Raw genomic sequence first — 72,089 nt, forward strand, 5'->3', positions numbered from 1 at the left:
AAAGGTTGTGTCTGTACTAAACATAGAGATTTTTTTTCCTTGCCATTATTCTCTAAACAATACAATGTAACAACTATTTACATAGGATTTACATTTAAAGCAACCTTGTCCAACCTGTGGCCTACCCTCCAACACAAATTTGTAAACTTTCTTAAAACATTATGAGATTTTTTTTTGGCGATTTTTTAAAGCTCATCAGCTATCGTTAGTATTAGTGTATTTTACATGTGGCCCAAGACAATTCTTCTTCCAATGTGGCCCAGGAAAACCAAAAGATTGGACACCCCTGATTTAAAGCATATGGAGGATGTTTGTAGGTTATATGCAAATGCTACACATTCATATGTAATGGACTTGAGCATCCGGTAATTTTGGTGTCCAAATCACCAAAACCCTTCCAGAGGAGGAGTTTTGGGACCAATCCCTTTGAAGATACCAAAGGATAATTGTATTTCTCTGATCACTGGCCACTAAAATGCATAGAGATTTCTCCACACCAGCCACTCGTTCAGCAGATAACAGCTGGGTGTCTCCTAATTCAATTCAATTCTGAAACTCTCTACCTGGACAGTGTCAGACCTCACAGGTTAAGGGCTCAGTCCCACCAGACTACCCCGCTTCAGATACCAGTCACAAGTAGTAGGTTGTGACCTGTGCTTCTGCCCAACTGGCTGCAAATCAAGATTCCCAGTATCTCCTCCTCGGCTTTGATTACTTTGCTGCAGTGGCTCACAGAGCTCAGGGAAACACTTTACTTACACTTATTCATTTATTACAAGGAATATTTCAAAGTATGAAAAGGAAAAGGCAGATGGAAAAGGTGCACAGCGTGAGGCATCTGGGAAGGGGCTCAGAGCTCCCACACCTGCTGCAGACACACCGCCCTCCAGGCTCCATGTAGTCAGCTATCTGGGAGCTCTCCAAACCCTGTCCTTGTGGGCTTTCACTGAGGTGGCCTTACAGAGGCATGATCGACCACATCATTGGCAATTGGTGATCAACTCAATCTTCAGTCCCTCTCCTCTCCCCAGAGGTTGGCAGGTGGGGCTGAAAGTCCCAACCCCCTAATCCTGCCTATGTCTTTCTGGGGCCAGCCCCCATCCTGGAGCTCTCTAGGGTCCCCAGTCACCAGTCATTTCATTAGCACGCAAATGACACTCTTAGTACTCTGGAGATTCCAAGGGTTTTAAAGAGTTTTTTGCCAATAAATGTGGATGGGGATGAAGACCAAATATATATTTCAAAATATCACAGGAGTCTAAATTGGTAACAGGCTTTCTAACATGCAAGACTTTCATTGCATGACTTAAAAATATAGTTTTAGAAAGCTATTCGAAGGGAAAAGTTGGTGGGTGTTCATGAAAAGATATGGATGAAGCTGTTCATTTCAGCTGTATTTATTTGTTTATTTATTTATTATTTTTTGAGGCAGAGTCTCACTCTGTTGCCTAGGCTGGAGTGCAGTGGCACAATCACAAGCCTTGAAATCCTGGGCTCCAGTGATCCTCCTGCCTCAGCCTCCTGAGCAGCTGGGACCACATGAGTAGGCTCCTGTGCCCAGCTAATTTTAATTTTTTGTAGCAACGAGGTTCCCCTATATTGCCCAGGCTGGTCTTGAATTCCTAGGCTCACATGATCCTCCCGCCTCAACCCTCAAAGTGTTGGGATTACAGGCATGAGCCACTATGCCCAGCCTCAGTCTTGTATATAATGACAAAAGAAAAACAATCTGATCCATTCTATAAACTAAAAATAAAATCCTAAGCTGCCCCTGTTGACTGAACAGACCCTCTCTTGGCCAAGGGCACATCAAGCGTTTTTGCACCCCCTCCCTTTTGGAGTTTAGGTGCAACTCTCCAACATTAGCATTAGAGATTCTGAGACTGACAAGGCAGATTCTGTATCAATAAAAGACCAAATTATAGGCCGGGCACAGTGGCTCAAGCCTGTAATCCCAGCACTTTGGGAGGGAGAGACGGGCGGATCATGAGGTCAGGAGATCGAGACCATCCTGGCTAACAAGGTGAAACCCCGTCTCTACTAAAAAAATACAAAAAAAAAAAAAAAAAAAAAAAAAAAAAACTAGCCGGGCGAGGTGGCGGGCGCCTGTGGTCCCAGCTACTCGGGAGACTGATGCAGAGAATGGCATAAACCCGGGAGGCGGAGCTTGCAGTGAGCCGGGATCCGGCCACTACACTCTAGCCTGGGCGGCAGAGCGAGTCAGGCCTGCAGGCCATCAACCTTGCTACATAGCATTCTTAACTTAAAACATGGCTTTCTGCTGACATCACATTTTAGACAGAGCTTACTCCTTTAACCAACCACAAATTAGCGAATTTCTGAATCTGTATATAACCTGTAAACCCCTGCTTCAAGATGTCCCAACTATTCAGGGCACACCAATGTACACCTTCCATGTGTTGGTTTATGTCTTTGCCTAGAACTCTTTCCTCCTTAAAATGTGTACAACCAAACTGTAACCTCTTTCAAATATTTTACAGAGTTTGGCTTCTCCATCAATACTCCATGTCTGAGAGTTCTCAAATCAGCATTCCTCAATTTAGATTACCTATTGTCTCCTGTCACTGTTTTTGACATACTCTCATATGACCTATGCTTTTTCTAGTTTTCTTTGCATGCCCCCAGAGATATGTTCTGTCAGTGTCGCCTCCCAAGTGTATCGTGCATCTGTCCACTTGCCACCATCTCTCTGCTACCCCCTTACTGGGAGTCCTGTCCCTCTTACTTGACGGTGAGTGCTTTGTGCTTCTTGCTTCTTGACAGTAAGTGCTTGCAAAATGGTGTTTCTTCCAGCCAATTCTCTTATGCAGTAGCTTATGGAAAAACCAAGCTTGTTCCTGCCTTACAACACTTTTTGCTAGCTGCAAATTCAGGACAGCCTTCTTCTCATTAATTACTCAGGCCACAATTCCTATTTTTCCATCAGAGGACCCTTTGACGGCTGGCGTCCTGTGCAGTGCTGGCCCCTCCACACACACAGCCCCTTCCCTGCGATGTCACCCTCATAATCCTGATAGTCATCTGCCATCAACTCATTTATTTCTTAATAAGAGCTTTAGCGAGACATCGTTTGCATTTCAAACAATTCACCACTGAAGTGTACAATTTAGCTGTTGTTAGTATATTCACAGAGCCAGGAACCCATTATCCAGTCAATTGCAGAACATTTTCAGCATCCTGAAAGGACTTCCCATATCTATCAGTGGTCATCCCACGAAGCTCCCCATCCCTTCCAGACCTAAGCAACTGCTCATCTACTTTCTATTTCTGCGAATTTACCTATTCTGGACATTTCCATGAATGGAGTCATTTACGACCGGCTTCTTTCACTGAACGTGCTGTTTCCGGTGTTCACCATGGTGAGGCGTTCCTTACGTGTGAATGCTGCATTGTGTGGATGGAGCACATTTTGTTTATTCACTCATCAGTCGGTGAACATTTCGGTTGTTTCCTCTTCTTGATTATAATGAATGATGCTCCTAAGAACGTTTGTGTGCACGTTTCTGTGTGAACATTCTTTCAAGTGTTGTGCTCTTAATACCTTTGAGGAAGTTTTGGTGGAAGAGACCACAAAAAATGGCATATACATCTCAGCCTTCTGTTTATATAGAAAATATCTCTTGAAGGATACATTAAAATCTCTAGCAGCGTGAGTGTCTCTGGATAGTGGGGCTTGGGATAGGTATTATTTAAGAATTTCTTATTCTTTTCATTAAAGAGAAAATATTACCATTCTAATTAAAAATATTATAAGGAAGTAACATACCACTCTTTGTCTAGCTTGGTTTGCTGGGTCCACGAAGTCATTGACCTGGCATGCCGGGCCCTGACCCCTCCTGCCTCACTCTTGGATTTGCCATAGAAGCGCCTGGCATTTGGGCTCCTGCATATGGAAGCTGTTTGCTCCGGCTTCAAGCCTTGTGCATTTGTCTTCTGCCTGGATGACACTGACATGAACGCCTCTGAGAGGCTGAACACTGCTCACCTTTCCCACTCGCCTGGGGAGCCTTCCCTTAATCCTCGAGACTAGATTCTCTCAGACACTGCATGCCATCACTCTCCTCAATCTTTCCCCCTGTTGACTCTGTGTGTGTGTGTGTGTTAGAGCTGTTCTGCTCCTCTTGGAAACACTTTCTGAACCTGTCTGCAGGCTTGCTACAGGAGCTTCAGAAGGCACATGGGAAGAGGGATGCCAAAGTGAAGAAGGTCTCTTTATTGAATGTTTTCTTCCTAAATTCAGGTGGTGAATTCATGCCTGGTGGATCTGAAGCAACATCCTCAAGCACAAAATCATTTTTATGATGTAAATATCTGTCTAGGGGAGCACCTGGCTTCTGTCAAACACTACTCAGCTCCACCTAGAACCTGACTGTGTTTGACCCGGCTCTCTCAGACTGTGCTCCGTGTGGACACCTGTGGCTAGCTGGGTGAGGAGGAAGACTGTGGGATAAAGAGAGAAGGAGGAGGCAGGAGAAATGCACCTGGGCACGCCCCGTCCCCAGGCATGCACGTGAAATCTTTCTGGTTGGGCAGGAAATGCCCATCCATAGTAGCATGGGAAGCAGCCTGGAGATAAACAAAGACCACTCAAATGAGAGACGCAAAGGCCCCAGCAAGGGAGTCAGCCATCGCCACTTGCATTTTGGTAGAGACTTGCAGGCAGGCAGAGGATGGGAAAGGTTCACAGTGGGAAAAGGGGAGGCTCCAGGTACACTCCGAGTGGAGGCTGTTGGCTTGGGGAAGCTGGGGTGGCTGACCAGAAATAGCGTCTCCTGTGTGATCAGTTAGGGCAGCAGATTTCACTTTTTCTGGTTGGTTCTAAGTTGGAAGCCTGGACAAAAATTAGGGAAGCTGTTACTAGTCAAGTTCTGGCTGTTCTTGGGCTGATTGTTACAGGGTGGTGTTAGGCTCCCTGGATTGACTGGAGATAGTGGGCTGGCTTCCTGCACCTCTGACTTCTAGCGGGCTGGCTTCCTGCACCTCTGACTTCTAGCGGGCTGGCTTCCTGCACCTCTGACTTCTAGCGGGCTGGCTTCCTCCACCTCTGACTTCTAGCGGGCTGGCTTCCTGCACCTCTGACTTCTAGCGGGCTGGCTTCCTGGGCTGTTGCTGCAGATCCCAGGCTGGCTTTGGGGCTGGTTGCTGCAGACTGTGGCTTAGAGTTTGAATTTGTATATAGTCTGGCCACTGTCATTGCATAGTCAGCCTCTCACAGGTCAGCTTATCAGCACCTGCTGGGCCCCTCCAGGGCTTGCTACTTCAGCCAAGGGATGGGTCTTGCAGATCTACCTCGCTAGCCCCCATTTCGGATGTGACACTTGAGTCCTAACAAATGAAGGGCACCTGTGTGGAGGCAGCTAACAGCACAGAGCCAGCTTCTAGGAGAACAAGATGAGGGAACATACAGATGTATTGAAAACCATAACTCTTGAAAACCATAAAATCTCAATCCTCAGGCAGTGTCCACAATAATTACAACAAAAAATTCTTTGGAAGTAGAGAAAACCCAAAAGGAAATAATCTATAAAGAGGCAAAATCAGCAAAATCAAGGGAGAGACTGAGAAATTCGAACCACAGCAACGGGACCCCATGGGATCCTAGGGTTGAGACCTTAAAGGGACCCTCGAGGACCTATGTCTAACCACCAGCCTCCAGGCTGAACCTTTCTCACTGTCTTGGGGCCCTGCACAGCTTAGCCCCTGCAGGAAGCCCAGGGTGTCCTGCTGGCCTCCGGTACAGAGTCCTTTGATGGAGCAGTGGCTGTGGCTGACTCCAGACGGCATGACCTCATGCGTTGTCTATGTTCAATGCATAGGTGGTGGGGTGGAGAAGAAAGTGACAGGCAGAGAATGATAGATGCCCCCTCCCTGGTCTGCTGGGGTGACTAGGGGAGGAGGAGGTGTGGCTCTGAGGCCTCCCTGCCGGCCACTCCAAGCGCTCCCAGACCCCTGGCCTCCAGGCCCCACAGGTCCCTGAGCACCTCATCAGGAGATCCCTGTGTCCTGGTGGCAGTGACAAAGCTCCTAAAGCCTACCTGTCAAAACTCCCGGCTCTGTGTTCAAGTATGTTTTTCAAAAAACACTGGAATGAAACTGGTAGGGTTTGCATGATCCTTGCAATGGGGAAAAATGTTAATGACGTTGTTGGTTGGAGCCTGTGAGTGCAGCACACCCTGCTCAGGACACACAGGCGTTGGTGCTGCTGTTGCCAGTCCTGTCCCAGCCTAGCAGCCTTAGAGAGGTGCTGGAGGGTCAAAACTGCAGTTTGCTACTGGTGGGTGGCTCAGGATTCAAGGCCAGCAGGCAGCCCCAGTCCTACAATTCTTCTCAGTGGACCTGGCCTGACGGCACCTGTCACATCCCCACCACCCTGGGAGCACTGAGGCGTAGCCCTGGCTGCCACAGTCACTGTCTCCTTGCTCCCCCTAGCCAGAGGGAGGCCCAGCACCTCGTGGCCGCTTTGGGTGTTGGGGGCCCCAAGTGCCTGGGGGACGTGTGTTCAGGCAGTAATGGTGCACCCAAGGCCCTAGGCTGCTGAGTCCCATCTGCACCCCCATTTCTCAAGAAGGCTGGCAGCTACAATTCAGGCAAAGTCAGCAGGCCCATCTGCACCTAATCAGCAATGCTGGCCCAATAGGCTCCAAATGCCTGGGTTTGCGGTGCTAAACCTGAAGGTCTTATCCTGGAGATGCAGAGGGCGGTGCAGTGGGTCACAGCTTGCAGAACTCCAGGTTGCTCTAACAGGTCAGCGCTCTTCCCTGGCACCACACCAGACAACTGCCTACCACCTGGGTTTCTGCTCTGCCACACTGAAGAACATTTCTCCAGGGGACACAAAAGCTTAGCATTCTCTCCTGAGGTTTTGTCTTTTAGTTTAACATGGAGGTGTGCGATTCATCCGGAGTGCATATTTCTGTACACCATGAACTGGTGCCCACAGTTTGCTGGCCTGGGACCAGGTAGGCAGGCATGGACCAGTCCAGCCCTTGTGGAGGAAGCTTTGGCAGCTCACTGACCAGGCAGCAGGTGCCTGACCTGGGTCCCTCTCCGTGCACACCCTTCCCCCATTTCCCCTCCCAGGGTCCTCACTGGTCTGCCACAACCATCTTAGGGCAATTTTCCTTTCCTCCTGCTGCTCACCCCTTGCCTTCACAGAGCATGTTGCATGTGCAAACCTGGGGCTCCGACTCCAGTCCACCCTGGGACCCAGCAGGGGTAGGTGGTCATTCTCCAGGAGCATGTGCCGAGGTCTGAACCCTACTCTTTCATCCCCTAAGGTTAATAGTAATAATAGTTACTGTTGCTGTTGTTCATCATTATTGTAATGATTACCATTATTATTTGTCATTGTTATAAAAACACTGAATGAAATTTTTCCATCCACGAAGAGTGTCTTGTTGACTGAAGATGAGGAAGGAGGAGTTTCAGGCTGGGAAATAGTTTAATTCCTGCTGGAGCCTGGGCATCCCTCACACGCAGAGGTTGGGGGAGTCCTCAGCCCTAGAGGTGCTGAATCAGCCCTTCACGCACAGCAAGTTCCCGTGTCACTGGGGTGAATGCCCAGAGGTTTTGTTGCTGGGTTACATGGCCCTTATGCAGGGGAAGCAAAACTTTACCTCCACTGTTAGTGTCTCTGGCTGGGCCCAAGAGGTAAGTGGACATAAAACACATTAACAGGAGAAAAGCACACAAATTTGCACATGTAAATGGAACCCCATAGGAAAAAGAAAGATCCGAAGAAGCAGTTAGGCCTGAACGCTTATATACTAGGTTGGGCAAAGAGTACGTTGTGAAAATGTGCAAGACAATGGGGTCTGGGCTAGGACACTTCATTGTGGAGAAGTGATGAGGCAGATGAGGGTTAGTTTAACAAGATTTGTTCATACAGATTCCCCTTGGCCCCAACTCCCTGCCTCTGGTGGTAAGAATGGTTTCCTTCCTCCTGGTACAGGGAGGGCGCCTTTCCCATGGGAGATTCACCTCCTACTTTCAGGGAGAAAAAGGGGAGGTCAGGGCATCTTCCTTGTGTCTGCTGTTTTTCAAGTGCCTTTAGCTCAAATTAACCCTTATGCTAAAGTGGCATATTTTGGGGTGGCATATTCTGCCACGCTTCACTTGCATGTTTTTGATGTTGTCGTTTTCTTTTTTGAAACTGCCACACTGTTTTCCAGAGTGGCAGTACAATATTACCTTACCACCAGCAATGTGTGAGAAAGCCCATTCCTTCACAGCCTCGCCCGCATTTGATGCTGTTTCTATATTTTGTTGAAGGCATTTGATGGGTGTGTCATGACATCTCACCGTGATTTTAATTTACACTCCCACAAAAGGCTCACATCTTCTCATGTGCCAACTTGCCATCTGTCTATCCTGCTCAGTGAAATGCTAGTTCATGTCTGTGAACTAAGTTTTTTGAAAAGGAATGTGGAAAGTTACTCTATTTCAGTGAACAGTTTGTAAATGGGGGAGTTGCAGCCTTTGGTGTAAAAGGAAAGTAGGTTCTACAAAACTAAGAAAGCATTTGGGCTCTATGGTAAAAGTTTCTGTCCACGTTTCCAATTACTTTCATTTATGTAAATGAAGGACTGAAACTCGTGCTGTCCTGATTGGTGGATATAGCTGAATCCTGATTAGTCAATACAGGTGAACCCTGATTAATTGATGCAGGTGAGTCCTGACTGGCTGAGGCAGGGGAGTTCTGACTTGTTGTTCTTTAAGCCCTAAGCAGAAGACTGTCAGAAATTTCTTATAAATGGCTGTCAGGGTGCCCAGGGGAGGGGTGCTCAGGCTATAGTTATCTTAACTCAGAGAATGATTGAGGGGATACCCCATTCTCTATGATGCACTTTTTTTCACATTGCATGCCTGTAGCAAAACATCTCATGTACTCCATAAATACTATGTACCCACAAAAATTAATAAAATATGAAAAAGAACCATCTTCTTTTGTGTAATATGATAGTTTTGAATCCAAGGCTAGAGAGCCCCCTGAAACAATACACGCTTTTTTGACTTGAAGAGTTTTCTCTTTGCTCTGTACGTAGGTAATTGTAGAACTTGACATTCTGGACCACTGACTTCCAACACAGCACGAGGGACAGCCACACATATAAAATACAATGACAGAGGAAGACTCAGCAGTGGATTCTGCTGAAAAAGTGAGCACGCCAAATTCAAATTACTTTTCAAACTCATTGATTTTTAGCTACCGAAAGGTCTCTAGGACATTATCAGACAGGGTTTTTGTAGAATCAAAGATTTAGAATGTGACCTTGAATGGGATTGTGATCATTATGCAATAACTGCTGTAAAAACCCAGGTTGGTGTTGGCCACATATGACTACAATACTAAGATGGGGATAATTAAAGAGTGTTTCTTTGACAAGTTTCTCTAAAGGTGGCAGTAAACTTAGTGTCTTTCACTGTTCTCCTTTTTGCAGTAGACTCCCAGGCAGCGAGAGACAGCTGGCACCCCCACATCAATTCCTTACCAGCCAAGATCAGCATCTCCCCCACAACAAATTCTGGCTGTTGGTTAACATGGCATACAGAGACATATTTGGCATTTGGTAATACCTGGGTGAGACCTTTCCAAGCTCTTATGAAGTATATGATGCATAAGGTCCATTTCTAAATACTAGAAATATCTTGCTGTCAAAGCACATGTCCATAGTTAAGATGATGCCATGCAGAAAAACATGTGGCAATGTAATCACCAGTATTTACTTTTTCAATGGCCTTGCACATGCCTGCTACTGTACTGCTGAAGTTCAGTGTAAGTAGTTTATGTTTCCTTATTGTGTCATCAGCCCAATGCAAAGTACCATCAAAATTACACCTGGAGGTGCTAAAAGGAATATAATCTGAGTAAATGCACATTTTCAGTCTCAACTTCCAAAGAATGGTCATAAAACTGTGTGTTTGTGTTGTTCTATCTTGGCTGTCACCTTTACTACACTGTAGGGCTCTGAAGTGTGTAGAGTGAACACCAGAGTTCTGGCTGCCATTTTGAGGTTTGATATCATAAACTTTTTCAAAGGAAGTACGCCTGATTACAGAAATGAGTATTGTCCCCTGACAATACAGAATTCTGGGTAATTCTCTTTACATTTAATAGTATCTTCTGCTAAACTTATGTTCTGTGGGGTTGTATCGCTTACATCTAACATCTGAAATGTGAGGCAAGGCACTTTCATCAAAAAGGCTCTAGTCACACCAGAGACAACAAACCCTGGGCTAACGTATTTCACATATCTTACTGTTTGGTACTTGAGCGCTGTCACAGAATAATCATTTCGGTCTTCAGGGCTAAAATAAGTAGAAAAATGCCTCATGGAACTTTGTTAGGTGTTAAGTGTTCCCGATTTCTCCACAAGAAGAAAACATGATAAAAGTCCTTGATTTCAGTCTTCATTGTATCACCTACTCTCATCCCAGAATATTGACTTTTCATTTCTGAAACCCAATATACTTTGAGTCATAAGGCAAATATTTAGCCGTTTCAAATATGCTGCCTAGAACTATTCATGAAGGCATTTCACCAGGGTTTTGAAGGACCTGAAGTGACATCTGCTTCCACATCTTCTAGAAGAAAGTTATCATTAGACTGTGTTTGTTTACTATACATGAACACAATCTGTTCTAGTCTTCATAGTGTGGAACCATATTTGTCTGTAAAGAACCCACACACTTTAAACTTCAAAGTGGTTTTCTGTTGATGACCTTTATGTATATATCCACTTCCCTCTCCAGATTTTTGCCAATCTTTGGTGGAAAAACTTTTTCTTTTATCTTTCTGGATCTTGTGGATATGACAAATGCCATTTGCAAGAAGCAGTCTAACCCTACTGGATCGATATAATATTCATGCATTACTTTCTGGGTATCTTCACTAACTGCTTGTTATGCCTTCCTTTAGCTCATCACAGAATGAAAAAATGGATTTTAACTGTTTGAAAACGACATATTAAAATCCAACATAAAAGAGGCATACAGAAAGTTCATCACTGTTTAAAATCAACTTACATTTACCAGCAACTCTACAAATTATCTTCTTTCTGTAACTTAAAAATTTAGTAGACAGCAACTATATTAGGATTCTTTCAAAGCATCCTGTGGTGATTATGGAATCACACTTTTGTATCTCCACAGAACGACTTTAAATCTTTTATTAAGTCTAACATGACTTGGCAAACCAGTATCTCACAAGGAAACCAAGTCTACCTTGGAACTACTACATTGTTAAACAATTTTTCAAGTTATCCAGAAATACTAAAAAATAAACACCACTTACCGCAAAAATCTTCTCTGGCACTACATCTTCATGTGTATACTCTTTCATTGTCATCTTGTAAAATGACATATTACCAGATTTTGCTGGTAAAAACTGATAACATTTACATTTTCATCATGCTTAACAGCTTACAGAATCATTATTCATTTTCCTTTTTCACCCTGTGGCAACATTTCATGACTGTAAAGCACTGAGACTCTCATCATCTCATTTTTGCAGAGAAATAACACAAAGAAATATGATTTTTTTCTACTAGCTAGGAGCTTGTAATTTATGTATTAGAACAACCATTTAAATTGCTCTTTTTTGAGCTATATCTGATGCAATAATTTCTTAACATTGGATTTGCTTTTCTATGATGTGCTAGGACATGAAGCCAGGCAAAAAAAAAAAAATAATAATAATAAAAAAGGTTGGTGCCTTGTTTAACATGGACCTATATTTTCTGGGCATTAAGGAGATCGTAAAAACACCATCAAAACTGTAAGTAAAAGTGCATTGATTACATTTTTAAAATAAGAATGAGACAAAAAACTTAATTTACTTTTGTTGAAACAAATGTTTTATAATTGTTGCTATCTTTTCAAGAGACAGGGCCATGCTGCGTTGCTCAGGCTGCAGTGAGAGGGTGCCGTGGCTATTCACTGGCACCATCACTTCACACTACAGCCTTGAATTCCTGGGCTCAGGTCATTTTCCTGTCTCAGTCTCTGGAGTAGCTGGGACTACAGTTGTGCACCACTGCACCTGGCTTTTGTGATTTTTCCCCAGTTGAAAAACAGTCAAACCTTAGACAAATTTCTTAGCAAGTCAAGCATAGTTGGACTATTTTGTTTCCTTACCAACTCTATAATTGATACACCTTATCATTATTGTATTCACTTTATGATCCCCTGAAATAGACTCTTGCTATGAGTGAAATCACAGGATGATGCTATCGATCTGGGCGATCTTTGGTTGTCTTCTTGGAAGAAATAATTTACCCAAAAGACCAACTTGTAAAGCAAGCAAAAGTTTAATTGGAGAAATACAAGAACACTCCAAGAGAGGAGTGGGCTGACCCTGCTAGAAACACCCCCAAGACATTCTGCATTGTGATCTTCTATTGTCTCGGTTCTTTTTTTACCCAGTTCTCACCAAAGTTTGGGGGATCCTCCCTTACTGTGTTTAATGCACATGCACTGGATCCAGTGATCAATATGAATCCTATCTAATGGTGGCACTGCTTATTACTGCCACCCCAGAAGGTATAGCCATGAATTTTGTACTAATTGTGCCTGCTCAGCTCTCAGGAATTCCTCTTTTGCCTTTTTCCTTCCTTATCATCATCTAGTTAACAACATTCTGACAATTCGACCATGGAGTGAGTGCTGGGTATCCTAAAAGGTGTTCCTGGGCATTCTTTCCAACATGGATACCCCCCTTCATGCCTGCTCATATTGACTGTCTACTCTTACATTTCTCCCTCAAGGAGTTGGGGCTCAGAAATCTTTTGGGAGATGGGACAGAGGTCATTCTCTGAAGCTGCTTGCTGCTGAGAAGGGACATCGAGGGTCTTCAGGGTCCTTCCTCCTTGCTTCCTGTCATGGTGAGGAGGATTTAATGATTGTTGTTTCATCTTGGAAGGTTTAACCCATGGTGTCCAGAGGAGACATGTAGGGACTTGGTTGTCCTGGAGGGAAAGAAAAAGGTTGATATCCCCATCACAAGATCATTTGAAGTCTGATGGTTTCTAGGTGAGAGGAAGTAAAGTGAAAAGGTTCAGAAAGCAAGGCCTAAAAATGAGAAGGAAAATAGAGGCCAGGGGTCCCAAAAAAGGGAAGAGCTGAGAATGTAGACCAGGTGACACCCCAGCAGAGTCAACCCTTAGCATCCCTTCCCCAAAGGTGAGAGGCCTGGTTTATAAGATCTCTAATGTGCTCCTGGACATGCCCTGATCTGTTAAAAGAAAAATAAAAGAATTATCTTAGAAATCTGAAAACCAAAGGAAAGGAGATACTATAACCTTTGAGAAGTAGTTCTCCATTCTGATATTTGAAGACAATGAGCTTGAGGTAGGAATCCTTAAGTCTTCTCTTGGATTATGTATTTTGTTGAGACCTAAACTGTCATTGAACTTTCCATTCTAGGACTGGGATCATAATACATGTTGCCAATAAAGATCTGGTCTGCTCCTTCACTAGAAGTCTGTAGTAAAATCTGCTAGTATTTCCTTCTGTGAAGATTGCAAAAGACAAATGCTGAGTGTTTATTTTGTTCCCAAATTGTAGGAGGTCAGTCAGGGTGATGGAAGAAATTATAGGAAAAAGATATAAACCTTATTGGAAGGCTGGGAGGTTTTGCAAAAGCTTCGAAAGAGGATTTTGCTGAAGCTAGCTAAATTCTGTCAGGGTAGATAATAAGGAAGTGTAAGGGAATTGATCTAGATAAGTTAGTTTGCTTAGGTCTCAGAACCTGGCCTTGAATCATCTGCATGCAGGACTGTTCTCTCAGAAGGGGGGGTGGACCATGTTACTTACCCACAAGTTGTGGTGATTCAAAGCCTTTATCATTAAATCTGTAGTAAATAAACGCCCGCAGCACAAGCTTGTTGGGGCTGTAGCTGCTGTGACTCTTTACGATATCCTCTTTGTCTGTGAGCAGCCCGGTCCTCTAGCTTCAGGCCCAGACAAAAAATCCGTGTCTGTGTACCTTTTTCTTCCATCACTGGGCCAGGGTCTGCAAGTCAGACCCAGCAGGTGGTACCCCGTGTGAGGAACGCTGCAACAAATCATGACGGAACCCTTAAAAATGAAGGTGAACAGACTGTGCTGTCAGTAAGTAAATCATTGATGCCTGCTTGGGATTTCCAAGTATGAGGGAATTGTTCAGGCTATGGTTTCATCATGGGACAACAGTTATCAGCTCAGCAGCAACAGTTTATAAAAGTATTGAAACAGCTGCTTAAAGTTCGTGGAACCTTGGTTTCACAGGCTCAATTAAGGGACCCCATGCAAACTGTTGTTTCCCATAACCCATGGGAAATAGGCATGCTAGATGTAGAGCTCTGGGAATAAGGCAGGCTAGATGTAGAGCTCTGGGAACAAGTGGGGAGAAATCTTAACATCATGCACAAGGGCAACGGTTCTCAATAACATCTCTAACGTTATGGCCCTTAGTCTGGGCTGCTTTGGTCCTGCTCTACATGGAAGAGCCCAAAAAAGGGAAGGGAAGAGGAGCTATCACCTACCTTACTGCTTTCTCCTTCTCCCTCAGTCCAGCCATTAGCAAGCAAAAATAACAGAGAGGAAACGGAGATTCTGCCTGATCCCCCTCCTCCAATAAACTGAAAAAAAGACAAGCGATACGCTACAGCTATGGGACCCTGTCTTAGGCAAGCAGCATTAGAAGGGGAGCTCTTAGCCTGCCCAGTAATGCAAGACCAACAAGGCAATCAGGTACATGAACTCATCTCTTTTTACTCTTATAAAGAGATATGAAAAAACATGAAAAGAAATGGAGCCACTAGTTCATTTATGAAAGGAATAATTGAAGCCATAGCAGACAACTTCTGCGTGACCCCATGGGACTGGTCAGTGCTAGCTATAACAACTTTGGAGCTCAGCCTATACCTCTGCTGGAAGGCAGAATATGATGAGTTGTGTGAACAAGTCAACCAGAATCAAGTGACTGGGCAAGACATGACAGCTTCTATGCTCTAGGGGAGGGATCCCCATGTCCGAGGTCCCCATGCCCATATAAAACAAGAACTAAATTTTGTTCCCCAAGCCTATGCACAAGTGCCTTTGCACGCTCTCAGGGCTTGGGACTGAATTCCCAAAAGTGGAGTTCAACAGGGATCTTTTATAAATGCTCAACAATGGCCTCAGGAGCAATTTGTTGAATTTATCAATTGGTTAACCCAGGCAATTAAGAGACAAATTCGTCATGCCCAGGTCGCTGAAACCTTATTGTTGCAATTAGCTTATGAAAATGCTAATGTCAACTGCCAGCAAGCAATGCAGGCAATCAGAGGAAAGGCAGCCACAGTTGGAGAACTTATACAAGCATGTCAACTGGTTGGGACTGAAACACATAAAGCCAAAATATTGGCTATGGCATTAAGACCTCCTAAAATGAAAAGGGAGAAAAACCCAAATTGTTTTCTATGCGGAGAGCCAGGTCATATGAAGAGGGAATGCCCCAATAGTAGAGACCAAGGCAACTCAGGAAAAGAACCACCTTCTATATGCCCCCGATGTAAAAAGGGGAAACATTGGGCAAATCAATGCAGGTCCAAATTTGATAAAAACAGCAACCCCCTAAGTAATCAGGTGGGAATCTTCCTGAGAGTCCAGCCCCAGGCCCAGCTCCAAACTAGAGCAATGCCAGTGGCTTTCCTCAGTTGGATGCAAAGCCCCCAGTCCTCTCTCTCAGAGCAGTCAACAGTGACAGTGCAGGACTGGACTTACTCTGCCCCAGTGAATTAGTGTTAAAAGAAGTACAAGACCCTAAAAGGGTTGCAACTGGAATCTGGGGCCCACTGTCTCTGGGAACAGTAGGAATCTGGGATCAAGCCTATCCAGTAAAGGAATCAATGTGCTCACCAGGGTAATTGACAGTGATTATCAAGGTGAGATATTAGTTATGATGCAATGTAAAGGTCTGTATGTTCTTCCCCCTGGATCAAAGATAGCTCAGTTACTACTTAAACCATACTGGGTTCCCAATACCCAGGGAAAGGAAAGGGGAAAGGGAAGTTTTTGAAGCACAGGAGCCACAGGAGTATATTGAAACCAATTAGTTCCTGATCACAGACCCATGATTACCTTAAAGATTGGAAATAAAAATTTTACTGGCTTATTGGACACAGGGGCAGACATTTCCATCACTAGTGATCAAAACTGGCCAGAAACTTGGTCAGAAACAAACAATTGTAGGCATTAGGGAAGCACACACAGCCAAGCAGAGCATGCACCCCCTAACATGTTGTGATTCAGAGGGAAGAAAATCAGTTATACAACATCTATATCATACCCATCCCTGTTAATCTTTGGGGATGGGACATACTAGCCCAATGGAGGGGTCACTCTGCAGACCTCTTTCTAATAATGGCCCCTGTTATTATCCCTCCCATAACCCTAATGTGGTTCTCTCAAAATCCTATTTGGTTAGAACAGTAGCGTTTAAAGGGAGAGAAATTACAATAAGTCCATGAATTAGCTGAGGAGCAATTAAAAGTCAGCCATATAGAACCATCAAAAAGTCCTTGGAATTCACCCATTTTCATCATTCCCCAAAATCTGGCCAAGTGGAGACTTTTACATGACTTATAGGCTATCAATGCTAATTTGCAACCTATGGGGCCCCTTCAACAGGGCCTCCCTTCCCCCAGAGCGATTCCTCAAAATTCGCCTATACTTATTACTGACTTAAAAGACTGCTTTTATATTATTCCCCTTGCATAACAGGACAGAGAAAAATTTGCGTTTACCATAACAGCCATCAATAATGAAAGGGCAGCTCACTGACTGCATTGGAGACTGCTTCCTCAAGGAATGCTAAACAGTCCTACCATGTGTCAGTATCATGTAAATCAGGTTTTGCTCTCCAGTAGAAAACAATTTCCTAATTACAAGATTATTCATTTTATGGATGGCATTTTACTGGCAGACCCAAAGGAGCCAGAACTTTTAAGTTTGTATGCCTCTGTCTTAAAGAATACACAGTTAAGAAGTTTAATCTTGGCACTTGAAAAAGTACAAATGTCCTCTCCTTCGAAATGTCTTGGATACATCCTAACTTCCTGGTCCGTAAGACCTCAAAAGTTTAAGTTAAATACTAGCAACTGTCATACTTTAAATGATTATCAAAAATTACTGGGTGATATTAATTGGCTTTGCCCCACCTTGTGCATAACTTCTGATAAGCTGCAAAGACTGTTTTCTAGCCTAAAGGGCAATACAGCCCTAGACTCTCCCAGGTATTTAACTCCTGCAGCAAAAAGAGAAATTGAGGAAATAGAGCAAGCTACTTTTCAGAGACAACTAGATTGCATAGACTTAAAATATTCAGTTCAATTGCTTTTTTCTTTTTCCTACTAAACATTCCCCAACAGAATTAATAGGACAGATGGTCCTAGTGCTATGCTTCCTAGAACGGGCTTTTGACTCACATACTGGGACTAATACTCTGTATCCCTATATCCAGTTAGTTAATTAAGTCATCTATTCAGGACACAGATGATGCAAACAGCTGCTAGGTTATGACCCTGATGTCATCAAAATTGCTTTAAGTAAAAAGCAATTTGAAGCAGTACTGCCCGTATCTCTAGGTCTTCAGATAACACTCTCTGATTATGCAGGCCATATATAGCATGCCCTTCCTGCTGACAAACTAATTCAGTTCTTATCTCATATCCCTGTAGTTGTGCTTACAAAATTAGTTCACTCCGCCATACCTAATGCTTTCATGCTTTTTATTGATGGCTCTGTTAAAAATGGAAAAGGGACTAATTTCCTTACTTGTTCTGGATTTACTAGCACTCAGAGAGCTGAGGTTGGAGCCTTAATATTGGCCCTGGAGACCTTTTCCACTCAGTCTATCAACATTGTTAGTGATTCTACTTACTCTATTTATTGCAGAACCTTGAGACAGCCCTCATTAATTCTACTCTTGACCCCACCCTGTGTGCACTTTTTCTGTGACTTCACCAATTGCTAGATCAAAGTACGCATCCTATTTTTATCACACATACTCAAGCCCACAGCTCACTCCCTGGCCCACCAGTTCATGTCAATGATCAAGCAGACTTTCAAGCTATGACGTCACTGCTTGACCAAGTCACCCAATCGCATCAATTTTTCCACCAAAATTGGAGGAACTTAACTAAACTATTTCAACTTACCCAAAGACTAAATATTATCCTGCAATGCCCAGATTGCCAGCTCACAGGCACATGCCCTCCTTCAACAGGTGTTAACCCTAGAGGACTAGAAACTAATCAGTTATGGCAAACAGATGTTACACATATCCCTGAATTTGGAAAACTAAGATATGTACATGTATCCATTGATACCAATTCTCACCTAATTAGCGAACATGCTTTACCTGGAGAGTCCACCCAATATGTCATTAAACATCATCTTTTAACTTTGTGTTTATGGGACAGCCCACAAAAATTAAAACTGACAATGGTCCGGCTTATGCCAGCTCACAACTTCAACAATTTTGTCACACGTGGAACATTCAACATTCCACAGGCATCCCGTATAACCCCCAAGGACAGGCCATAGTAAAACGTGTCCATTGCATCCTTAAAAATATGCTCAGAAAACAAAACAACAACAACAACAAAAAAAAGTGGGGGGGATGTAAGGAACCTGCAACACTATTAGCACGAGCCTTATTTACCATTAATTTTTAAAAACTTACATGATAAATTTCAATCAGCTGTAGAAAAGCACTTTGCTAAAACCTCTCAAGAATAAAACCCACAATTTTATGGAAAGATGTAAACAGTAATATACGGTGTGGTCCAAGTGATTTGCTAACATGGTGAAGAGGATATGCTTTTGTTCACATCCTCTCAAGTCCTCTTTGGATTCCAGCAGGACACATCAAACCATACCGTGGCGTGGCTAGGACCCATCCCGGTACCAGAAATGAAGAAAATGACCCTGCAGGACAGGCAGCTCCAGATGATGCGGCTCCTTAGGATGACCCAAGCCCCGGACATTACCTGGGGGATGCTGAAGAAGACAATTCAGGAGGCTGAGCGAATCCTGCTCTGGACACAAACACCATTCACTCCAGATAATTTGTTCCTCGTTATGCTCTCTATTGTACATTGCAACTCACATAGGGTGTTGATCCTTTTTATGCTCTCACTTTGCTTGCAACCTATACCTGCTACACTCTATTGGGCTCATCTCTTAGATCCACCTTTTTTCCGGCCTGCTTCCTGCGCAGACCACCTTCCCAGCCTCTAATAACATAACTGCTGGGCTAGGAGGGATTGACTTACCCCCAGTGGGGTCCCTCATTAATGACACACATTGGACTAAGGTGCCAGGTAACACTACATATCACTCTACTATCCTCCCACTGTGTGTAAGTTATAGTAGTTCTAACCCTTCCTGTGTACCTGCCCAAACACTATGATGGCTGCATCATGGCAAAGGAAATGCCTTCACATTCTTGGTTGCAGGGAGCCTTTAACCAGGCAATGCAATCAATGTCACTTATCCCAACATTCCTTCCTGTGCTAAAGAATATAGAAGGGAAAGTAATGGATTCCACTTTTGCTGGGAAGTCTATCACAGGGGATGGAAGCTCATAGCCTCCAGACAGGCAATTATAATATCTTAGACTGAAGCCCCCAATGCCATTTTCAGAGCAACCATACTGATGTCTGCATTCATCGTGGTATCAATCACAGTTTCATAGCCACGTCCTGTTCCCCTATAATTTGAGCCGATGGAGGGATAGGATATCCCAGACCCCAAGAAGAGTCCATGCCACCCGAAGACACTTTATGGTGCCTGGGACATCTTAGTATCTCCCTTAACACCAGGCATGGGATATACCATAATTCCAGTAACAATTATACTATGATCTTTATTCTTAACCACACAGATCAGTGCCTAATTTGTACTACCCATCCATATATTTTCCTTATGGGAGCCAATATTTCCATTATACCTCAAAAATCCATGTTTGTGACCCAAGTGCAGTGACAGACTTCGTTTGCCTCATGCATCACTAATTACAATATATCTCATTTAAATACTACAAGAGTCATGGTATTAAGGAGACAATTCCTACCAGTCAATTTGACATGTGATTGGCAATGTTCCTCTGTTCTTGCCACCTTAGAACGTGCCCTGCCCCAGGTCAGACACAAAAGATTCATAGGCACATTTATAGTCCTTATAGTCTCAGCCATAGTCACCTTGGCAACTGCTAGTGTTGCTGTGGCCTCCATTACTGAACCAGTACAAATAGCTACCTTTGCAGATAACTTGGCCAGAAATGTGTTGAACAAGCTTCTCTTACAGCAGTGTATAGATCAAAAGATTCTGGTATGCCCACAAGCCCTCAGGGCTGCCTTAGAATATGTAGGGAATTCACAATATGCACTGGCATTCCAACAGCAATTATACTGTGACTGGGAGCATAAGAATATCTGTGTCGCCTCTCTACCTTGGTATCAATCAATACATAGTTGGGATGAAGTGAAACAACACCTGTGGGGAACTTATATAATAATTTATCAGAGGACATAAGGCAACTTAAAACTAAAATTCTAGAATCCCTAAACGTCGTATATCTACACGTCCAACAAACAGCCATATGGCAGGATGTGCAAGAACATCTCTCCTGAATAGATACCCAACTCCTGAGGGTCACTCCTTGACTGGAAAAGAATGTTATTGATTATACTCATGTTTGTCTTATGTTATTTACTCATTCTAGGATGCAAAGCAGGAATACAAGTCATAACCACTGCACCAGACAAACCTATTGCTGCACACATCTGTATTCTTCAGTCAACAAAACCTGATGTGAAAAACAGAAAAGGGGGAGATGTAGGAGATTGGTCAGGGTGGTGGGAGAAATTATAGGAAAAAGAGGCAAACCTTCTTGGAAGGCCGGGAGGTTTTGTGAAAGCTTTGGAAGAGGATTTGGTTGAAGGGAGCTGAATTCTCTCAGGGTAGATAACAAGGAAATGAAAGGGAATTGATCTAGATAAGTTAGTTTGCTTAGGCCTCGGAACCTGGCTTTTAATCATCTAGGGACAGGACTGCTCTCTCTGGAGAGGGTGACTATGTTAATCACCCACAAGTTGTGTTGACTCAAAGCCTTTTGTCATTAAATCTGTACTAAATAAATGCCTGCAACACTTGCTTGTCAAGGCTGTGGCTGCTGTGACTCTTCACAGCATCCTCCTCAGTGTCAGTGAATGACCCGGTAGCCTAGTCATGGGCCCAGGAAAAAGACTGTGTCTGTGTATATTTTTTCATTCCTCACTCAGCCAGGGTCTGTGGGTCAGACGTGGCACCAAATGATGTCTAAATAATGTGTTGTTTAAAAAGTCACCATGAGTGAATGAAACATACCACAAATAATGTGTCTCCATCTGATCAGAGGTCCATCTTGCTCCAAGCTCCATCTTGCTCCAAGCTCCATCTGCTCCCAGTTCTATCTTGCTTGGAGCTCCATCTGCTCCAAACTCCATCTTGCTCGGAGTTCCAATCACTCCGAGTTCTATCTTACGCTAAACACCTTTTGCTCTGAACTACATCTGCTCCAACTTAAACCTTCTTAAGGACTTCATCTTCATCAGAGCTCTATCTGCTCTGAGCTCCATCTGCTGTGTGCTCCATCTTGCTCATAGCTCCATCTAATCCGAGCTCCACCTTGCTGGGAGCTCCATGTGATCTGAGATCCATCCTGCTCAGAGTTGCCTCTGCTCTAAGGTCCATATGGCTCCAAGCACCATCTGCTCTGAGCATCATCTACTCAAAACTAAACCTTGACCAGAGCGCCATATTGCTTGGAGCTCCATCTGCTCTGAGTTCTATCTTGGTCGAAGTGTCATCATGCTCGGAACCCCGTCTGCTCCAAACTCTATCTCGCTCAGAGCTCCATCTCCTCGGAGTTCCGTCTCGCTCAGACCTCCATCTTGCTCAAAGTTCCATCTGCTACGAGCTCCCTCTTGCTTATAACTCCATGTGCTCAGAGCTCCAACTGTTCCGAGCTCCATCATACTCCAGGCAACATCTGCTCCAACTTCCATTTTGCTTTTAGCTCCATCTGCTGTGAGCTCCGCCTTACTCGGAGCTCAAATAACTCCAAGCTCCATCTGCTCCAAGCTCCATCTTGCTCAGAGCACCATCTTCTTAGAGATCCAGCTGCTCCAAGTTCCATCTCGTTGAAAGCTCTAACTGCTCCAAGTGTTATACCTTGCTAAGCGATCCAATCACTTTGAGGTCCATCATGCCTTTAACATCATCTTCAAGGTGGTCCATCTTGCTTAGAGCTCCATATGCTTCGAGCTCCATCTTGCTGAGTCACATCTGCTCAGAGCTCTGTTTTACTCTGAGCAACATCCAATCACTTTGAGTTCCATTTTGCCCTGAGGGCCATCTGCATGGAGCTACATCTTGCTCTGAGGACCATCTGCTCAGAGAACCAACTTCTTCAGAGCTTCAACCACTTCGAGGTCCATTTTGCCCTGAATGCCATCTGCCCAGAGCTCCATCTTGCTCTGAGGATCATCTGTTTGGAGGTCCATCTTACTGTGAACAACATCTCTGTGTTCCATCTTGCTTGGAGCTCCATCTGTTCTGAGCTCCATCTTGCTTTTAATCACTTTGAGCTCCATCTTGCTCTGAGAACCATCTGCTCAGAGCACCATCTGCTCAGAGCTCTGTCTACTCAGAGCTCCATTTGCACCAACCTCCATCTTGCTCAGGGCTCCTATCACTCTGACCTTCATCCTGCTCTGAGGACCATCTGATCCCAGCTCCACCTTGCTTGGAGATCCAATCCATCTGAGCTCTATCTTGCCCTGAGCACCATCTGCTCAGACACCCATGTTTTTTGGAGCTCCAATCACTTTGTGCTGCATTTTGCCCTGAGCACCATCTGCTCAAAGATCCATCTTCTTTAGAGCTCCAATCACTTTGAGGCCTATCTTGCTCTGAGCTCCATCTTACTGTGACCAACATCTTCTCCAAGCTTCATCTTGCTCGCAGCTCCATCTGCTCAGAGCTCCAGCTTGTTTGGAGCTCCAATCACTCTGAGTTCCATCTGGCCCTGAGCACCATTTGCTCAGAAATCCATGTTCTTCGGAGCTCCAATCACTTTGAGCTCCACTTTGCCCTGAGCGCCATCTGCATTGAGCTACATCTTGCTTGCTCTGAGGACCATCTGCTTAGACAGCCATCTTCTTTGGAACTCCAATCACTTCGAGGTCCATTTTGCCCTGAGTGCCATCTGCACGAAGCTCCATCTTGCTCTGAAGACCATCTGCTCAGAGCTGCATCTTACTGTGAGCAACATTTCTGAGTCCCATTTTGCTTGGAGCTCCATCTTCTCTGAGCTTCAGCTTGCCAGGAGCTCCAATCACTCTGAGCTCCATCTTGCTCTGAGCACCATCTTCTTGGAGCACCATGTTACTCTCTAAGCAACATCTTTTCTGAGCTCCATCAGCTCTGAGTTCCAGATTCCTTGGAGCTCCAATCACTCTGAGCTCCATGTTGCTCTGAGCACCATCTGCTCGGAAGCTCCATCTTACTCTAAGCAGCATCATTTCCAAATTCCAGCTTGCTCGCAGCTCCAATCACTGTGAGCTCCTTCTTGCTGTGAGCACCACCTGCTCAGAGCTAAGCAACATACTTTCTGAGCTCCATCTGCTCCGAGCTTCTGTTTGCTCAGAGCTCCAATCACTCTGAGCTCGATCTTGCTCTGAGAACCATCTGGTCAGAGCTTCATTTTACTCTAAGGAACGTCTTTTCTGAGCTCGTTTGCTCTGAGCTCCAGCTTGCTCAGCACTCCAATCACTCTGAGCTCCATCTTGCTGTGAGCACCATCTGCTCTGAACTCCATTTTACTCTAAGCAACATCTTTTCCGAGCTCCACCTTGCTTGCAGCTTCAATCGCTGTGAGGTCCACCTTGCTCGGAGCACCACCTGCTCAGAGCTAAGCAACATGCTTTCTGGGCTCCATATGCTCCAAGCTCCAGTTTGCTTGGAGCTCCAATGACTCTGAGCTCCACTTTGCTCTGAGCACCATCTTCTCGGAGCGCCATCTTACTCTCTAAGCAACATGTTTTCTGAACTCCATCAGCTCTGAGTTCCACCTTCCTTGGAGCTCCAGTCACGCTGAGCTCCATGTTGCTCTGAGCACCACCTGCTCAGAGCTAAGCAACATGCTTTCTGAGCTCCATCTGCTCCGAGCCCCAGCTTGCTCAGAGCTCCAATCACTCTGAGCTCGATCTTGCTCTGAGCACCATCTGCTCAGAGCTTCATCTTACTCTAAGGAACATCTTTTCTGAGCTCGTGTGCTCTGAGCTCCAGCTTGCTCAGCGCTCCAATCACTCTGACCTCCATCTTGCTCTGAGCACCATGTTCTCGGAGTGCCATCTTACTCTCTCAGCAACATGTTTTCTGAGGTTCATCAGCACTGAGTTCCAGCTTCCTTGGAGCTCCAGTCACTCTGAGCTCCATGTTGCTCTGAGCACCACCTGCTCAGAGCTAAGCAACATGCTTTCTGAGCTCCATCTGCTCTGAGTTCCAGCTTGTTCACTGCTCCAATCACTCTGACCTCCATCTTGCTCTGAGGACCATCTGCTCAGAGCTTCATCTTACTCTAAGAAACATCTTTTCTGAGATCGTGTACTCTGAGCTCCATCTTTCTCTGAGCACCATCTGCTCAGAGCTTCATCTTACTCTAAGGAACATCTTTTCGGAGCTCGTGTGCTCTGAGCTCCAGCTTACTCAGAGCTCCAATCACTCTCAGCTCCATCTTGCTCTGAGCACCATCTGCTCAGAGCTTCATCTTACTCTAAGGAACATCGTTTCTGAGCTCATTTGCTCTGAGCTCCAGCTTGCTCAGCGCTCCAATCACTCTGAGATCCACGTTGCTCTGAGCACCACCTGCTCAGAGCCAAGCATCTTGCTTTCTGAGCTCCATCTGCTCCGAGCTCCAGCTTGCTCAGAGCTCCAATAACTCGGAGCTCCATCTTGCTCTGAGCAACATCTGCTCAGAGCTTCATCTTACTCTAAGGAACATCTTTTCTGAGCTCGTGTGCTTTGAGCTCCAGGTTGCTCAGCGCTCCAATCACTCTGAGCTCCATCTTGCTCTGAGCACCATCTTCTCGGAGCGCCATCTTACTCTCTAAGCAACATGTTTTCTGAGCTCCATCAGCTCTGAGTTCCAGCTTCCTTGGAGCTCCAATCACTCTGAGCTCCATGTTGCTCTGAGCACCACCTGCTCAGAGCTAAGCAACATGCTTTCTGAGCTCCATCTTCTCCGAGCTCCAGCTTAGTCAGAGCTCCAATCACTCTGAGCTCCATCTTGCTCTGAGCACCATCTGCTCAGAGCTTCATCTTACTCTAAGGAACATCTTTTCTGAGCTCGTGTGCTCTGAGCTCCAGCTTGCTCAGAGCTCCAATCACTCTGACCTCCATCTTGCTCTGAGCATCATCTCCTCAGAGCTTCATCTTACTCTAAGGAACATCTTTTCTGAGGTCGTTTGCTCTGAGCTCCAGCTTGCTCAGCGCTCCAATCACTCTGAGCTCCATCTTGCTCTGAGCACCATCTGCTCAGAGCTTCATCTTACTCTAAGGAACATCTTTTCTGAGCTCGTTTGCTCTAAGCTCCCGGTTGCTCAGCGCTCCAATCACTCTGAGCTCCATCTTGCTCTGAGCACCACCAGCTCAGAGCTAAGCAACAGGTTTTCTGAGCTCCATCTGCTCCAAGCTCCAGCTTGCTCAGAGCTCCAATCACTCTGCACTGAGCTCCATCTTGCTCTGAGCTTCATCTTGCTCTGAGTACCATCTGCTCAGAGCTTCATCTTACTCTAAGGACCATCTTTTCTGAGCTCATGTACTCTGAGCTCCAGCTTACTCAGAGTTCTAATCACTCTGAGCTCCATCTTGCTCTGAGCACCATCAGCTCAGAGCTTCATCTTACTCTAAGGAATACCTTTTCTGAGCTCGTTTGCTCTGAGCTCCAGCTTGCTCAGCGCTCCAATCACTCTGAGCTCCATCTTGTACTGAGTACCACCTGCTCAGAGCTAAGCAACATGCTTTCTGAGCTCCAACTGCTCCGAGCTCCAGCTTGCTCAGAGCTCCAATCACTCTGAGCTCCATCTTGCTCTGAGCACCATCTACTCAGAGCTTCATCTTACTCCAAGGAACATCTTTTCTGAGCTCGTGTGCTCTGAGCTCCAGGTTGCTCAGAGCTCCAATCACTCTGAGCACCATCTGCTCAGAGCTTCATCTTACTCTAAGGAACATGGCTCGTTTGCTCTGAGCTCCAGCTTGCCCAGCGCTCCAATCACTCTGAGCTCCATCTTGCTGTAAGCACCATCTGCTCAGAACTCCATTCTACTCTAAGCAACATCTTTTCGGAGTTCCACCTTGCTCGCAGCTCCAATCACTGTGAGCTTCACCTTGCTCGGAGCACCACCTGCTCAGAGCTAAGCAACATGCTTTCTGAGATCCATATGCTCCGAGCTCCACCTTGATTGGAGCTCCAATGACTCTGAGCTCCAACATGCTCTGAGCACCGTCTTCTCGGAGCGCCATTTTACTCTCTAAGCAACATGTTTTCTGAGCTCCATCGGCTCTGAGTTCCAGCTTCCTTGGAGCTCCAATCACTCTGAGCTCCATGTTGCTCTGAGCACCACCTGCTCGGAGCTAAGCAACATGCTTTCTGAGCTCCATCTGCTCCGAGCTCCAGCTTGCTCAGAGCTCTAGTCTGAGCTCCATCTTGCTCTGAGCACCATCTGCTCAGAGCTTCATCTTACTCTAAGGAATATCTTTTCTGAGGTCGTTTGCTCAGAGCTCCAGCTTGCTCAGCGCTCCAATCACTCTGAGCTCGATCTTGCTCTGAGCACCACCTGCTCGGAGCTAAGCAACATGCTTTCTGAGCTCCATCTTCTCCGAGCTCCAGCTTGCTCAGAGCTACAATCACTCTGTACTGAGCTCCATCTTGCTCTGAGCACCATTTGCTCAGAGCTTCATCTTACTCTAAGGAACATCTTTTCTGAGCTCATGTACTCTGTGCTCCAGCTTAGAGTTCTAATCACTCTGAGCTCCATCTTGCTCTGAGCACCATCTGCTCAGAGCTTCGTTACTCTAAGGAACATCTTTTCTCAGCTCGTGTGCTCTGAGCTCCAGCTTCCTCAGAGCTCCATCTTCTCAGAGCGCCATCTTACTCTCTAAGCAACATGTTCTCTGAGCTCCATCAGCTCTGAGTTCCAGCTTCCTTGGAGCTCCAATCACTCTGAGCTCCATCTTGCTCTGAGCACCACCTGCTCAGAGCTAAGGAACATGCTTTCTGAGCTCCATCTTCTCCGAGCTCCAGCTTGGTCATAGCTCCAATCACTCTGAGCTCCATCTTGCTCTGAGCACCATCTGCTCAGAGCTTCGTTACTCTAAGGAACATCTTTTCTCAGCTCGTGTGCTCTGAGCTCCAGCTTCCTCAGAGCTCCATCTTCTCAGAGCGCCATCTTACTCTCTAAGCAACATGTTCTCTGAGCTCCATCAGCTCTGAGTTCCAGCTTCCTTGGAGCTCCAATCACTCTGAGCTCCATCTTGCTCTGAGCACCACCTGCTCAGAGCTAAGGAACATGCTTTCTGAGCTCCATCTTCTCCGAGCTCCAGCTTGGTCATAGCTCCAATCACTCTGAGCTCCATCTTGCTCTGAGCACCATCAGCTCAGAGCTTCATCTTACTCTAAGGAACATCTTTTCTGAGGTCGTGTGCTTTGAGCTCCAGGTTGCTCAGCGCTCCAATCACTCTGAGCTCCATCTTGCTCTGCGCTCCAGCTTGCTCTCAGCATCATCTGCTCAGAGCTTCATCTTACTCTAAGGAACATCTTTTCTGAGCTCATGTACTCTGAGCTCCAGCTTACTCAGAGTTCCAATCACTCTGAGCTCCATCTTGCTCTGAGCACCATCTACTCAGACCTTCATCTTACTCTAAGGAACATCTTTTCTGAGCTCATGTGCTCTGAGCTCCAGCTTGCTCAGCGCTCCAATCACTCTGAGCTCCATCTTGCTCTGAGCACGACCTGCTCAGAGCTAAGCAACATGCTTTCTGAGCTCCATCTGCTCCAAGCTCCAGCTTGCTCAGAGCTCCAATCACTCTGAGCTCCATCTTGCTCTGAGCACCATCTTCTCAGAGCTTTATCTCTGAGCACCACCTGCTCAGAGCTAAGCAATAGGTTTTCTGAGCTCCATCTGCTCCGAGCTCCAGCTTGCTCAGAGCTACAATCAGTCTGCTCTGAGCTCCATCTTGCTCTGAGCTCCATCTTGTTCTCAGCATCATCTGCTCAGAGCTTCATCTTACTCTAAGGAACATTTTTTTGCTGAGCTCATGTACTCTGAGCTCCAGCTTACTCAGAGTTCCAATCACTCTGAGCTCCATCTTGCTCTGAGCACCATCTGCTCAGAGCTTCATCTTACTCTAAGGAACATCTTTTCTGAGCTCATGTGCTCTGAGCTCCAGCTTGCTCAGCGCTCCAATCACTCTGAGCTCCATCTTGCTCTGAGCACCACCTGCTCAGAGCTAAGCAACATGCTTTCTGAGCTCCATCTGCTCCGAGCTCCAGCTTGCTCAGAGCTCCAATCACTCTGAGCTCCATCTTGCTCTGAGCAACATCTGCTCAGAGCTTCATCTTACTCTAAGGAACATCTTTTCTGAGGTCGTTTGCTCTGAGCTCCAGCTTGCTCAGCGCTCCAATCACTCTGAGCTCCATCTTGATCTGAGCACCATCTTCTCGGTGCGCCATCTTACTCTCTAAGCAACATGTTCTCTGAGCTCCATCAGCTCTGAGTTTCAGCTTCCTTGGAGCTCCAATCACTCTGAGCTCCATGTTGCTCTGAGCACCACCTGCTCAGAGCTAAGTAACATGATTTCTGAGCTCCATCTGCTCCGAGCTCCAGCTTCCTCAGAGCTCCAATCACTCTGAGCTCCATCTTGCTCTGAGCACCATCTGCTCTGAGCTCCATTTTTCTCTGAGACCATATGCTTGGAGCTCCATCTTACACTGAGCAACATCTGCTCTGAGCTTCATATTGCTCAGAGTTCCATCTTGCCTGGAGCTCCATCTGCTCTGACCTCCATCATCCTTGTCCATCTTGCTTTGAGCACCATCTCTTCCACATGTTTATTGCGGCACTATTACCAATAGGAAAGACATGAAACCAATACATATGCTTATCAATGATACACTGGAAAAAGAAAATATGCTACATATATGCCATAGAATACTACGCAGCCATAAAAAGGTATGAGATCAAGTCCTCTGCACGGACATGGATGAAGCTGGAAGCCATCGTCCTCAGCAAACTAACAGAGGAACAGAAAAACAAACATTTCATGTTCTCACCCATAAGTGGGAGCTGAACAATGAGAACACATTTTAATACTATTACATCCTCTGAAGATGCTCTCTGTTCCCTTAACAAAGGATATTTGTACTTTGTAATTTTTTCTCCCTAAAGGATTGTGGCTTCTCCTGTCTGTGCCAGTTTAGGGTACAGGTTGACTACCTCACCTTGAAATGACCCACTCCATGTCCACACTTGGTTGGTCACTCCTGTGAACTGCTTGTTCACAGACTCTTAACACCTGTGAGTCATATGAGGGGAAGTGACCTCACATAGTATTGCACCAGGAAAATTACCAACTGAAAGAATTACTGAAACAACATGTGTGTCTGCTTATTTCAAAGAACAAACAGGAGTCAGGTGAAGGTAATAACATCTTAAGGTGATGTCAGTAACATCTTAGATGACCAAGAATAATCCTGTGGGCCCCAAGAACATATTACAATATGGACTATGCCAGCAGAAATCTCACCCATCAGACAACAGCCAATGACGCTCTGGCTCAAATGTTAAATGTCCTCTCTTGGTGTGTGAAAGCACGTGACCAGCAGGAAGGAAAAACATCAGGGAGACAAAGGCTTTGCTGCATATCTGTGGGCTTCAGTCTCCAGTGAGACACTCAGAGCCTACATCTCCTCTATTACCACTGCTGCTTTTATTGTACAGCACATTGCCATATATGTTTCATTCTATTTTTCGAATTCTGTATTTCATTGTTCTCTCAGTCTAGTTATGAATCATCACACTTTCAATTTCCAAGTATTTACAATACATGAAATGAAAAGTTTTTTTTTTATATTCAGACTTTCATGGATATTTTTGTTTATTTTTCCTTGCAATACATTTTCTTATCTCCAGAGCATAATCAGATAGTGGCTATATTGAAGGAAAGCTCAATTCATCAGCTGATTAAAGAATCATTGATCCCTCCATACTGTTAAAAATACTTTTCTAAAATTGTGGTTTCATTATTTTTTATTTATACAAATCCATTTCATATTTTATACATTTTTACAGCAATTCTGATTTGGTTAAATTTTTTAAATATACTATGCTGTAGAATCCTGACAGTGTCTTTTTACATCTATGATCATGAACACATGGCATTCTCATGAACTCTATGAATGTGGCTAATAATATCAGTGGATTTCCTAATGCTAAATCTCACTTGCACTCCTGCCATAAAAGATGTCTGGTCATGCCATAATATACTAACAGGCTGATACAATGGCTTCCAACATTTATAACTTTTACTTTTATATCCTTATGCCCTATTTGTAGCAGTCTGTGTCTCAATCCAGGTAATGATCTTATATCCCCTCACATACCCTTCCAAAATTTTTGGGGTATAACTCTTATACCTGCTTTATAACTCTTACACAGTTTAAGTAACACTTGTTTACTGAACCTTTTTTGGTGGGGGGGATGGAGCCTCACTCTGTTCCCCAGGTTGGAGTGCAATGGCATGATCTCAGCTCACTGCAACCTCTGCATCCCAAGTTGAAGCTATTCTCCTGCCTCAGTCTCCCAAGTAGCTGGGATTACAGGTGCATGCCACCACACCTGGCCAATTTTTGTATTTTTAGTAGATACAGGGTTTCACCATGTTGACCAGGCTGATCTCAAACTCCTGACCTCAAGTGATCTGCCCGCCTTGGCCTCCCGAAGTGCTGGGACTACAGGCATGAGCCACTGTACCCGGCCTACTGAATTCATGTATACTGGAACTTATTTGTGTATAAGGGCTCTCTTTTGATAGGTATCTCTGTTATTTCTATTATTTCATTCACATTTACCCCTGTTGAGAGATTTTAAACTGATGAACCACCCAACTGGTACTGGGTTCATAATATTGTTAATCACAGTAAAAGTAGGTATTCTTTCAGAAAATCAAGGTGGAAAGCTAAAAAAAAAAAAAAAAAAAAAAAAAAAAAAAAGAAAGAAAGAAAGAGAAAAACACACCTACAAGAAAACAAAACAAAACTTATACACTGACCCCCTCCATCCATTAGTGGCATAAACACAGAAAGACAACCAAATGGACCAAATGAGGGAGCAAGATAATCAGACCAAATTACACAAACACATTTTTCAGAAACACACCAAAGGCACCCAGGTTGAGAAACCCGGATATTCAAGTACAAAGGACTGAAGTAAGACCCTTATGTTACACAAGACACAAATATCAACACAAAATAAACTGAACACCTAAGTCTAATCCTGAAACTAAAAAAGCTCCCAAGGGAAAAAAAAAAAAAAAACATAGAGTGAGTGTCTATTTTGGGGAAACTTGAATCTGTGCATGCCAGTTGCAAAAAGAAAAAATTAGGGAGAATATACCCATAAACAATGCAATGGTTTTACCATCTCTATTTTTTTTTATTTCCCAATGGGACACAGAAATAACTGCTAACAAAAGCAAATATAAATATGTTAAACAAAGGACAACTTTAAAATTTTGAAACAAGGAGAAAACAATGAACTCAAAGAAAAGGCATCTTACAGATTAGGATAAACTTATGGAAAGTCAAGTACCTGAGAGGAGCTGTTATCTAACATATATAAGAAACTAAAGATACTAAGTGGGTAAAAAGATAAAACAACTAAAACCTATGTTTATCCAAACAATCTGCTACTGGCATAAAAATAGGAAACCCAATGGACAGAATGAGGGAGTCCTGTATGCCATCCAAATGTATATACAGTGAACATATTTTTCAAAAGGACACAAAAAGACACAATGGGAAAAGGAAAGTCTGTTCAATAAACGATTTTGAGCAAACTGGATACCCACATGAAATACAGTGAAATGGGACAAAAATCAATGTAAATTACATTGAAGACCTAAACTCATTCTTGAAACCACTTACTTCCCTTAGGAAACATAGGGTGAATGTGTATTTTAGAAGACTAATCAATGCACACAAGTTGCAAAATGTAAAATATAAAAATAGAAAGAAAAGAAAAACTAGAAGAAAAAACCCACAGACAATGCAATAGCTTGGCAATCTTTTTCACTGTTTTTAATTACACACAAAAGTCACCACTAATATATATATATGTGGGACTACAAAAAACATTGGATCTTATGGAGGGAAAAGAAAACAATAAACCAGAATAGAAGGCACCTCACAGACTGGAAGAAAACTATGGAAAATTCTGTCTTTGAAAGGGGTTGTTATAAAATATGTGCAGGAAGCTAACACCACCATGTGGGGGAAAAGCAAATACAGAAACAAAAACAAATGTCGAAGACAAGTCTGGGCAAAGGACCTGAAAAGACATGTCTGAAAAGTAGATGTGAAACTGACTCACAGGTAAAAGAAAAGTTTCTCAAAAGCTCTAATCCTCACGAGAATGTCAAGGAAAACCACACTGAGATACCACTCCCATCCACATAGAATGAATGTTACCTAAAACAAAAATAAAAGTTTGAAAAGGAAACAACTGGTATACACTTGCAGAAGGGGAAACTCTTCTCATACACTATTGGTGTGAATGTCAACTTGTACACACACTAGGAAAAACAGCTGGAAGTTCCTCTAACAAAGCAAAAACACCATTTCCTCTAGCCATCCCACCATGGCCTGTGCATGCACAGCCAATGAAACTCCTATGTGGAAGAGATACCTGCCTTGCCCTGTGTACTGTAGTACTCACAATAGCCAGGATAGGAAATACCCCTACCTGTTCATCCATTGATGAAGGGATGAGGAAACTGCAGTATACATCCAGAACAGAATATTCTTCAACCATAGAAACGAGTGAAATCTAGCCATTTGCAGCCATGTGGAAAAACCTGGGGGACATTATGTTAAATAAAATGAGTCAGACAGCAAAAGGCATATACTGCATAATCTCATGCATGTGGAATCTAAAACACTTGACCACATAGAATTCTGTACAAAGTTCAACAGTGGTTACCAGAGGCTGGGGAGAAAAGGGGGCCTAGGCAGGAATTGGTAATGGGTACAAAGTTACACTTAGAAAACTGAGATCAACCATCCCCTTCTCTTCTACAGCAGGGTGACTAGGGTTAATATTGTAGCAAATTTTCCAAATAGCTGGAAAGGATTCTGAATATCCTCTCCACAGACAAATAATACCTAGAGGATTTCATAGATGATAAATATTATGATTTGATCAATATGCTAGGTGTACCTATATCAAAATGGCCCCTGCATCCCCTAGTTATATACATATACTCTAGTGCAATTTCTTTAAAAAAAGTCAATGATGCTAAAACTCACATGGAACCATGAAACACCCTGAATTTCTTTTTTTTTTTTTTTTTTAAGTTACTCTTTCTTTTTTTCTTTTCTTTTTCTTTTTCTTTTTTTTTTTATTATACTTTAAGTTCTAGGGTACATGTGCATAACGTGCAGGTTTGTTACATATGTATATTTGTGCCATGTTGGTGTGCTGCACCCATCAACTCGTCAGCACCCATCAATTCATCATTTATATCATGTATAACTCCCCAATGCAATCCCTCCCCCCTCCCCATGATAGGCCCCAGTGTGTGATGTTCCCCTTCCCGAGTCCAAGTGATCCCATTGTTCAGTTCCCACCTATGAGTGAGAACATGCGGTGTTTGGTTTTCTCTTCTTGTGATAGTTTGCTAAGAATGATGGTTTCCAGCTGCATCCATGTCCCTACAAAGGACGCAAACTCATCCTTTTTTATGGCTGCATAGTATTCCATGGTGTATATGTGCCACATTTTCTTAATCCAGTCTGTCACAGATGGACATTTGGGTTGATTCCAAGTCCTTGCTATTGTGAATAGTGCTGCAATAAACATACGTGTGCATGTGTCTTTGTAGTAGAATAATTTATAATCCTTTGGGTATATACCCAGTAGTGGGATGGCTGGGTCATATGGTACATCTAGTTCTAGATTCTTGAGGAATTGCCATACTGTTTTCCATAATGGTTGAACTAGTTTACAATCCCACCAACAGTGTAAAAGTGTTTGTATTTCTCCACATCCTCTCCAACAACTGTTGTTTCCTGATTTTTTAATGATTGCCATTCTAACTGGTGTGAGATGGTATCTCATTGTGGTTTTGATTTGCATTTCTCTGATGGCGAGTGATGATGAGCATTTTTTCATGTGTCTGTTGGCTGTATGAATGTCTTCTTTTGAGAAATGTCTGTTCATATCCTTTGCCCACTTTTTGATGGGGTTGTTTTTTTCTTGTATATTTGTTTGAGTTTTTTGTAGATTCTGGATATTAGCCCTTTGTCAGATGAGTAGGTTGCAAAAATTTTCTCCCATTCTGTAGGTTACCTGTTCACTCTGATGGTAGTTTCTTTTGCTGTGCAACAGCTCTTTAGTTTAATTAGATCCCATTTGTCGATTTTGGCTTTTGCTGCCGTTGCTTTTGGTGTTTTAGACATGAAGTCCTTGCCCATGCCTATGTCCTGAATGGTACTACCTAGATTTTCTTCTAGGTTTTTATGGTATTAGGTCTAACATTTAAGTCTCTAATCCATCTTGAATTAATTTTCGTATAAGGAGTAAGGAAAGGATCCAGTTTCAGCTTTCTACTTATGGCTAGCCAATTTTCCCAGCACCATTTATTAAATAGGGAATCCTTTCCCCATTTCTTGTTTCTCTCAGGTTTGTCAAAGATCAGATGGCTGTAGATGTGTGGTATTATTTCTGAGGACTCTGTTCTGTTCCATTGGTCTATAGCTCTGTTTTGGTACCAGTACCATGCTGTTTTGGTTACTGTAGCCTTGTAGTATAGTTTGAAGTCAGGTAGCGTGACGCCTCCAGCTTTGTCCTTTTGACTTAGGATTGTCTTGGCAATGCGGGCTCTTTTTTGGTTCCATGTGAACTTTAAAGCAGTTTTTTCCAATTCTGTGAAGAAACTCATTGGTAGCTTGATGGGGATGGCATTGAATCTATAAATTACCTTGGGCAGTATGGCCAATTTCACGATATTGATTCTTCCTATCCATGAGCATGGTATGTTCTTCCATTTGTTTGTGTCCTCTTTGATTTCACTGAGCAGTGGTTTGTAGTTCTCCTTGAAGAGGTCCTTTACATCCCTTGTAAGTTGGATTCCTAGGTATTTTATTCTCTTTGAAGCAATTGTGAATGGAAGTTCATTCCTGATTTGGCTCTCTGCTTGTCTGTTACTGGTGTATAAGAATGCTTGTGATTTTTGTACATTAATTTTGTATCCTTAGACTTTGCTGAAGTTGCTTATCAGCTTAAGGAGATTTTGGGCTGAGACGATGGGGTTTTCTAAATATACACTCATGTCATCTGCAAACAGGGACAATTTGACTTCTTCTTTTCCTAACTGGATACCCTTTATTTCTTTCTCTTGCCTGATTGCCCTAGCCAGAACTTCCAACACTATGTTGAATAGGAGTGGTGAGAGAGGGCATCCCTGTCTTGTACCAGTTTTCAAAGGGAATTTTTCCAGTTTTTGCCCATTCAGTATGATATTAGCTGTGGGTTTGTCATAAATAGCTCTTATTACTTTGAGGTACGTTCCATCAATACCGAATTTATTGAGCGTTTTTAGCATGAAGGGCTGTTGAATTTTGTCAAAAGCCTTTTCTGCATCTATTGAGATAATCATGTGGTTCTTGACTTTGGTTCTGTTTATATGCTGGATTATGTTTATTGATTTGCGAATGTTGAACCAGCCTTGCATCCCAGGGATGAAGCCCACTTGATCATGGTGGATAAGCTTTTTGATGTGCTGCTGAATCCGGTTTGCCAGTATTTTATTGAGGAGTTTTGCATCGATGTTCATCAGGGATATTGGTCTAAAATTCTCTTTTTTTGTTGTGTCTCTGCCAGGCTTTGGTATCAGGATGATGTTGGCCTCATAAAATGAGTTCAGGAGGATTCCCTCTTTTTCTATTGATTGAAATAGTTTCAGAAGGAATGGTACCAGCTCCTCCTTGTACCTCTGGTAGAATTCAGCTGTGAATCCATCTGGTCCTGGACTTTTTTTGGTGGGTAGGCTATTAATTGTTGCCTCAATTTCAGAGCCTGCTATTGGTCTATTCAGGGATTCAACTTCTTCCTGGTTTAGTCTTGGGAGAGTGTAAGTGTCCAGGAAATTATCCATTTCTTCTAGATTTTCTAGTTGATTTGCGTAGAGGTGTTTATAGTATTCTCTGATGGTAGTTTGTATTTCTGTGGGGTCGGTGGTGATATCCCCTTTATCATTTTTTATTGCATCTATTTGATTCCTCTCTCTTTTCTTCTTTATTAGTCTTGCTAGCGGTCTGTCAATTTTGTTGATCTTTTCAAAAAACCAACTCCTGGATTCATTGATTTTTTGGAGAGTTTTTTGTGTCTCTATCTCCTTCAGTTCTGCTCTGATCTTAGTTATTTCTTGCCTTCTGCTAGCTTTTGAATGTGTTTGCTCTTGCCTCTCTAGTTCTTTTAATTGTGATGTTAGAGTGTCAATTTTAGATCTTTCCTGCTTTCTCTTGTGGGCATTTAGTGCTATAAATTTCCCTCTACACACTGCTTTAAATGTGTCCCAGAGATTCTGGTATGTTGTATCTTTGTTCTCATTGGTTTCAAAGAACCTCTTTATTTCTGCCTTCATTTCATTATGTACCCAGTAGTCATTCAGGAGCACGTTGTTCAGTTTCCATGTAGTTGAGCGGTTTTGATTGAGTTTCTTAGTCCTGAGTTCTAGTTTGATTGCACTGTGGTCTGAGAGACAGTTTGTTATAATTTCTGTTCTTTTACATTTGCTGAGGAGTGCTTTACTTCCAATTATGTGGTCAATTTTGGAATAAGTGCGATGTGGTGCTGAGAAGAATGTATATTCTGTTGATTTGGGGTGGAGAGTTCTATAGATGTCTATTAGGTCCGCTTGGTGCAGAGATGAGTTCAATTCCTGGATATCCTTGTTAACTTTCTGTCTCGTTGATCTGTCTAATGTTGACAGTTGAGTGTTGAAGTCTCCCATTATTATTGTATGGGAGTCTAAGTCTCTTTGTAAGTCTCTAAGGACTTGCTTTATGAATCTGGGTGCTCCTGTATTGGGTGCATATATATTTAGGATAGTTAGCTCTTCCTGTTGAATTGATCCCTTTACCATTATGTAATGGCCTTCTTTGTCCCTTTTGATCTTTGATGGTTTAAAGTCTGTTTTATCAGAGATTAGGATTGCAACCCCTGCTTTTTTTTGTTCTCCATTTGCTTGGTAGATCTTCCTCCATCCCTTTATTTTGAGCCTATGTATGTCTCTGCATGTGAGATGGGTCTCCTGAATACAGCAGACTGATGGGTCTTGACTCTTTATCCAGTTTGCCAGTCTGTGTCTTTTAATTGGAGCATTTAGTCCATTAACATTTAAGGTTAATATTGTTATGTGTGAACTTGATCCTGCCATTATGATATTAACTGGTTATCTTGCTCGTTAGTTGATGCAGTTTCTTCCTAGCCTCGATGGTCTTTACATTTTGGCATGTTTTTGCAATGGCTGGTACCGGTTGTTCCTTTCCATGTTTAGGGCTTCCTTCAGGGTCTCTTGTAAGGCAGGCCTGGTGGTGACAAAATCTCTAAGCATTTGCTTATCTGTAAAGGATTTTATTTCTTCTTCACTTATGAAACTTAGTTTGGCTGGATAAGAAATTCTGGATTGAAAATTCTTTTCTTTAAGAACGTTGAATATTGGCCCCCACTCTCTTCTGGCTTGTAGAGTTTCTGCCGAGAGATCTGCTGTTAGTCTGATGGGCTTCCCTTTGTGGGTAACCCGACCTTTCTCTCTGGCTGCCCTTAAGATTTTTTCCTTCATTTCAACTTTGGTGAATCTGGCAATTATGTGTCTTGGAGTTGCTCTTCTCGAGGAGTATCTTTGTGGCGTTCTCTGTATTTCCTGAATTTGAATGTTGGCCTGCCCTACTAGGTTGGGGAAGTTCTCCTGGATGATTTCCTGAAGAGTGTTTTCCAACTTGGTTCCATTTTCCCCCTCACTTTCAGGCACCCCAATCAGGCGTAGATTTGGTCTTTTTACGTAATCCCATACTTCTTGCAGGCTTTGCTCATTTCTTTTTCTTCTTTTTTCTTTTGGTTTCTCTTCTCGCTTCATTTCATTCATTTGATCTTCAATCGCTGATACTCTTTCTTCCAGTTGATCGAGTCGGTTACTGAAGCTTGTGCATTTGTCACGTATTTCTCGTGTCATGGTTTTCATCTCTGTCATTTCGTTTATGATCTTCTCTGCATTAATTAGTCTAGCTGTCAATTCTTCCACTCTTTTTTCAAGATTTTTAGTTTCTTTGCGCTGGGTACGTAATTCCTCCTTCAGCTCTGAGAAGTTTGATGGACTGAAGCCTTCTTCTCTCATCTCGTCAAAGTCATTCTCTGACCAGCTTCGATCCGTTGCTGGTGATGGGCTGCGCTCCTTTGCAGGGGGAGATGCGCTCTTATTTTTTGAATTTCCAGCTTTTCTGCCCTGCTTTTTCCCCATCTTTGTGGTTTTATCTGTCTCTGGTCTTTGATGATGGTGACGTACTGATGGGGATTTGGTATAGGTGTCCTTCCTGTTTGATAGTTTTCCTTCTGACAGTCAGGACCCTCAGGTATAGGTCTGTTGGAGATTGCTTGAGGTCCACTCCAGACCCTGTTTGCCTGGGTATCAGCAGCAGAGGTTGCAGAAGATAGAATATTGCTGAACAGCGAGTGTACCTGATTCTTACTTTGGAAGCTTCCTCTCAGGGGTGTACTCCACCCTGTGAGGTGTGGGGTGTCAGACTGCCCGTAGTGGGGGATGTCTCCCAGTTAGGCTACTCAGTGGTCAGTGACCCACTTGAGCAGGCAGTCTGTCCGTTCTCAGATCTCAACCTCCGTGTTGGGAGATCCACTGCTCTCTTCAAAGCTGTCAGACAGAGTCGTTCGCGTCTGCTCAGGCCTCTGCTGTTTCCCCTGTTGTTTTTTAGCTGAGCCCTGCCCCCAGAGGTGGAGTCTATAGAGACAGGCAGGTTTCCTTGAGCTTCTGTGAGCTCCACCCAGTTCCAGCTTCCCAGCGGCTTTGTTTACCTACTTAAGCCTCAGCAATGGCGGGCGCCAATCCCCAAGCCTCGCTGCTCCCTTGCGGTTAGATTGCCGCAGACTGCTGTGTTAACAATGAGGGAGGCTCCGTGGGCGTGGGACCCTCCCGGCCAGGTGAGGGATATATTCTTCTGGTGTGCCCGTTGCTTAAAGCGCAGTATTGGGGTGGGAGTTACCCGATTTTCCAGGTGTTGTGTGTCTCAGTTCCCCTGGCTAGGAAAAGGGATTCCCTTCCCCCTTGCACTTCCCAGGTGAGGCGATGCCTCGCCCTGCTTCAGCTCTCGCTGGTCAGGCTGCAGCAGCTGACCAGCACTGATTGTCCGGCACTCCCTAGTGAGATGTCCCCAGTACCTCAGTTGAAAATGCAGAAATCACTGGTCTTCTGTGTCGCTCGCGCTGGGAGTTGGAGACTGGAGCTGTTCCTATTCGGCCATCTTAACACCCTGAATTTCTAAAGCAATCCTGAAAATACAAAGTATGTGGGATGAATCACTGCCATCTATTTGAAATTATATTAAAAAGCTAGTTATCTAAACAATAGATGACTGGCATTAACCAAGAAACTCAAACCAACAGATAGAATGAGGGAGCTCAAATCACAAACCCAAATTCCTGGGTAGAGTACACATTTTGTAAAAGAACACCAAAAGACAGAACGAAGAAGGGAGAATCTGTTTAATTAATTGCTTTGAAAATTGGATATCCCTATGTAAAATAAAATAGGACCCCTATTGTGTAACAGGCACAACAATCAACTCAAAATGAATTAGAGACTCATACACAAAACTTGAAAGCATCAAGTTCCTCCAATGGAAAGACAAACAACGTGGGTATATTTAGGTCAACGTGGATCTGTGTTCACAGTGTGCCAAAACCAAACAAAAAATACAGGGGGAAACTCATGGGTGATGGATTAGTTTGGTCATAATTTTGATTTTCTTCATCAGTCACCTACATCACAGGAAACCAAGAAAACAGACACATGTGGGACTGCATCACACTCTAGAGTTTGTGCCCAAGCATATTAAAAAAAGTCCATGAAGAAAATAAAAAATCATCCTGAAGTTTACAAGAAAGGTTTCGGCAAACATACATCTGATAAAAGGTTGCCTTCAAAATGCCTAAGCAACTAACACCACTTACTAGCAAAAACACAAAACAGAAACTAATACCCGAACAAAATGGGGCAAAAGAACCTGAATAGACATTTCTGCAAAGAAGACATTGAAAACAAGTTTTAAAAACTTGGATAACATCATAAATCATAAGATGTAAATCAAAACAACACACATATCATCCATTATAATTCAAATGGATGTTATCAAAGCGATAAAATATATTAAGAGAGACACAAATGCTTGTGTAAATTTCCAGAGAGGAACTAGTTTGGTAAGAATGTTAATTAGCATACATACTACAGAAATCAGTGTGAGGTTCCTTCAAAAATTAAATCTACAACTACCACTTCATCTAACAATTCTACTACTAAGTATACTTTCAGTGCAAAAGAAATCAGTCCATGTAAGAGATATCTGCCATAGTATGTGGACTGCATCACTATTCGCAATTGCCAAGATAAAGAATAAACTTACCTGCCCATCCACAGGTGAAGGGATAAAGTAACTGTGGTGGATGTACACAAATAGTCTTCAGCCAGAAAAGCAGAATGAAATTTCATCATTTGGAGTCATACTCTTGAACCTGGAGGACATCATGGCAAATGACCTAAACCAGGCAGAGAAAGAAAAACATTGCCACAGCTCACTCTTGTAGAATCCAAAATAAAAGGCTTTATTGCGTAGCTCTAGAGGGCACAATAGTGGTTACCAGAGGTTGGAGGGAAGAGGGGGCATGGGAAGGGATCAGAAATAGGTAAAAAGTTACACTTAGATGAGAGGAATAAATTGTTCCTCTCTGTTCCACAGCACAGTGACTAGAGATTAACACAACATCACACCTTCTTCACAAAATCTAAAAAAGAAGATTCCAAATGTTTTCACCGCAAAGAAATTAACAACTGTTTGTGATAATAGAAACTCTTGTAAATGCAAGATTCCAAATGTTTCGCCACAAATAAATGAACAACTGTTTGTGATAATACTCTAAATATCCTGATTTTATCATTCCTCTGTGTCTGCATTAACCAAAATGCCCCCATCTAACTCCCCACATTGTACACCTTTACTACATGGCCAACCTTTTAAAAAAATATGTAAACACACAATGCTAAAATTCATGTGGACCACAAAACAGCCTGAATTTCCAAAGCAATTCTGAGAAATCCAAACTACAATGGTTGTGTCACACTTCCCAATTTTAAATTTCATTGAAAAGCTAGGGACCCCATTCCACACAAAGCAGTGGAACAGATTAGAGGCTCCAGATGTAAACCCACACGCCTAACACCATCTGATCTTCAACAAAATCCACAAAAATAAGCTTTGGAGAATGGACTTCCTCCTCTCAATAGATGGTGCTGGGATAAATGGCTAGCCAGTTGCAGAAGAAAAACAGTGGGGCCCTGTGTCTCACTGTGTACAGAAATTAATTCAAGTAAATGAAATATGTAAATGCCAGACCTCAAACTATGAAAAGCCTGCAAGGGAACCTAGGAAGTACCCTTCTTGACAGAGGATTTGGCAGAACATGAATATGCCTAAGTCCCCAAAAGCAAGTGCAACTAAAACAATTATTGACAAGTGGGGCCTAATATACAAAAGAGTGGCTGCACAGCAGAAGAGATTAACAACAGAGTAAATAGTTTACATAATGGGAGAAAATGTTCCCACGTATGCATCTGATGAAGTCTAATATCCAGGATCTACCTCAAACACGTTAAGCAAATAAATCAGCAAAAGAAAAACTCAATGAAGAAAGTGCAAGAGGCATGAAAACACACATCTCAAAAGAAGGTTTACAGCAACCAACAGACAGGATAACATTTTTCTAACTTAGCAATCATCAGAGAAATACAAGCAAAAGGCCCATGAGATAGTATTTCACACCGGTCAGAATGGCAGTTATGACACAGTCCACAAGAATGACTGCTAAGGAGGCAGAGGAGGAGAGGAATGCTGGTTTGCTGTTGGTGGAAATGCAAACTACTTTGGATACCATGGAAAGCAATGTGGGGATTTCTCAAATAACTTTCTTGACATCACTAATACAAAAATGCCCAAAAAAACCACACTAAGATTCTGTCTCATTCCACTCAGAATGACTACTACCAAAAACAAACAAAACACAAATTTTTGAAGGTGACAGCCAGTGTAGATTTACAGAAGGGTAACCTCTTAAACACAATTGGTGGGGGTGTAAATTAGTATACACACTGTGACTAACAGCTAGAGGTTCCTGAAAAAATTCACAGCACAACTACCATGTCAGCAAGCAGCCCCCACCACTGGTTCCACATTTGAAGCAGTTGAAATTCCTAGGTTGAAGAGAGCTACCTGCCTTCCCATGGGTACCAAAGCACTCGTAACTGTGCCCAAGGTACAAAACGAACCTATCTTTCCATATGCAGCTGCTGGAATGAAGAAACTGCCATATAGATATACCACAGAATATGTTTCAGCCATAAAGCTTTGGGAAATCCTGCCATCAGTAGCCACATGAAGAAATCTGGAGAACATCAGATCCAACGAATGAGCCTGGTAGAGAAAGTTCCATGCCACGTGATCTCAGGCATGTATACTGAAAAAAGCTTTATCTCCTAGAAGTAGAAAGTTCAATAGGGGTGACCAGAGGCTGCTGGGGAGGTGGAGGCGGTCTGGGAAGGAATTAGTAATGGGTACAAAGTTACTCTCGCATGAGAGTAATCAATTCTGATCTTCTATTCCATAGCAAGATGACTAGCCTTAACACAAATGTAATCATATATTTCAAAGTAGCTAAAAGAAAAGATTCTGAATGTTGTCATCACTCAAAAAATAATAACTATATGAGGTGAAGAGATGCTAAATAACCTGATTTTATCATTACTCAACATATACATGTACCAAAATCTTCCTGGTGTCCTCTAATTATACATATTTAGCATATGGCAGATAGTAAGGGGAACATCACACACCAGGGCCTATTGTGGGGAGGGGGGAGGGATAGCATTAGGAGATATACCTAATGTAAATGACAAGTTAATGGGTGCAGCACACCAACATGGCGCATGTATACATATGTAACAAACCTGCACGTTGTGCACATGTACCCTAGGACTTAAAGTATAATAATAAAACAAAAAGAAATATTTAAAAAATGCCAAAATTTATGTGGAAATGTGAAACACCAAGAATTTCCAAAGCTATCCCTGAGAAATACAAACCATATGGGATGCACCACATTCCCTGAGTTCTATTTAAGTGAAAATCCCTAGTTAACCAACTCATATGTAACTGGCATACACGGAGAAACAGACCAGTGAGCAAAATGAGGGCGCTCAATAATAAACACAAATTTATAAAGAGTGAACACATTTTTCAAAACATCACCAAAATGACACAATGGGGAAGAGTTCCAAAACTATATATTCATTTTCAAAATAATAATACTGGACTCTTATGGTACTAAATACACAATAATCAACTCAAAAGAATTAAAGATTATACACAAAACTTGCAACCATAAAGTTCCTATGAAGACAATCTCAGGTGTGTGTATATTTAGGGCAACTTGGATGTATGCTCATGGTTTGCAAAAAGTAACAAAAATACAAGGGAAAAAAATCATTGACAGTGGACAGTTTTGGTAGGGATTATGTTTTTCTTGATTAGTAACCAACAGCATAGCTAATCAAGAAATTGTACACATGTGGGACCACATCAAACTGAAGAGTTTTTGCCCAACAAAGGCAACAATGGACACAATGAAAAAGCATACTGAAAAATATAAGAGAAGTAGTTTGGGCAAACACACCTTGGATAAGGGGTTATTTTTGAAAATGTACAAGTCAGTAATACTACCAGCTGGCACAAAACAAACAAACAAACATAAAAATAACCGGACCAAAATTGGGCAAATAACCTGAGAAGATATTTGCGCAAAGAAGACAGGAAACTGACCCAACATTTACAAAAATGTGGTTAACATTACTACTCATGATAAAAATGTAGATCAAAATCACACTCAGATCTTATCTCACTCCAACTAGAAGGAACATTACAAAAATATTAAAATATTTAAAAAGACAATTCCTGGTATCAATTTCCAGAAAGGGGAACTGTTTGTGGAAATGTAAATTAGTACTAATATTATAAAAAAAAAAAAGTTGGGGGCCCTGCAAAGAATAGAAAAAAAAAAAAAAAAGAAATTCCATACCATCTAGCATTCTGACTACTGGGTATACGTTCAACCTACCTGTTCATCCACAGATAAAGGGATCAAGAAACTCTTGTATACATACATGAGGGAATATTCTTGGCCATCAAAATAATGAAACAGTGTCATTTAGAGCACTTCAGACGAACCTGGAAAACATTATGTGAAATGTAATGAGCTAGGCCTAGAAAGACAAACACTGCATGATATCACTCATGAAATCTTAAGATGTTTATCTTAAAGAAGTAGAAAGCACAATATTGGTTACCAGAGTCTGGGAGATAGAGGGGGAATGGGAAAGGATTGGTTATGGAAACAAAGCTATCTTAACATTAAAGGAATAAATCTGCGTTCTCCTCCTCAGCCTGGTGACTGGAGTTAATAATATTATATTTTTCTAAAAAAGCAAGAAGGGAGAATTTTGAGTGTTCTCTCCACAAAAAAAAAAAAAAAAAAAAAAAAAAAAAATACCTGTATGAGGGAATAGAGATCCTAAGTACCCTGATTTGACCATTACCCAACCTATCTGTATGAAACTGTACCCTTAACTATGGACCTTTATGTTGTGAAAAAAAAGTTAACAGAAATAAATATATATTGCTAAAAATCACAGGGAACCACAAAAGTAACGAATATCTAAAGGAATTCTGAGAAACACAATCAAAGTGAGGACCCACAATCGTCGATACAAATTGAACTGCTGCCAAGTTGTAGTTATGCAGCAGATATATGTTACTTGCATAAAATCAAATACCTAGAACTGTGGACAAAAACAGGGAGGAGAAAAACACGATCAACACAAATATGGACATAGTCAACTGACTTTGACAAAGAACACCACAATGTGGAAGGCAGAGTCTGCTCAAAGAATACTTTTCAGAAAAATGATATCCAGATGCAGAAGTAAGAAATAGGACCCTTATTTTACACGATGTATGAAAATCAATCCCCCCTCAAATTGAAAGCCAAAACAAAAGACCATAAGCCACAAAATATTTTTAACTACAACACAGGTTGAGCATATATTTTGGGTCACTTGAATCTCTGCTCACCTTTGCAAGAGGAGAAGAAACAAACACCCTGGAAGAAAAACCTCATTGACAATGAAATGCTTTGTCATTGATATATAATTTCTTATATGGGTGACCAAAATTACATGCATGGAACGCAAAAAATAAACATCGGACTACATCAACCTGAAAAGTTTCTGCACAGCAAAGCAAACTACTTTCCACATAGAAAAGCATCCCATAGATTAGGCAAACATTTCAGGCAATCATGTAATTCACGAGGAGTTGTCGTCTAACGTGTACACAAAAAACACTACAAGATAGCAAAACAATCCAATTTAATATTTCTCAAAGAACCTAAACAGACAATTCTGCAAAGACATAAAACCAAACAACAGATAAGAGATAAGGTCCTCAAAAAAAAAAAAAAAAAAAAAAGAGATAAGGTCCTCAAAATTAACTATTCATTAGAATACTGTATCGAAACCACACGCAGACAATCTCACACTTAATGCCTATTCCTAGAAAACTTACAAAAAATAGGAGGGGCTGAGAACAGTGGCTCAGGCCTGTAATCCCAGCACTTTTGGAGGCCGAGGCTGGCGGATCACCTGAGGTCAGGAGTTTGAGACCAGCCTGACCAATATCGTGAAACCGCGTCTTTACTGAAAATACAAAAATTAGTCAGGTGTGGTGGCAGGCGCCTGTAGTCCCAACTACCCGGGAAGCTGAGACAGGCAAATTGCTTGAAACCGGGAGGCGGAGGTTGCAGTGAGCTGAGATGGCGCCACTGCACTCCAGCCTGGGAGACATAGTAAGACTCCATCTCAAAAACAAAACCAAAAATAGGAATGAGGGCGTGGTTTTGGAGACAGGGGAACTCATACACTGTAGGTGGAAATGAAAATTAGGATACACATCATGGAAAACAGCTAAATAGCTGAAGACTCCTCAAAGAATTGAAACTATAGATGTTCCCTGCCCTAGCGAGGTCTTTCTACAGGTCCTGAGGCATCAAAAACAACCATAGGCCCCAGTTCAGAGGCCCGTGGGGCTCGGAAGGACCCAGGTCCCGCGGTCCACCGCTGCCGTGGCCAGAACCCCACAACAGCCCCCAAGTGGACGACTGGGGCCCAGATGCCCAGGAAGAAGTCAGGGCCTGAAAGGAGGGAGTGGCAGGGAAGGAGCAGGGAGGCCTGGAGAGTTCCCGGTGGGACCATGCCCCCGCCACTTACCGCTGAGACCTGAATCCTCCTCCACCACCACATGGAAGCCACCACGGCTTCTCCAAAGCCCACTCTGACCACGCCGCCGCTAGCGCCTCGCAGGATGCGCAGTCTAGGCTTCCGTAGGCGCACGCACGCTGGCAGCGACCCTCCAGCCAGGCTGAAGCACCACCCCCTCTTAAAGGGGCCGCAGCTGGGACTGGCCAGACGCGGCTTCGGCTCGCGGAACAGGCTGATCCTCTGCCCAGCCCCAGGGGTGGACGAAAGGACCCCAGTCTCTCATCTTCCCCGGTTCTAGGGCCCTAGAGGTCACAGGAGCGCTCCCTGTGACCCCGGCCCCGACATAGGCTCCCATTGCTTGAGGAGTGCGCGGGATTTGTCCCTGCCCTCTTCTGGACCTCAGCTTCACCATCAGCAAAGGAAGCGGCCTGGCCAGAGCTCTGAGTTCCCTCAAGCTCCAAGCCTCAGGATCCAGGGTGGGCTCCCCTGCCTCTCTGCAGAGGGGGCCCAGAGAACCACAGAAAGCTGAGAACTGGAGGGACAGTCCGGAGGGCAGCAGGGCCTCCCCGCCTCACTGTTTGCGTTCATCCTGTGGGAGCCTGGGGTCTCACTAGGGCCTAGACACCCCACCGGTGGCCTCACCAGGGCTGCCTGGTCACCGGACTCCACGGGAGGCAGGCAGGAGCCCTGGGGTTTAGCGTTGCCCCCACCTCAACTCCGTTCTGCGTCAGTGCCCGCGAGGGGCCCTGCGGAGTGGACCCAGGCCTCCCCTTTCCGGGGAATGGGACCTGCATCGGTCTCCATGACACCCACGGGAGGGGCCGTGCCGACCTCTCCAGGGTATCTGGGGGTGAGGCGGGGCATCCTGGCCACCTCTTGAAGCTCGCTGAGCCGCCCACCCCAGAGAGCTCGCAGAGAGCCCACACATTTTCAAATTTTCATTTCCGTTTTCTCCCCTCCCACCCCCAAAAAATGAAAGACGTGTGTCGCTTCGTCGCCTATCATCCTTTCCCCAGGGCCACGGTGTGGATCCAGTCCGCTAGCTGCCTCAAGGGCCTGGGCGCCTGGCGGTCAGCATGCAGCCTGGGGCCTGCTCAGGTGAGGTCGGCGGACGCCACAGCGCCAAGGTCCCTCCTGGCTGGGGCACACGGGAAGCTGTGGGTGCTGGCTGTGAACTCCTGGAAGGTGGAGCTGGAGGGTGCCCCAGGCCCTGGCTGCAGAGCTCTTGATGTCATGCCCAGCGCCCTCCATCCACTGCCCCGGGGCAATGCTCCGGAGCCCCAGCTGGGGCAAGAAGTCTATCACTTTGTCCTTCATTTGTTGGAAAAATTCAAAAGCACATCATGATCCCGGGAACAATCACTGTTTACAGGTGGTGGCTCGCGCCTGTAATCCCAGCACTTTGGGAGGCCGAGGCGGGCGGATCAGAAGGTTGGGAGATTGAGACCATCTGGCTAACACGGTGAAACCCCGTCTCTACTAAAAATACAAAAATTAACCGCGCGTGGTGGTGGGCGCCTGTAATTCCAGCTACTCTGGAGACTGAGGCAGGAGAATGGCGTGAGCCCGGGAGGCGGAGCTTGCAGTGAGCCGAGATAGCACCACTGCACTCCAGCCTGGGCGACAAAAAAAATTAAAATAGGATTGTAAATGCCACACTGAAAAAAGTTTTTATAAAAATGGTAGTCAATGGAAAACAGGTTCAGAAGACATGAGAGATAGAGGAAAAAAGTAAGTTATCTGACTGAAACAATTAGAAATTAACAACAGAAAGAAATATTGAACATCTGAAAATATGTGAAAATTCAACAACCCACCTCTGAATCATTGAATCAAAAATAAAATCACAAGATAAATTGGAAAATATTTTGAGCTGCAGTCTAGTCTGGGTAACAGACTGAGACCCTGTTTCAAAGAGAACAAAGCAAAACAAACCTCAAAAAGCTATAAAATTAAATGCCAACTTTCTGCTATCCCCAAACTCTCCGTGGCTCCCCATGCTCTCAGTCAAGCCCATTCTTCTCACTTTGGGCTCCAGGATCTAGGTAACCTGACCAGTGCAGACCCTATCACCATATCCTCCTCTGCATGCAGCCTGGGGCCTGCATCTTGAGGGCTGTCTAGTCTAGGGGAGACAATGCTGGATGTGTCTCCTGCCAGCCCCATAGGGTCAGAACTAGAGGGTAAGGAGGGGGACTGTGGGATTCCAGAGGAATTGCAGGGAGGGCTTCCTAGAGGAATGGGGTTTTTTTGAACTTAGTTTTTGTTTTTGTTTTTGTTTTTGTTTTCTCTGTAGTTCAGTCTGACTTGGCAGTGGCACAATCACTGCTCACTGCAGTCTTGACATTCCATGCTCAATTGATCCCCCTGCTTCAGGCTGGGACTACAGGCACATGCCACCACACACAGTTAATTTTTTGTGGAAATGGGGTTACACCATGTTATTCAGGCTGGTCTCGAACTCCTGAGTTCAAGTAATCCTCCTGTCTTGGCCTCCCACAGTGTTGGAATTACAGGCATAAACCACCTCATCTGACCTGGGCTGAGTTCTGAAGTGTGAATAGGAGTTGGCTAGGTGAAGAAGGGAAAAAAGGCCTTCTAGACAGAAATATTTATCAAAGATAGAGAGAAGTAGACAGGAGTTAATTAGGGCAGGGTCTTTGAATGCCAGGCTGGGAGCAGGAATTTTCTCACAAGGCCAGTGTTGAACCATGGAGAATGTGTGAGCAAGGGAGGCCATGATTAGAGCTTGATCACTCAGGGGCAAGAGTGTGGGACAGTTTGGTTCTTGGGTGATGGGATCAGGAGAGTTTCAGTGTCATGGGGGGTCAGTAGAGTCAAGACCCACATGAGCTCATCTCTACCTGACTCTACCTCATGCCAGAGTTGGTGGAGGAACTCCTGATCTTCTGGAGAGTCCAATAAGCCCTGGGACTCGGTGACTTACAGTGTGAGGTACAGACCTGTACAGAAAGGGTACCGCCCCAGGCTCTGCTCAGATGGACACAGCCCTGACCTCATCTCCAGCCTCCTCTCCACCCCGGCCCTGATAGTCCCGCTTTCCATGGCAGCCATGAGCTGTGTGTTAAAATGACAAATCAACCCCGTCACTTCTCTCCTCAAAACCCTGTCATAGCTCTTCTTTGATCTTAGACTAAAACCCAGAGCCTTCCACAGCTCAGAAGGCCCACAGTGGCCCAGTCTCTCTGGGGAGCCTCTCGCCCTCCCCACCCACTCAAAACTCACTGCGATTTCTCTCCCTCCTCGGGAACCTTGAACCTGCCGATCCTTCTGCATGAAATTCAATGGTTAGTGATGTATCCTGTAAAACTTCCTTTTCAGTATGCATGGTTTTCATGTCTTTTTTATTCTTAATTTATCTGGCTATGACTTCAGTGCCTCGTTGAATAGAAATCATGAAAGCAGGCACCTTTGCCTTGATCTTGATCTCATAGAAAAGACTTTTATTTTTTACCACTGTGTATGATGCTAGCTGTGGGTTTTAAAATAAATAGCCTTTCTTACACTGAAGTAGTTTTTGTCTTTGTCTAGTGTTTTGGATAATTTTTAACTTGAAAATGTGTTGAATTTTATCAAATGCTCTTTTACTATCCATTGAGATAATCATATCTAGTTGTTCCTCATTCTGTTAATGTGGTATATGTCATTGATGAGCCACCTTTGTGTTTTTGTAATATACTTAACTTGACCATGGTGCATAAAACTATTGGTATGCTCTTGTTGGGTTTTAGAGCATACTGTTAAGAATTTATGAACCAATATTCATAATGGACATTGGTCTGTGGTTTTCTTTACTCATAGAACCATTACTAGGGTTTGGTAACAGGGTAATGCTGGCCTCAAAAAGTAAGTTAGGAACCATTTGATTCTATTCAACTTTTTGGAAACATTCAGGAAGATTATGGTTAATTCTTTAAATGTTCAGTTGAATTTATTAGTAAAGTCTTCTGGTCCTCTGCTTTTCTTCGAAAATTTTGATTTATGATTCAATGTACTTATCAGTGAGTTAGACTTTGTATTAATTTTCTATTTCTCCACGGTTGCACTTGGCAGGCAATATGTTTCTAGGATTTTTCTTGTTTATTGAGGTCATCCAACTGGTTGGTGTTCAAGTCATAATACTCTCTTATAGTCCTTTTTATTTCTATAATGTCAATGGTAATATTTCTTTTTCTATATTTTTAGTTAGGTACATGCTTTTTTATTTATTTGTTTGTTTTGGTTATTTAGCTGAAGGTATGTCAATTTTGTTTATCCTTCCTACTACCTGCAGTTTTGTTGATTCTCTTTATATTGTTGTAATCTTTATTTTGTTTATCTTGGGCTGTAATCTTTATTATATTTTCTTATACTAGCCTTGGATTCAGTTTATTTTTAATGCTTTCTTAAGGCATAAAGCTATTCTGTTGATTGAGGACTTTCCTTATTTGTAAAGTAAGCATTTACAGATAAAATTTCCTTTCTACCATTGGTTTCATAGCACCCAATACATTTTGTTGTGTTTCATTTCTACGTTAAATTATATTAAGATAATTGTCTAAATTTCCATATAATTTTTTCTAGGAACAATTTGTTACTTAAGTGTGTTATATAACTTTTATATGTTTTTGAATTTCCTATTTTTCATTCTATTGTTGATTTTTGCAATTCCTACCACTGAGTTTGGAAGAAATACTATAGGTAATTCCAATAATATTTAATCTATGAAGACTCTTGTACTCCAGCATGTTATTTATTTTAAATAATAGTCTCTGTACAATAAAATATGTGTGTATTCTGTTGATGTTGGGCAAAGTATATTTTGTTTTATATTTTAAAATCTTGTTATAAATTTTTATGGGCAGTAGGTACATATATTTATGGAATACATGAAATGTTGTGATACAGGCAAGCAACGTTTAACAATGACATCATGGAGAATGGGGTATCTATCGTTTCAAACATTTATCCTTAGTGTTACAAAAAAAATAATTATACTCTTTTAGTTATATTTAAATCTACAGTTGAATTATCATTAACTATAGTCAACCTGTTGTGCTATCAAATAGTAGATCTTATTCATTCTTTCTATTTTTTTGTACTCATTAACCATTCTCACCCCACTCACTACCATTCTTAACTTTGGTAATCATTGTTTTACTCTCTGTATCCATAGAGAGTTCAATTGTTTTGATTATTCTAATTCACACAACTAACGAGAACATATGATGTTTGTCTTTCTATGCCTGGCTTATTTCACTTAACATAATGATCTCCAGTTCCATCCATGTCGTTACAAATAACAGAATCTCATGCTTCTTTAATAGTTAAATAGTACTCTATTGTGTATATCTACCACATTTTCTTTATCCATTCATCTGTTGATGAACACGGGTTATTTTCAAATCTTGGCTATTATGAACAGTGCTGCAATAAACATGCAAATGCTTGTTATGCTGATTTTTTTCTTTTCTTTGTTCACCCTTTGTTTTATTTTTTATTATACTTTAAGTTCTGGGGTACATGTGCAGAATGTGCAATTTCATTACATAACTATACACTGGCCATAGTGGTTTGCTGCACCCATCAACCCGTCACCTACATTAGGTATTTCTCTGAATGCTAGCCCTCCCTAGCTCCCCACGCCCCAACAAGCCCCAGTGGGTGATGGTCCCCTCCTTGTGTCCATGTGTTCTCATTGTTCAACTCCCAATTATGAGTGAGAACGTGAGGTGTTTGGCTTTCTGTTCTTGTGTCAGTTTGCTGAGAATGATATACTGATTTATTTTCTTCTGGATACATACACAGCTGTGGGATTGCTGAATTGAATTGTAGCTCTACTTGTAGTTTTTTGAGGAACCGCCGAACTGATCTGCACAGTGGTGGTACTAATTTACATTCCTGCCAACAGTGTATGAGGTTTCCCTTTTCTCCACTTCCTCTCCAGCATTTGTTATTGCCTGCCTTTTGAATAAAAGCCACTTTATGGTGAAATAATATCTCATTATAGTCTTGATTTGTGTTTCTCTGATGATCAGTTACGTCAAGAAGACTTTCATATTCCTGTTTGCCATTTGGATGTCTTCTCTGAGAAATGTCTATATATTATTTGCCCATTTTAAACTACATTATTAAGTTTTTTCCTATAGAGCTGTTTGAGCTTCTTGTATATTCTGGTTATGAATCCCTCATCACATGGGTAGTTTGCAAATATATTCTCTCATTTTATGGGAGATTGTTTCCTTTGCTGCGCAGAAGCTTTTTAACTTGACATGATACCACTCATTCATGTTTCCTTGGGTTGCCTGTGCTTGTGGGCTATTACACAAAATGTTTTTGTCTAGACAAATGTTCTGTAAAGTTTCCCCAATGTTTTCTTTTAGGAGTTTCACAATCTTAGAACTTACATTTAAGTCTTTAATCTTTTCCATTTGATTTTTGTATATGGAGAGGGATAGAGGTCTAGTTTTATTCTTCTGCATATGGATGTACAGTTTTTCTAGTACCATGTATTGAAAAGGCTATATTGTCTCCAATGTAAGTTCTTGGCACCATTGTCAAATATGAGATCACTATAGTCATATAAATTTGTTTCTGGGTGTTTCTCTTGTTTCATTGGTCTATGTGTCTGTTTTTATGCCAGTACTATGCTGTTTTTATTACTATAAATTCGTAGTATAATTTGAAGTCAGATAATGTGATTTCTCTAGTTTTGTTCTTTTTGTTCAAGACAGTGTCTGGTATTCTTGGTCTTTTGTTGTTCCATATAAGTTTTAGGATTGTTTTTTCTATATTGTGTGAAAATTTTCATTGGTATTTTGATAGAGATTTCATTAAATTAATGGATTTTGGTAGTATAGACATTTTAGCAATATTGATCCTTCCAAACCATGATCACAAAATATCTTTCCATTTTTTGTGTCCTCATCAATGTATTTCTTATGTGTTTTATAGCTCTCATTCTAGAGATCTTTCACTTTTTTGGTTAATTTATTTAGATTGTTCACTGTTGGCATATAGAAATGCTGCTCATTTTGTGTGTTGATTTTGTATTCCATAACTTTACTGAATTTGTTTATTAGTTCTAATGATTTTTTGGTATAGCCTTTAGGTTTTTTAAATAAAAGATTATATCAACCGCAAACAAGGATAGTTACATTCTTCGCTTCCAATTTGGATGCTCTTTCTTTCTCTCCTCTAGTAGCTCTAGTTAGGACTTTCAGTATTACGTTGAAGAACAGTGGTGAAAGTGGGCATGCTTGTTGGGTTCTAGATCTTAGATGAAACACTTTCCATTTTTCTCCATTCAGTATGATACTAACTGTGGATCTGTCATATATGGCTATTATTATGTAGAGGTACATTCTTTCTATTCCCAGTTATTTAAGTATTTTTTAATCACAAAGAGATGTTGAATTTTATCCAATACTTTTTAGCCATCAGTTGAAACGATCATATGGTTTTTATTCTTTGTTCTGTTGATAGGTTGTATCACATTGATTGATCTGCATATGACGAATCATCCTTGTACCCCGAGACATATTCCACTTTGTCATAATCAATTATCTTTTCAATGTTTTGTTGAATTTAGTTTGTTAGTATTCTGTTGAGGATATTTACATCAGTCTTCATCAAAGATATTGGCCTGAAGTTTTCTTTTTTGATGTGTCTTTGTCTTATTTTACAATCAAGATAATACTAGCTTTTAGAATGAGTTTGGAAGTATTTTCACCTCCTCCATTTTTCTGAAGAGGTAGAGTATAATTAGTGCTAGTTCTTCCTTAAATGTTTGGAAGAATTCAGCAGTGAAGTCATTGGATCCTGGACTTTTCTTTACTGTAAGATTTTTTTTAAAGCTTTGATAACATTATTTATTGTGGTCTGTGCAGATTTTAGATTTTTTCATACTGTTATTTTGATGGGTTTTATATGTCTTGAAATTTATCAATTTCCTCTAGATCTTCCAGTTTATTGGAGTTGCTCATAGTAGCCACTAATGACTTTTTTAATTTCTGAGGTAAAATTTGTAATGTCTCTTTTTCATCTCTAATTTATTTGGGTCTTCTCTCTATCTGTCTGAAGGTTTGTCAGTTTTAATTATATTTTAAAAACCCTTCATCTTTTTGTTTTATTAATTTTTTGTATTGTTCCCTTTATTTAAATTTCATATATTTCTGCTCTGATTTTTATTATTTCTTCTACTAATTTTGGGCTTGCTTTGCTCTTTTCTGGTTCTTTTAGATGTATCATTAATTATTTATTAATATTCAAAGTTTTTCTTTTTGTAATGTAGGCACTTATAGCTATAAACGTTCCTCATAGTACTGCTTTCACTGTACCCCATAAGTTTTTGCATGTTATGTGTCCATTGTAATTTGTGTCAGCAAAATTATTAATTTCCTTCTTAAGATTTTATTGACTCACCAGTCACTCAGAAGCATGTCGTTTACTTTTCATGAACTTGTATAGTTTCCAGAATTTCTCTTGTTACTGATTTCTAGTTCAATGCCATTGTAGTCCGAGAAGAAAATTGATACTACTTCAATTTTTTTAAATGTTTCAAGACTTGTTTTAAAACCTATGTTCTATCCTTGAGAATAATTTATGTGTTGAGGAGAAGAATATGTATTCTGCACTTGTTGAATGAAATATCCTGCAAATATCTATTAGGTGAAATTATTCTATAATGCAAATTAAATCAACTTTTTCTTATTGGTGTTTTGCCTAGAAAATCTGTCCAATGCTGAATATTTTCACTGGATATACTATTCTAGGTTAAAAGTGTTTTTTTTTTCTTCTTCTTCTTCAGCACTCTAAATATGTTATGCTACTCTCCCCTGGCCTGTAATATTTCCACTGAAAAGTTTGCTGCCAGATGTATTGAAGCTCCATTTTATATTATTTATTTCCTTCCTCTTACTGATTGATACAGTTTGGCTGTGTTCCCACCCAAGTCTCAACTCGAATGACAGTTCCCATAATTCGCATGTGTTGTGGGAGGGACACAATGGGAGGTAATTGAATCATGGAGATGGGACTTTTTCATGCTGTTCTCATGATAGTGAGTAAGTCTCATAAGAATTGACGGTTTTATAGAAGGGAGTTCCTCCTCTTGCCTGACACCATGTAAGATGTGAGTTTGCTCCTCATTCGCCTTGTGTCATGATTGTGAGGCAGGCCTCCTCAGCTATGTGGAGTCCATTAAATCTCTTTCCTTTATAAATTGTCCAGGCTCAGGTATGTCTTTATTAGCAATGTGAGGACAGGCTAATCTAATAAATTGGTACCAGTAGAGTTGGGTGCTGCTGTAAAGATACCCAAAAATGTGGAAGTGACTTTGAAACCGGGTAACAGGCAGAGGTTGGAACAGTTCAGAGGGCTCAGAAGAAGACAGAAAGATGTGGGAAAGTTTGTAACTTCATAGAAACTTGAATGACTTTGACCAAAATGCTGATAGTGGACAATAAAGTCCAGGTTGAGATGGACTCAGATGAATACGAAGAACTTGTTGGGAACTGGAATAAGGATGAGTCTTTCTATGTTGTAACAAAGAGACTGGAAGCATTTTGCCCCTGCCCTAGAAATTTCTAGAACTTTGAACTCAAGAGAGATGATTTAGGGCATCTGATGAAAAAAAATTCTATGCAGAAAAGTATTCAAGAGGTGATGTGGGTACTGTTAAAAACATTCAATTTTGTGTATTCACAAAGATATGCTTTGAAATTGGAACTTATGTTCAAAATGGAAGCAGAGCATAAAAGTTCATAAAATTTGCAGCCTGACCACACGATAGAAAAGAAAAATTCATTTTCTATGGAGAAATTCAAGCCAGCAGCAGAAATATGCATAAGCATTGAAGAACCAAATGTTAATCACCAAGACAATGGAAAAAGGGTCGTCAGGGCATGTCAGAGGTCCTCACAGCAGCCCCTCCCATAACAAGCTAGGAGGCCTAGGAGAAAAAAATAGTTTCATGTGCCTGGCCCAGGATTATGCTACTTGGTGTGGTCTTGGGACTTGGTGTTCTGCATCTCACCCATGGCTAAAAGGGGCCAACATTAATCTCAGGCCATTGCTTCAGAGGGTGCAAGTTCAAACCTTTACAGCTTACAGGTGTTGGTCCTGCAGGTGCAAGAAAGTCAAGAATTGAGGTTTGGAAACCACCTAGATTTCAGAAGATGTATGCAAATGCCTAGATGTCCAGGCAGAAGTTTGCTGCAGGGGCAGGGCCCTCATGGAGAGTCTCTGCTAGGGTAGTGTGAAAGGACTCTATGGGGTGGAAGCCCACACAGAGTCCCCAACTGGCAGACTGCCTAGTGGAGCTGTGAGAAGAAGGTGACCATCCTTCAGACCTAAGAATGGTAGATCCACTGACAGCTTGCACCGTGTGCCTGGAAAAGCCACAGACCCTCAATGCCAGCCCATGAAAGCAGTTGTGAAGGAAGCTTTACCCTGCAAAGCCACAACTCTTGGCAGAGCTGCCCAAGACCATGGGAACCCACCACTTGCATCAGCATGACCAACACGTGAGACATGGTGTCAAAGGAGATTATTTTGGAGCTTTAAGATTTGACTGCCTTGCTGGATTTCCAATTTGCATGGGGCTGGGAGCCCCTCTGTTTTGGCCAATGTTTCCCATTTTAAATGAGTGCATTTAGTAAATGTCTATACACACATTGTATCTAGGAAGTAACTAACTTGATTTTGATTTTACAGGCTCATAGGCAGAAGGGACTTGCCTTGTCTCAGATGAGACTTTGGACTGTGGACATTTATTTAATGCTGAAATAATTTAAGACTTTGGGTGACTGTTGGAAAGGCATAATTCATTTTGAAATGTGAAGAAATGAGATTTTAGAAGTGCCAGGTGTGATGAAATGATATGGTTTGGTTGTGTCCCCACCCAAATCTCATCTTGAACTATAGCTCTCATAAATCCCATGTGTTGTGGAAGGGACCATCCCAGTGAGAGGTAACTGAATCATGGGGGAGGGTCTTTTTTGTGCTGTTCTCATGATAACTAATAAGATTCATGAGATCTGATGGTTTTATAAAGGGGAGTTTCCTTGCACATGCTCTCTTGCCTGCTGCCATTTAAGATGTGACTTTGCACCTCATCCACCTTTCACCATGATGGTGAGGCCTCCTCAGTCATGTGGAACTGTGTGTCAAATAAACCTCTTTCTTTTATAAATTACCCCATCTTTGGTATGTCTGTATTAGCAGCATGAGGAAAGACTAATGCACTGCTTTTAGAATCTTTTCCATAGCTTTGACTTTTGGGAGTTTGATTATTAAATGTTATGTTGTAGTCTTCTTTGGGTAAAATCTGCTTGGTGTTCTATAACCTTCTTGTACTTGAATATTAACGTGTATTCTAGATTTGGAAAGTGCTCTATTATCCCTTTGAATAAAGTTCTAACCCCATCTCTTGATCTACCTCCTTTTTTTACAGCCAATATCTCTGAGAGCTTCTCTTAAATACTACTTTATAGATTTTGTAGGCATGCATCACTGCTTATTTTTTCATTTGTCTCCTCTGACTATATTTTCTAATAGACTATCTTCAAACTCACTAATTCTTTCTTCTGCTAGATAAATTATCCTAGATACGCTGATGCATTCTTCAGTAAGTTAATTGTATTTTTAACTCTAAACTTTCTGTTTGCTTCTTTCTAACAATTTCAATCTCTTAGTTGAATTTATCTAGTAGAATTCTGAATTTGTTCTCTGTGATATTTTTGATTTCTTCAAGTTTCTTCCACATAGCTATTTTGAATATTTTATCTGAATTGTCACATATCTCTGTTTTTCCAGGATTTATTTCTGGTCCTTTGTTTACTTTGTTTGGTGAGGTAATCTTTTCCTAGATGGTCTTAATGCTTGCAGATGTTTGTCAGTTTGGGGACATTGCAAGGTTAAGCAATTATTGTTGTCCTTACAGTCTGAGCTTGTTTGTGCCTGTCTTTCTTGGGAAGGCATTCCACGTGTTTTTAGGAACTTAGGCCCCAAGCCCAATAACTCTGTAGTTCTTTCTAACTCATAGAGGTACTGCTTTGGTGGTCTTGGATAAGATATGAAAGAACTGTATGGATTACCAAGTGGAAGCTTTTCTTCTTTTCCCTTACTTTCTGCCAAAGAAATGGAGTCTCTCTCTTTCCACACAATACTGGGGTTATGGGGATAGAAGCACCCCTGTGGCCACCATCAATGGGACTGCACTGGTTCATACATAAAACCAGCACAGCAATGAGTCTTCTCAACTCCTGTAACCACTGCCTGGCAACCACCTATGTTCACTAAAGGCCCTAAGGCTCCATCATTAGCACATGATAAAGCCAGTTAAGTTTGTGTCTCTCTTTTCAGGGCAGCGAGTTTTCCCAGATTCCAGGTGGGTCCAGATGTGTTATCTGAGGGTCAGCGTTTAGAGTTAAAAACCTTAGAAATTTACCTGATGTTTGATTCAACTATGCCTAGGCTGGCACTCAAACCACAAGACAAAGACTTTCCCACTCTTTGATCTTTTTTATATAGACCGAGGAACCTCTCCTTGTGTCCACCACCACCAGCCCATGGATGTTTCTGCTAGGTCACTGCCAATGTTCACTTAAAGCCAAAGGGCTCCTCAGTCAGCTTGTTGTAAATGCTGCCAGGCCTAGGACTCACCGTTCAGGACAGTGGGCTTCTATCTGGACCAGGGCATGTCTATAGATGCTGTCCGAGAGCCTAGGCCTGGATTTGAGAATCCCAAGAGCTCACTTGTTGCTCTAGCTCACTGTAGCTGAGGTCATACCTAAGGTGCCAGAGAGTATCCGCTTTACTTTTTCTTCTGCTTTCCTCAGTCTTTCACCATAGCTACCACACCTGGGATTGTGTTGAGACATCCCTGAAGCCAGCATGTCTCAGAACCCAGGGTTTGTGGTGTACTACCCGGCTATTGCTCTTGGTTATTCAAGGCTTAAGGCTTCTTTAGTCAATAGGTGATTAATCTTGCCAGGACTAGGCTTTTCTGTTGAAGGCATCAGGTTTCCTATTGGCATAAAGTGTTTCTAGAAATGTCATTCATGAGCTAGGTTTGGGAATGGGTGTACCTACTGCCCTATCCTAGTGTGGCGAAGCTGGTATTCAAGATGCAAGATAACGTCTTTACTTTTCAATTTCCTCTACTCGACCAGAAGGAAAAAAAATATTTTTGTTACAGCTTTCTGTGTTGGCTGAGTTTGGTGAACAGACGACATAAACCCTCCCTTTTCCACTGTGTCCGGTGTCTCCCTAGGTCATGTGCCACTCTAGTCAACTGGGTTTAAGACCAGCCCAGCACTAGGGAGTGGCTAGGAATTGAAATACTCTTGTCCTATACTGCCTTTCAAGTTTTCCTAAGACTGCCATAGCACTTTGGCCTATGGCGGCAAGGCCTGAGAATAAGTTCAAGCTCTAACTGCTGGAATAGGCTAATCAACTCTGGCTAGAATTGACCCAAATGCATGAGCACTGGCTAAGCCCAACACCGCTTTGCTCTCCACTGTGGCAAGGAAGCACTGAGTTCAATGTAAAGTTCCCAAGTCACTGCATTCTCCCTTCCCCTAATGCACAGACTTTCTGTCTGCACTGCAAGGCTGCTGCCAGCAAGTGGGGGAGGTGTGGCATTAGTGATTCAGTACTGTTTCTCCTACCCTATTCAGTGCCTCTTTCAGCAATATGAACTTAAAACCAGATGCCCTGATTGCTCATTTGATGTTTGGTTCTTGTGATGGTGCTTTTTTTTGTGTAGTTAGATGTTAAAATCTAGTGTTCCTGCTGGGAAAATGTATGGTTTAGGCTTCTACTCAACCATCTGGCTCCCAAGGATGGGTCCCAGGGCTCAGACATCCAGTTCCAGAGGCTCAAATTGCCGTTATTGCTCAGGAAGCCTGGTGATACTGGAAATTGAAGGACAGAGGGTGGATTTCCTTCTGGACGCTGAAGCAAGTCTTTTTCTTCTCTCTAATATGGGCCTCCCCTTTTCCTGTAGCTTGACCATGATAGCCATCTCAGGAAAGGTTCTAACCCGATATTTTTCTCAACAACTTATTTGTAGTTTGGGGGCCTATTATTAACACATGCCTTCTAAATCACGCCTAAAAGTCCCAATCCTTTATTAGGTGGAGATATTTTGCCTCACATGGGGGTCAGCATTCTTATAGACCCAGAATAAACTATTCGTTTTCCCCTGGTGGAAGCTAATATTAATCCAGAAGTGTAGGTAACTCATCAAGTTATAACCACTAGGCCAGTCCAGATCCACCTTAAGGATCCCAGTTTGGGTGGGGGTTAGGGGATATTCACTAAAGCCAGATGCTAGGAAAGGGCTAGAAGCCCTTATTAATAACCTGAAAATGCAGAGCCTCCTCAAGCCTTGTAAGAGCCCTGAAACACAACTGTCCCAAGGAACTCACCTTCTTTGGGTCACACTTCTTTCCATGGCTTTACCGCAGGTAAGAAATACCCCTTCAAAGTTATGTCTGAGCAGTTTTAAAATGCTGTATGGATGGTCTTTTCTTACAAATTATTTTCTATTAGACCAAGAGACCTCTTAATCTGTTTAGCATATAACCTCCAGCTCACTTTCAACAAGAATTAACACACCTTAGGCAGAGAAACCCACCTGCATAATAAAAGTTCAGGGTGGGCGGCTACCATTGATTTGTGTTCTATGCAAATGGCACACCTGGTCTAACAAGTTTATTACACCCTATGTTAATCAGACACCACCCCCTCACCAGCTTATCTATAAACCCTCGTGCATTTCGCCACAGACCAGCAGTCCATTTCTCCAGACCTCTGTCTGCACCAGAGAGCTATTCCCTTTCTTTCACCTATTAAACTTCTGCTCTCAATGTCACTATTTGTATGTCCACATCCTCGTTTTCCATAGCTGTGAGACAATGAATCTTGAGTGTTACTCCAGACTACAAAGTTGTTTTACTATGAACGCATACTTCTGATTATGCAGTCTCCTGCTTGTAATGTTTTAAATGGTTTTCCATCAAAATAAAATTTAAAAGTCCTTTATGGCCTGAAAGCCTACACTAGGTGATGCCTAGCTTCATCTGTGAGCACCCCATTTCTTTTCTTGCTATACCATAATGACTGTATTGGCCAGGGTTAATTGTTATATAAGCCACAGAAGTGAATTCTGTGCAATTTAAGCAAAAGGCGGAATTTGTTGCTGATTCATGCTTATTGTAGAGAAAGAAAAAGCCTGTCTAATAATTCTGGAAGGACAGAAATAAGCTTGGTTTTAAGAGTTAAATGAACAAGAATTAACCAATAGGCATCATTTTACTACCATTGGACTAACATAGGTCTGACTATTTTCTGCTCCTTTGAGTACATGGTTAAGATTTAAACACCTGCTTGTACCTGGGAGGTGGAGAGTGCAATAAGCTGAGATCTTGCCATTGTATTCCAGCCTGGACAACAAGAGCAAAACTCTATTTCAAAAAAAAAAGATTTAAACAGATAAGAGAAAATATTTTTGTCTTGGCATGGGTCACATGTTCACCCATGGGCCAAAAGGATTTGAAATGTGGGAGGTACAATTCACTGATAGAAAAGAGAATGCTATTTAGGAAAAAAAATGAAAGGAATTCTAAGTAAAAACAACAGAAATTGTTTCTAAGAATTTCTTATCAGTTGATGTGTCACTTTTTTCATAGACACCTGCCCTGGGCTGTTGATCTCAGTGGTCACATTTTAAAATTCTGTCAAAGCACATTTTACTTTTCACCATAACATTAATATATGTATAATTATTTAATCTCTATTTCCTTCACTTTAAGTTTCATAAAGGCAAGGATGATGTCTATTTAGGTTTTGCAGTATTTTTGCATCTATTATTTTACCTAAGCATAAAAGGCACATGTGATGTATAGAATACTGTAAAATACAGTTAGTTATGCAAAATTGTACTGATGTAGTCACTTAAATGATGTTAAGATATTTAATTAATTTTATAATAAAATAGAAAATGTGCATGTTAAAAATAAAAAGAATTGAAAATTCTATATTTGGTATATAGGCAATTATATAGAAGATAACAAAACCACAAACTGGGCACTAAAACGCTTGATAAATACTTTATCTCTTTTTCATTTATGAAGCTTAGTTTTGACAGATACAGAATTCTTGGCTGACATTTAATTTGTTTCAGGCTCAAAGCAGGAGGACCGCAATCCCTCTGGTTTAAGGTTTTTGCTGAGAAATATGCTATCAGTCTGACAAATTTTTTTTAGGTTACCTGATACTCTGTCTCACAGCTCTTAAAATTCTTTCCTTCCCATTGAGTTTTTTCAGACAAACAAGTGCTGGGGGAATTTGCCACCAGCAAAACAGCACTACAAGAAATTCTAAAGGAAGTTCTACATTTTAAAACCAAAGCTTGATATACACCAAAATAGAATCTCCTTAAAGCATAAATCTCACAGGGCCTTTAAAACAATAACATAATAAATAAAACAAAGTGTCTAAGTAACAACTAACAGGATTAGTTGAACAGCACCTCACATCTTAACATTAACATTGAATGTAAATGACCTAAAATGCTCCACATTAAAAAAAAAAATACAATGACAGAATGGATAAAAATCCACCAATCACATGTCTGCTGTCTTCCAGATAGTCACCTAACACATAAAGATTCATGAAACTTAAGGTAAAAAGGTGGAAAAAGATATTCCACAAAAACAAAAAATGAAAGCAAGCAGGAGTAGCTATTTTCTTATCAAACAAAACAAACCTAAAGCTACAAAAGTCTGTTGCTTTAAGGTCTGTATACTTTTTATATTTAAAAAAGACAAGGATACTATATAATAATAAAAGGATTACTCCAATGGGAAAGTCAGTATCCTTTTTTGACTTAAAAAAAAGAAAAAGAAAGATATTACATAATGATAAAAGAATTAGTCCAACAAGAAGATATTACAATTCTACATTTATAGGCATCTGAAGCTGGAGCTCCCAGATTTATAAAACAATTTTACTATACCTAAGATCTGAGATGAACAGCAATAGAGTAATAATGGGGGACTTCAACACTTTACTGAGAATACCAAATAAATCATCAAGACAGAAAGTAAAGAAGAAGCAATGAACTTCAATTATTCTTGAAGGGGTGGCCTGCCCCTCCACACCTGTGGGTATATCTCGTCAGGTGGGACGAGAGACTGAGAAAAGAAATAAGACACAGAGACAAACTATAGAGAAACAACAGTGGGCCCAGGACATCAACACTCAGCATACCAAGGACCTGCACCGGCACCAGTATCTGAGTTCCCTCATTTTTATTATTATTTTCACTATCTCAGCTAGAGGAATGCGGTAGGAGAGCAGGTGATAATAGGGAGAAGGTCAGCAAGAAAACATGTGAGCAAAAGAATCTATGTCATAATTAAGTTCAAGGGGAGGTACTATGCCTGGATATGCGCGTAGGCCAGATTTATGTTTCTCTCTGCCCAAACATCTCAGTGGAGTAAAGAATAACAAGGCAGCATTGCTGTCAAAATGTCTCGCCTCCCACCGTAGGGCAGTTTTTCTCCTATCTCAGAATTGAACAAACGTACAATCAGGTTTTATACCAAGACATTCAGTTCCCAGGGGCTGGCAGGAGATAGTGGCCTTCCTCTATCTCAACTGCAAGAGGCTTTCCTCTTTTATTAACCCACCTCAGCACAGACCCTTTACGAGTGTTGGGCTGGGAGATGGTCAGCTCTTTCTTATCCCATGAGGCCATATTTCAGATTATCACATGGGGAGAAACCTTGGACAATACCTGTTTGGACAAACGGAGGCAAGATGGTGCACTTCCGGGTTCTTCTTAACCAACTTTTCCCGCACGCGTGAAAATGCAGCCGGTGCCCAGGAAGGTGCAGACCAACTGGGCATGCGCCAGGTGACGTCAATCTGAAGAGACCAAGATTTACCTGGTCGCACCTGTGGAACGCCCCCTGACACGCCCGTGCCCCGCCTATTGCCCTCCCACTCCTAGAAAAGCCGCTCCGGAGGCACGCCACGCGCGGCCTTCCTCAGTCCTCCACTCCTGTCGGGATGTCAGGACTGCGGGAACTCCGTCCGAGGGCCCCACCGGGGGACTCTGTCGGCCTTCTTTGCCGGAGGCCGACAGACCTCTTCCCCACACCTTAGGTGACCAAAATAAACTTGCAGTTTTGCTCCTACCCTTGCCTAGTCGCTGGTTCTTTTGTACCCGCTCTGGTGGTCTTAGAAAAACAAATCAGTTGGTGCCGAAGACCCGGGAGGAGACCCCTCCTCAGGCCTCTAAGGGTTGAGGAACCTCCTCCTGCTCCCACGCGGCAGATGGACCAGGACCTGAGACCCGCTTCCCTCACTCTCACGGCCTCTCTGAGGTAAGTGCCCTTGTCTCCTCTTTACCTCCCTCGGCCAGAAATCCTGTGCAGGTCCGAGGTCCATTTTGAGCCACCAAGTGGCTGGGGAGCCACCAAGTGGCTCGGGAGACCCGTTCAGGACGGAGACGTCCGCCTGACGGTAATCTCCACTTTGGCTCCATGAGCCTCCAGTCTGTCTCTGCTGGTTCCAAAGGACGCTTTGAAGCCAGGCAGAGATCCATTTCCATTTCCATTGTGTCCATTGTGTAAGTAAAGAGGAAACAAACGGGAAACCCCCAGTCCAAATTTCCAAAGAGCACCGGCCTCTCTGGGTTAAGTGCCCTTGTCTCCTCTTTACCTCCCTCGGCCAGAAATCCTGTGCAGGTCCGAGGTCCATTTTGAGACACCAAGTGGCTCAGGAGACCCGTTCAGGACGGAGATATCCGCCTGAAGGTAATCTCCACTTTGGCTCCATGAGCCTCCAGTCTGTCTCTGCTGGTTCCAAAGGACGCTTTGAAGCCAGGCAGAGATCCATTTCCATTTCCATTGTGTCCATTGTGTAAGTAAAGAGGAAACAAACGGGAAACCCCCCAGTCCAAATTTCCAAAGAGCACCCCCTTAGGGTGCCTCCTAGCCAATTTAAAAACCTTACAGCTTGAACAAGACCTTAGGAGGAAGCGGTTAATTTTCCTTTCCACTGTGGCGTGATCGACCTCAGCAATTTCTGCCAGCGGCTAGGCAAGTGGTCTGAAATTAATTACGTACAAGGTTTTTGGGCCTTAAGCTCTCGTCCCTATACTCCTCCTTCTCTCCCCACTCTCTCCACCCCCTCCCTTCCTGCCCAGACTCCTCCTTCCTCCTCCTTATCTACTAGTAATCCACTCGGTCCCGTGCCTCCTTCCGGGCCCCCAACTGGCTGTCTCGAGTCCCCTATCTCTGCCCACACCCTCCTACAGTGTTAGCACCTTTGCGAGAGGTAGCTGGGGTGGAGGGGGTAGTCAGAGTACATGTCCCTTTTTCATTGGCCGATCTTTCCAAAATTGAGAAGCGTTTAGGTGATTTCTCAGCTAATCCTACCATATACATAAAGGAATTTAGATACCTTTGTCAGGCCTATGACTTAACTTGGCATAACCTCCAGGTTATCCTAACCCCTACCCTAAACTGACTGAGGTTCTAACCCAGTATACCCGGTTAGATCCGGCCTCCCCCACAGGGGCCACCATTTTGGCATCTTATTTCATTTCTCAATCAGCTCCTGACATTCGTAAAAAACTTCAAAAGGTAGAGGATGGTCCTCAGACACCAATACAAGACCTGGTTAAATTAGCCTTTAAGGTCTATAACTCCAGAGAGGAGACAGCAGGCTCACCTCAAACAGAAGTTACAGCTCCTAGCAGTGGCTTTACAGCCCAGTCGTAACCCCAGGCCAGAGAGTACACACTCCGCAGACTCCAAGGCTACGAAAGGAGCCTGCTATAAGTGCGGCAAGGCAGGACACTACGCCAACAGGTGTCCTCAAGGTCCCCGAGCCCCAACGCAGCCTTGCTATAAGTGCAAGGCATCAGGACATTGGGCCAGTGAATGTCCTAACCCTCGTCCACCAGCAACCCCCTGCCCTGCTTGCCAGCAGGGAGGACACTGGAAGTCTGATTGCCCCACCCTGAGAACAGGTGCTGCGTCTCCACGTGACCCCCTTTCCCAGGATCCTGGGAGCTCCTTCCAGCTCCTACATCTGGACGACGACGACAACTGAAGGTGCCGAGACTCGGGGACCCCCATCACCCTCGCCGAGCTGCGGATAACTCTCCTGGTAGCGGGTAAGACAATTTTTTAATCAACAGCGACGCTACCTATTCTGTTTTGCCATCCTTCTCTGGACCTAGCCTTCCATCCAATATCTCTGTAGTAGGAGTAAGCAGAAAGCCATCCACTCCACAAAAACTCCACTCCTTAATTGCTGCCTGGCCAACAACTACTCTGCACACTCGTTCCTCATTCCCAGCTAAAAAGGGCCCCTACCGAAAGCAATCAGTGGAAATCAGTTTGGCTTTCCCCCACTCACCTCAAAGTTACTAAATTTTCTTAACTATCTCATACTCCTCAACCTTGCTGGGACCTTCCTTCTGGGTTTTGCCCCTATTCCAACAAATGCTTCCATTCCTCATTCCTATACTAATACTGTGCCTTATTTTATTCTTCATCCGTACGTCCAAATGCCAACCATGGGCCCCGAACTTAACGACGCCCCTTAACAGCAGGAAGTAGCCAGACAGACCACGGCACCCCTTATCACTATTACCAATAAAAGGTTGGACTGTTTGGACGAACAGAGGCAATATGGTGCACTTCCGGGTTCTTCTTAACCAACTTTTCCCGCGCGCGCGAAAATGCAGCCGGTGCCCGGGAAGGTGCAGACCAACTGGGCATGCGCCAGGTGACGTCAATCCGAAGAGACCAAGATTTACCTGGTCGCACCTGTGGAACGCCCCCTGACACGCCCGTGCCCTGCCTATTGCCCTCCCACTCCTAGAAAAGCCGCTCCGGAGGCACGCCACGCGCGGCCTTCCTCAGTCCTCCACTCCTGTCGGGATGTCAGGACTGCGGGAACTCCGTCCGAGGGCCCCACCAGGGGACTCTGTCGGCCTTCTTTGCCGGAGGCCGACAGACCTCTTCCCCACACCTTAGGTGACCAAAATAAACTTGCAGTTTTGCTCCTACACTTGCCTACTCGCTGGTTCTTTTGTGCCCGCTCTGGTGGTCTTAGAAAAACAAATCAATACCCAGCTTTCCAAGGCAGAGATCCCTGCAGCTTTTTGCAGTGCATTGTGCCCCTGGTTTATTGAGACTAGAGAATGGCGATGACTTTTACCAAGCATACTGCTTGTAAACATTTTGTTAACAAGGCACATCCTGCACAGGCCTAGATCCTTTAAACCTTGATTTCATGCAACACATGTTTTTGTGAGCTCAAAGTTGGGGCAAAGCAGCTGGAGCAAAGTGGCTGGGCCAAAGTTTCAAATTAACAGCATCTCAGCAAAGCAATTATTCAAGGCGTACAGGTCAAAATGGAATTTCTTATGCCTTCTCTTTCTACGTAGACACTAACAGTCTGATCTTTCTTTTTTTTCCCTATGCATTCTTCCCCAAAATGGCAGAATATACATTCTTCTCATCAGCACATAGAAAATTCTTTAAGATATACCATATAATAGGCCACCAAAAAGCAAGTCTCAATAAATTTAGAAAAATCAAAATCATATCAAGAATTTTCTCAGATCACAGTGAAATGAAAAGGAAATTAACTTCAAAGGAACCCTCAAAACTATAAAAATAAATGGAAATTAAATAATCTTCTCTTGAGTAATATTTGAGTTAGAAATGATATCAAGATGGAAATTTAACAGTTCTTTAAAATGAATAGTAATAGTGACACAACTTATTCAAACATCTGGAATATAGCAAGTGATGCTACGAGGAAAGTTTATAGCATTAAATGCCTACATCAAAAAGTCTGAAAGAGCACAAATAGACCACCTAAGATCACAGTTCAAGAAACTAGAGAAACAAGAACAAACTAAACCCAAACAAAGCAGAAAACAAGAAATAACAAAGATCATAGCAGAACTGAATGAAATTGAAACAAAAAAATACAAACGATAAATGAAACAAAAAGCTGTTTTTTTTTGAAAAGATAAACAAAATGGATAGATTATTCATAAAATTAGTCAAGAAAAGAAAAGAGAAAATCTAAATAAGCTCAGTTAGAAATAAAACTGGAGATATTACAACCAATACCACAAAAATTATTTTAAAAATTAAGGCTACTATGAACACCTTTACATGTGCAAACTAGAAAATCTAAAGAATATTGATAGATCCCTGGAAATATACAACCCTTTCAGATCAGTAATAAATAGAAAACCTGAACAGCCTGATAACAAAGAAGCAGTGAGATGGAATAGGTAATAAAAAGAAAGCTGCCAACAACAAAAGGGCTAAAACCAGAGGGATTCACAGCTGAATTTGATTAGACATTCAAAGAAAAGTTGGTTCTATTTCTACTAAAACTATTCTAAGAGATAGAGAAAGAGGAAATCCTCCATAAATTATTCTATGTAGCCAGTATCATCCTAATAACAAAACCAGGAAAGGATATAAGAAAAACAGATGATTACAGACCAATGTCCCTGGTTAACATAGATACGAAAATTCTCAGCAATATCAACTAACTGAATTCAACAGCACATCAAAAAGATAATATATGACAAAGTAGGTTTTATACTAGGGATGCAGGGATGATTTAACATATGCAAGTCGGTTGCGTGTGGTTGCTCACGCCTGCAATCCCTGTATTTTGGGAGGCCAAGGTGGGCAGATCACGAGGTCAAGAGATCAAGACCATCCTGGGCAACGTGGTGAAACCCCGTCTTTACTAAAAATACAAAAATTAGCTGGGCGTGGTGGCACATGCCTCACATGACTGTTATCCCAGCTACTCAGGTGGCTTAGGCAGGAGAATGCTTGAACCTGGGAGGCAGAGGTTGCAGTGAGCTGAGATCATGTCATTGCACTCCAGCCTGGGTAACAAGAGCAAAACTCCATCTCAAAAAAAATGCAAGTCAGTAAATGTGATACATCCCATAAACATAATTTTTTTAAGTATGATCATCTCAAAAATTCAGAAAAAGCATTTGATAAAATCCAGGATTATTTTATGATATACTTCAAACAAATAAAAGCCATTTATGACAAACCCACAGCCGACATCATAATAAATAAGAACACTTGAAAGCATTTCTCCTGAGAACTGAAACAAGACAAGGATGCCCACTTTCATCACTTCTATTCAGCATATTACTGGAAGTCCTGGCCAGAGCAATCAGATAAGAGAAATACATAAAGGCCTTTCAACTTGGAAAAGAGGAAGCCAAACTTTTCTGTTCACTGGTGGTATGATTGTATACCTAGAAAACTTGAAATACTTATCTAAAAAGCTTCCAGATTTTATAAACAAATTTAGTAAATTCTCAGGATAAGAAAAAAATCAAAGTACACAAATTAGTAGCGCTGCTATACACCAAAAACAATGAAGCTGAGAATCAAATTAAAAACTCAATCTGTTTTACAACAGCTGCAAAAATAATTAAAGAAATAAAATACTTGAAAGATACTTAACAACAAAAAGTGAAAGAGCTCTACAAGGAAAATTACAAAACAGTGCTGAAAGAAATTTTAGATGAAATAAACAAATGGAAACACATTTCATGCTCATCGATGGTGAGATGGTCAGGTTTGTGTCCTCAACCAAATCTCATTTTTAATTATAATTCCCATAATCCCCATTTGTCAAGAAAAAGAGCAGGTTGAGGTAATTGGATCATGGGGGTGATTTCCCCCATGCTGTTTTTGTGATAGCAAATTCTCATGAATCTGATGGTTTTATAAGTGTTTTGTTGTTCCTTCTGTGTGCATTCCCCCTCCTGCTGCCAAGTGAAGAAGGTGCCTTGATTGCTTCCCCTTTACCTTCCACCATAACTGTAAGTTTCCTGAGGCCTCCTAAGTCTTGTGGAACTGTGAGCCAATTAAACCTCTTCCCATTATAAATTACCCAGTCTTGGGCACTTCTTTATAGCAGTATGAAAATGGCTAATACAGATATTTAAAAAATTATTGTGAAAACGACCATACTGCCCAAAGCAATCTATTGATTCAATGTAATTTTTATCAAAATCCCGTCATTATTCTTCACAGAACTGGAAAAAATCTATTCTAAAATTCATGTGGAACCCATAAAGAACTTGCAGAGCCAAAGCCATACTAAGCAAAAAGATGAGTCATCACATTACCTGATTTCAAATTATACTGCAAGGCTATAGTTACCAAAGCAGCATGGTACTGGTCTAAAAATAAGTATAGGCATGTAGACTTATAGAACAGAATAGAGAACCCTAAAATAAAGCCAAATACAGCCACCTGGTCTTTGACAAAGCATACAAGGAAATAAATTGGGAAAAAGACACCCTATTCAACAAACGATACTTGGAAAACTGGCATGCCATATGTAGAAGAATTAAATGAAATCATTATCTCTCACCTTATACAAAAATCAACTTCTGATGGACCAAAGTCTGAAATCTAAGACCAGTAATCATATAAATTCTAAAAGATAACATCAGAAAACCTCTTCCAGACATTGGCTTAGAAAAAGAATTTATGACTTAGATCTCATAAGCAAATAAAACAAAAATAAATATATGGGACCTAATTAAACTTAAAAGCTTCTTCATAGAAAAGAATAATAATCAGCAGAGTAAATGCACAACCCACAGGAATAAAATATTTGCAGACCTGCAGAGCTGCACGCAGACCAACCATGGAGAGGCTGGCTACACCATTTGGGGAAGGATGGGGAGGGCTGGCATGAGTCACTTTTCATAATTGCCCTGTAAGTTCTCTAACAGGCAGCCAGGGCAAAGGCAAGCATGGTGGGAAGGCTCCCCCCACGTGGCCAGAGACCATGTGGAACACCTGGCAAGTAGGTTCACGCAGGCACAGAATCTGCACGTGGTCCTTCTGTCTCCACAGGTGGGCTCCCTGTGCCCTTCCTGGCCTCCATTCATCATCCTGTTTTCTCCACTGCGCTTCCCCTTCAGTGTGTTAAGGTTGAAAAGGGGTGCGAGGTAAAGGAAG

General features: G+C 42.5%; 1 long non-coding RNA gene across 3 annotated transcripts; it reads right to left on the reverse strand.

Moving 5' to 3' along the window:
• Window positions 1-12,320: 12,320 nt before the first annotated feature.
• On the reverse strand, window positions 12,321-47,139 carry LOC115894709. Of its 3 annotated transcripts, none has more exons than XR_004054835.1 (7): window positions 47,026-47,139; window positions 44,866-44,929; window positions 41,060-41,192; window positions 39,819-39,929; window positions 33,111-33,222; window positions 13,834-14,074; window positions 12,321-12,986 (listed from the first exon to the last, which is right to left on the reverse strand). It is a non-coding gene; the product is annotated as an uncharacterized LOC115894709 (long non-coding RNA). The 3 variants fall into 3 exon arrangements; XR_004054833.1 differs by having other exon boundaries at window positions 44,820-44,929; XR_004054834.1 differs by having other exon boundaries at window positions 13,834-14,097; window positions 44,820-44,929.
• Window positions 47,140-72,089: the final 24,950 nt, after the last annotated feature.

Source organism: Rhinopithecus roxellana, chromosome 19, assembly GCF_007565055.1.
Source record: "Rhinopithecus roxellana isolate Shanxi Qingling chromosome 19, ASM756505v1, whole genome shotgun sequence".
In the NCBI taxonomy this organism is placed as follows: domain Eukaryota; kingdom Metazoa; phylum Chordata; class Mammalia; order Primates; family Cercopithecidae; genus Rhinopithecus; species Rhinopithecus roxellana.